Raw genomic sequence first — 61,613 nt, forward strand, 5'->3', positions numbered from 1 at the left:
CCGGGTCTGTGGGGAGGGAGGGGCTGGGGGTCTGGACCTGGGTCTGAGGGAGGAGGGCTGGGAGGACTGGGCAAGGTGTGAGGAGGGAGGGCTGGAGGACTGGCTGGGCAGGTCTGGGGAAGGGGCTGGGCTTGGACTCAGGTCTGAGGAGGAGGGGCTGGGACCTGGGCTCCTGGTCTGAAGAAGGAGGGCTGGGAGTCTGGACTCAGGTCGAAGGAGGAGCTGGAGGACTGGGCAGGTGTGAAGGGAAGGAGGGCTGGAGGGGACTGGGAGCAGGTCGAGGGAGGAGGGGCTGGGCAGACTCGGGTCTGAGGGAGGAGCTGGGACCTGGGCTGGTCTGAGGGAAGGGCTGGGGAGTCACAAGGGCCTCCTGGGTCTGAGGGAGGGCTGGAGGACAGGTGTGGGGAGGCTGGGAGGACTGCGGGCAGGTCGGGAAGAGGGCTGGGGTCTGGGCCTGGGTGGAAGGAGCTGGGACCTGGGCTCTGGGTCTGAAGAGGCTTCGACCTGGGCTCCTAGTCCTGAGGAGGAGGGCTGGGACCGCTGTTCCTGGGGCTGGGGAGACGGGCCGGCGGCAGGACCCTCACCTTCCCAGCTGATGACCAGCGCCTCGCTGCGCTGCGACAGCACGTAGGGCGCGGAGGGCGTGTGGTAGTAGCAGCTGCTTGTAAGGTGCCGGGGCCTGGGCGCCCAGCAGCGGGAAGTCAGCCCAGGCTGCGCGGAGTCGCGGTACTGCAGCAGGGCCGCCACGCCCTCGCAGTACAGCACAATGCGTGGGCAGCCGGCGCAGCGCGGAAGCGTTGGCGCCGGGAGCCACCACCGGCCCGGGCAGCCTGCGCCGGCGGCAGCCGCGGCAGCTGCTGCGGAGACCGGGTGAGAGTCTCCTGTCCCCACGCTCTCTCCTCACCCTGTCCTCTTTCTTTCCTGTCTACCTGTCTCTTTCTTTCCTGTCTCTCCTGTCTCTTTCCTCCTATCTTTCTGCCTCAATCTCTTTCCTCCTGTCCTCCTCTGCCTGTCCTCTCTTTCTCTGCCTCAATCTGTCAGATGTTCATCTTGTATGATCTTGGCATGATGTGGCATGGCATGATGTCAGCCTTGATGATGGCATGATGTATGGCATGATGTTTATGATGTTCATCTTGTATGATGTTTTTGGCATGGCGTGATGATGTGATGTGATGGAGTGTGGCATGATGTCTTGGCATGATGTCTTTTTTTTGGCACTTGATGATGTATGATGTTTTTTCATTTCATCTTGGCCTCAGCCTCTGCCTGTCCTCACCCTGTCCTCTTTCCTCTTTCTTTCTTATAATCTTGTTGTCTCTTGTTTTTCTTATTTATGATCTTTTTCATATGATCTGTCCTCTCTTTCCTGTCCTCTGTCCTCCTGTCTTTCCTCTTTCCTCTGTCTCCTCTTTCTTTCTTTCTTTCTCAAATCTTAATGATCTTTTTCAATCTTGATCTTTTTCTTATGATTTTCCTCTTTCCTGTCTCTTCCTCTTTCCTCTTTCTCTTATAATCTTTCTTCACTCTTTTCTTGCATCTTTCCTCTTATTTCCTCTTTATAATGTATGATGTAATATCATGGCATGATCATGATAATAATATGATATTTTAAAATGTTTTAATGATGTTTTTAATATGATGTATCTTGTGTGTGATGTGGTGTGTGTGTGGTCATGATGTGTGTGTGATGTGATGATGGCATGGTCTGGAGTGGCCTCCCACCTATCCCTATCCTCTTCCTCTTCCTGTCCTCTCTTGTCCTGTCTGTCTCTTCCTCTGCCTCCTGTCTCTTTCTCTTTCTTATAATCTCTTTCTCTTGTATAATCTTTCCTGTATATTATCTCTTTCTCTGTATGATCTTTCTTCATCTTAGCACTGATCTTTCTTATATCTTTTTCTTTTTGTCTTTTTCATTTTCATCTTGTATAGTGTCTTTCTTGTTTTTTTCTTGTGTCTTATGTTAATATGATAGCCTCGATCTTGATCTTTCTTTCTTGATCTTGATGTGATCTTTTCATCTTCCTATCTTTCCTGTCTCTTTCCTCATCCTCCTCTTTTTCTTTCTTTCAATATGATCTTAGTATGATGTTTTTTTCCTCTGTCTCTTTCCTGTCCTGTCTTTCCTGTCTGTCCTCCTGTCCTCTGTCCTGTCTCTCCTGTCCTCTGTCTTTCCTGTCCTCTTTCCTCCTGTCCTCTGCCTCTGTCTCTTTCTCTTTGTCCTCTGCCTGGAATCCTCTTTCCTCCTCTGCCTCTTTCCTCCTTCTGCCTCTGTCTTTCTCCTCCCCTCATCTCTTTCATAATCTTCCCCCTCCCCAGTGTCTTATTGATGTTTTCTTCTTGTGTCTGTGAATCTGTCAGTTTGCCCGCCTCGCTCTCTCTTTACCTGTATCTCTCTGTCCCTCCCCCACCTCCCTTGTTCCACCCGCTTCTCCTCCCTGACCCCAGGACCTCACCTGTCACCAGCAGCTCCAGGGGATCGCTAGGCTGGGACCAGACACCCGGCCTCCAGTCTGGCCTCCGGTAGCAGCAGTGGTAACTTCCCCCTTGGGCTGGAGTCACCTCCTCCAGAAAGAATTCTGCCAGCTCGGAGGACACATCCCGGAAGAGAGGGGGACCAATCTCTCCAAGCTTGAAAAGTCCAAATCTCCAGGCGGGTTGGGGTGCCTGGCACCTCAAGGTCACATTGACCCCAAGGGTCACAACTGTAGCCGGCTGAGCTCCCAGCCATGGCTTGGGGTATAAAGCTGGGGGGACTGAATAAACGGGGCTGCCTGGGTCCTCGGGCCTCCTGGGAGCCCCAGAAGATGACAGGGAAGTTGGGGAAGGAGGAAAATCACCTTGAACGATTACTGCCTCTTTCTCAGTCTCAGTTTCCTGTTTGTAAAATCAGGGAGAGACTGGACTACAATCACGGTTTGTTAAAACCAGGTGCAAATCAGAGGGGCAGGACAGAAACTTCTGAGCTTTACTCCACAGTTTGTAAACACAGTAGTCAGGTCCCAGAACTCTGTAATTTTTTTTTTTTTTTTTTTTTAAGTAATGAGATGGGGGTGTCTCCCTATGTTGCCCAGGCTGGTCTTAAACTACCAGCCTCAAGCAATCCTCCCACCTTGGCCTCCCAAAGTTCTGGGATTATGGGTGTGAGCCACCACACCCAGCCAGAACTCTAATTTTAAATAACTTTCCAGAATATTTGCAATATAGTATTTCAAGAGTTGCCAAAACTTACTATTTGGAAGAAAAAAAAAATGTTGGATCCCTACCTCACATCATTTCCCAAAACAACTTTCAGATTAATTAAAGACCTACCTGTGTTTCATTTTTTTAACTATAAAATTATTCAAAAAACTATAGGAAAATATATTTGTCTTGGGGTAAGGAAGGCTTCTTAAAATATAAAATAAGAAGTTCTATGGAAGATTAATTAATTTGACCACTTCAAATTTCTTAAGTTGTGTATGCTAAAAGACAAAACTGGAGGACAAATGACAGTACTGGCAGACATCACTTACTCACAAATCACACAAGAGTATAGGAAGGCTGCCAGGTGTGGTGGCTTATGGCTGTAATCCCAGCGCTTTGGGAGGCCAAGGTGGGTGGATCACCTGAGGTCAGGAGTTCAAGACCAGCCTGGCCAGCATGGTGAAATCCTGTCTCAACTAAAAACACAAAAATTAGTCGGGTGAGGTGGTGCTAGCTTGTAGTCCCAGCTGTTTGGGAGGCTGAGCAGGAGAATTGCTTGAACCCTAGAGGCGGAGGTTGCAGTTAGCCAAGATCATGCCACTGCACTGCAGCCTGAGCAGCAGAGTGAGAACTCCATGATGACGTGCACTTTGGGAGGCTGAGGCTGGAGGATTGCCTGAGCCCAGGAGTTCGAAGCTGCAATGAGCTATGATAGAGCCACTGCACTCCAGCCTGGGTGACAGAATGAAGCATCTTTAAAAATAAATAAATAAAAATAAGGGTCAGGTGAGGGGGCTCATGTTTGTAATCCCAGCACTTTGGGAGGCCAAGGCAGAGGGATCACCTGAGGTCAGGAGTTCCAGACCAGCCTGGCCAACATGGTGAAACCCTGTCTCTACTAAAAATACAAAAATTATCTGGGCACTGTGGTGCATGCCTGTAGTCCCAGCTACTCGGGAGGCTGAGGCAGGAGAATCCCTTGAACCCAGGAGGTGTTTGCAGTGAGCTGAGATCGTACCACTGCACTCCAACCTGGGCGACAGAGACTCATCTCAAAATAAATAAATAAAATAAAATAAAATAAAATAAAATAAAATAAAAAGGTAGAAATAGCTATAGTGACATTGAAATATCTCCAAGAGGTTTTTGTTTGTTTTTTTGTTTTTGAGACGGAGTCTCGCCCTGTCGCCCAGGCTGGAGTGCAGTGGCACGATCTCGGCTCACTGCAACGTCCGCCTCCCAGGTTCAAGCGATTCTCCTGCCTCAGCCTCCTGAGTAACTGGGATTACAGACGCGTCCCACCATGTCCGGCTAATTTTTTTTTTTTTTTTTGTATTTTTAGTAGAGATGGGGTTTCACCGTGTTAGCCGGGATGGTCTCGATCTGACTTCATGATCCGCCCACCTCGGCCTCCCAAAGTGCTGGGATTACAGACATGAGCTACTGTGCCCGGTCCAAGATCCTATTTCTTAAGCCCTGCACTGTGCCAGGCTCAGGGTTTTGCACATGTGATTTGATGAAATTTCACAGCGGCCCATTTTACAGAGAAGGAAATGGAGTCTTAGCAAGCTGTGGCTTGTTCAAAGTCGTATAAATGAATACGATGGTGAAACTGAGGCCTCTGCCTCAGAAGTTCCTGCTCTTCAGTACTCACCTATAATGACCACTAAGGGGAATGAGAAAAGAAGGAAGGAATGGAGGGAGGGAGGGAGGAAAATAAGGACTTCTGGGATGGGATTGGGCACCAAAATAAAATCTGAGTAGTTGGAAAAGGGGTGTCAGCGACATAAAGGAGAGTGGATGGGGCAGCTACTCACCAGATGGAGTAATGTCCGTGTGACACAGAGGCCCTGTAGAAGGTTGAGGGACTAGTTCCTTTTTTTTTTTTTTTTTTTTTTTGTCTGAGACAGAGTCTTGCTCTGTTGCCCAGGCTGGAGTGTAGTGGTGTGATCTCAGCTCACTGCAACCTCTGCCTCCCAGGTTCAAGCGATTCTTCTGCCTCAGCCTCCCTAGTAGCCAGGACTACAGGTGCCCGCCACCACACTAGGCTAATTTTTGTATTTTTAGTAGAGACAGGGTTTCGCCATGTTGGTCAGGCTGTTCTTGAACTCCTGTCCTCAGGTGATCCGCCCGCCTCAGCCTCCCAAAGTGCTGGGATTACAGGCGTGAGCCACTGTGCCCGACAGCGAGTTCCTTTCAAAGCCCTTTGTGGCCAGCCCCATCTCACTGGTAGCCCCAGAATCTGAGTCCCCAGCTCCTCTCTCCTCTGGGAAATGAGAATCTTATCCCTCCCTCCTCCTGTCTCCGTAGACAGAAATTCGGACTTCCATTGCCCACCTACTGAAGAAGTCTGAACGCGGACCCCTCTGGCCTGGGCACCCAAGAGTTCAGGCCCTTGAACTCCACCTTTCCAGGGGGCAGAGCTTCTCCTCTCCTGGGTTCAGGAATCTGGGTCCCCATTTCCGTCTTCTCTCAGGAGCTAAGAGCCCTGTTCCCAGCCCCCTTTTCCCAGGGAATCAAGAGTCCTGGCTTCCATCCCCCTCCCATATGAGAATCTAGGAGTCCTCCCTGTCCCCTATCCTCTTCCTGCTTCAAGATCCAGAGATACCTGTCCCCGCCTCCTTCCTCTTTCGGGAATCTGTGTTCCCTTGCTTTAGGACCCAGGGGTCTGGGCCCCAGTCCTGTTCTTTATTTGAACCTAGAATCCCAAAGCTCCAGCTAGTGCTGCCTGGTCCCCCTGCAGGGTGTCTGGGTCTCCATTCTCTCTCTCTTTCTGCCCCCCACCCCATCCCGGAACCCAGGGAGAAGGAAGGGGCGGCTCACAGAGGGTCAGCAGCTGGAGGATCAGCACCAGGGCCATGGTAGGCAGATATCTGCTGGAGCTGGAGTCAGGGCTTGGTTGCATCCTCTCCCCTCCCAGGAAATGAGGAAACATCAGAAAGCCAGAGCCAGATGGTCGTTTAGGGAAGAGAGGATCGAGGTGGGGGCCTGTGGGTGACTGTGTCATAGCCCTATAGCGCTGTGGAAAAGGTTAGCAGGGGGGTCAGTCATAACCTGTGGTGTTCATTAATTTAACTCTAGAAACAAATACTAGTCAGGAGGCGGAGGCAGGAGGATCGCTTGAGCCCAAGAGTTCAAGAGCAGCTTGGGCGAGACCCTGTCTAAAAAATAAATAAATTGTGCCACCACACTCCAGCCTGGGTGATAGAGTGAGACCATGTCTTCAAATACAGACAGACAGACAGAAAGATATCTGTTTTTTAAAAAAAGAACCTATTATGTGCCAGACTCTTGCTGTGATTGATTGACAGATAGAAAAAAATTAGCACCTATTATGTGCCAGACCCTTGCTGTGATTGAAAGAAAGAAAAAAAGAAAAAAAAAATTAGCATCTATTATGTGCCAGGCCCCTGCTGTGATAGATAGATAGATAGATAGATAGATAGATAGATAGATAGATAAAAATTAGCATCTATTATGTGCCAGGCCCTTGCTGTGATAGATAGACAGATAGATAAAAATTAGCATCCATTATGTGCCAGGCCCTTGCTGTGATAGACAGATAGATAAAAATTAGCATCTATTATGTGCCAGGCCTTTGCTATGATAGATAGATAGATAAAAATTAGCACCTGTTAAGTGCCAGGCCCTTGCTGTGATTGATTGATAGATAAAATTAACACCAATTACGTGCCAGGCCCTTGCTGTGATTAATTGATCGATAGATTGGTTGACAGATAAAAATTAGCACCTATTATGTGCCAGGCTCTTGCTGTGATACTGTGATTGATTGATTGATTGATTAAAATTAGCACCTATAGGCCGGGCGGTGGCTCACGCCTGTAATCCCAGCACTTTGGGAGGCCAAGGCGGGCGGATCACCTGAGGTCGGGAAGTTGGAGACCAGCCTGACCAACATGGAGAAACCCCGTCTTTACTAAAAATAGAAAAATTAGCCTGGTGTGGAGGCGCGCGCCTGTAATCCCAGCTACTCAGGAGGCTGAGGCAGGAGAATCGCTTGAACCCCGGAGGCGGAGGTTGCTGTGAGCCGAGATCGCGCCAGTGCACTCCAGCCTGGGCGACTCAGTCTCAGAAAAAAAAAAAAAAGATTAGCACCTATTACGTGGCAGACCCTCGCTGTGCGATGTTGGCAGGCACAGAGGGAACTCAGACTCGTTACTGCTCTCAAGCAGCTGCTACCAGTCCGACTGACAGACCCAGACCAGGTCAGTTTCTTAAGTGATCTGAGCTATAATGGCGGTAACAGGGCACTGTGAGAGCCCGCAGAAAGCTCCTAACCCATCTGGGATGAGACCTAGCGCTTCCAGGACGAGCTGATGTTGAGCTGAGACCTCGAAGGAAAGGTTAGTCATTCACCTTCTCCCGGGCTCAGTTTCTTCATCTGTAAAATGGGCTTTCATACATAAACTATAAAATGAGGACTATTTTTTTCCGCCTTAGGTGGTCTCAGTAGGAGGACTAGTCACCCCGGAGCGACTTCTAGGCAGAGAGTAAGGAGATTCCACGCAGGTCCGCAAAGTCAGGCTTGCGCTTGCTCCTGGCACTACTTCCTTTACCTCCGCGGCTCCATCTTTGTTCTGCGCTAGTGCGCACGCGCAGAAGCCGAAAGCGGTACCTTGCACAGAGGGACCACAACTCCCAGAGTGCTCCGCGTCCTGGCTTTCTTCTCCACTTCTGCTCCAGGGCGCACGCGCAACCCGGGGAGGGGTTTCTCGCGCGTAGGGACCACAACTCCCAGAGTGCTCCGCGTCCTCGCAGGTGTCGCCACCGAGACCAAGATGGCTGCGAGTAAGTGCCGGTGGCGCGCGGGGCTCGGTGGTACCGGGAACCTCCGGGCGGTCCTGGGACTGAGGTGCGGCAGGGCAGTGGTGGAGGCGATGGGGTCCATGCTGGAGGGGGACGCAGAAGTCACGAGGGGGCTCCTCCAGGGCAGGGGTGGCACGAGAGGGTTAGAGGTCACGGGGGGCAGCCACTTGCAGGGGTGACCCTCCTCGCCACCCCTTCAGGACTCGGCGCCTTCCTTAAGAATGCCTGGGACAAGGAGCCAGTGCTGGTCGCGTCCTTCGTCATCGGGGGCGTCGGTGCGTGAGTGCTTCAGGCGCAAACTTGCATCGTCCACCCCCGTCCCCCTACATCCCTCCATCTTGTACCCCTAAAGCCCTGTCGCCTCCCTCGGCTCCCCTCCAGTGTGTCTGCATCCCCGCGACATCCCCTTGTCTATCCCCATACCCATTATAACGCCTCCACCGCCCCCCCGCATTCCTCTCCCCCTACCCAATACGCTCTTAACCCTTCTAAATGAGACGTTCTCAACCCTGCTTATGCATTAGCAACACCTGAGCACCAAAAATAAAGTCCAGATCCTCCTCCTCCCTTTCATCTCCCCTCTCCCACATTCTGAATTGAGTTGGTTTGGTTGGAGGTGGGGCTGGGGAATCTGTGTCTTGTGAAAATCCCCCTATGATCCTAATGTGTCGTCTTGCTGATTGAAAACCTCAGCCCTCTGCCCTGGAACTGTGCTACTCACACCTTAATTAGCACCGCAGTTCCTGCAGGGATGGGGCCTTTTTTTTTTCTTGGAGATGGAGTCTCACTGTCACCCGGGCTGATGTGCAGTGACGCGATCCCGGCTCACTGCAAACTCAGCCTCCCGGGTTCGAGGGATTCCCCTGCCTCAGCCTCTCGAGTAGCTGGGAGTACAGGCGCCCACCACCACGCCTGGCTAATTTTTTTGTATTTTTAGTAGAGACAGGGTTTCGCCGTGTTAGCCAGGATGGTCTTGATCTCCTGACCTCGTGATCCGCCCTCCTCTGCCTCCCAAGTGCTGGGTGGGCCACTGCTCACCCCTGGGATTACAGGGATGGCACGTGCCACCACGCCTGGCTAATTTTTGTATTTTTAGTAGAGATGAAGTTTCACCATGTTGTTCAGGCTGGTCTTGAACTCCTGACCGCAAGTGATCCGCTTTCCCAAAGTACTGGGGTTACCGGAGTGAGCCACTGCGCCCGGCCAAACTGTGGGTTCTGATTCTGTAGGTCTGGGGTGGGGCATGGGATTCTGCATTTTTGAAGAGTTGCCAGGTCTTGTAAGTACTGTTGGTCCACCAGCCAGGCACTAGGTAAGGTTCTGAACGCTTGTTCAATCTGGCAGCCACCAGCCATACCTGGCCACTGAGCACTTGAAGTGAGGCTGGTATGAATTGAGGTGGTATAAGACACACTGGATTTCAAACACTTAGTATAACTAAGTGTGTAAACTACCAGTCGTCTTTTGTTGATTACATGTTGAAGTGATGTTTGGATATACCATGGTTTTTTTTGGTCTGTTTTTGTTTTTTTGAGACGGAGTTTTACTTTCGTCTAGGCTGGAGTGCAATGGCCTGATCTCAACTCACTGCAACCTCTGCCTCCCGGGTTCAAGCGATTCTCCTGTCTCAGCCTCCTGGGTAGCTGGGATTACAGGCGCACGCCACTACACTGGCTAATCTTTTGTATTTTTAGTAGAGACAGGGTTTCATCACATTGGTCAGGCTGGTCTCGAACTCCTGACCTCAGGTGATCCACCTGCCTCGGCCTCCTAAAATCTTGGGATTACAGGCGTTAGCCACCTCACCCAGCCAAGTATGTTTCTTAAAATTTGTTTCATCTATATCTCATTTTTACTGTGGCTACTAAAAGATATAAAATTATATACCTGGGTCTTACCATCTGTCAGACAGTGCTGGCCTAGAACATTCTTCTTATGCACTGTACCCCATCCCCCGGGACTCCTGGCTCCCACCCTAGATGGACTGACTTGTCAGTGACTGTTGTTTTTGTTTGTCCAAACCTTTCTCCTCCAGTTTGTAACAGTTTTTTTTTTTTTTTTGCAACAGAGTCTCTGTTGCCCAGGCCGGAGTGCAGTGGCACAATGTGGGCTCACTGCAACCTCTGCCTCCCAGGCTCAAGGGATTCTCCTGCCTCAGCCTGCTGAGGAGCTGAGATTACAGGCTCCTGCCGCCATGCCAGGCTAATTTTTGTATCTTTAGTAGAGATGGGGATTCATCATGTTGTCCAGGCTGGTCGTGAACTCCTGACCTCAGGTGATCTGCCCACCTTTGCCTCCCAAAGTGCTGGGATTACAGGCATGAGCCACTGTGCCTGGCCAAATGTGTAACAGTCTTAATTTCTCCAGAATAGTCCCATGACACTACCCACAGGATGCTCCATGATGACCCCTACACTCAAAACGTACTCATTCCACGACCAACCCCAGTGCTTCCTCCTCTAGGCCCCCTGTATCTGTGAGTGTTAGACTCCCACCCCTACCTCCACTTAACCCCCCGAAAGAGTTTTAAGCCCTCCTGTCTATAAGTAGGGATCCCAGGGTACCAAGGATCCTCCTGGAGGCCCTCCCCGCTGCCCTCCCGCTTTGCAGTTTATCTTTGCCAAGGCTCAGATTCTCTTTCCCTCTCCTCAGAGCCACCTTCCCCTGGGGCTCACCCCTGTGTCTCTCCACAGCTATACTTATGCCCACATTCAGCCCCTACGTCAAGTACTCCATCATGATCAACGAGGCCACGCCCTACAACTACCCAGGTGAGTAGGGGCCAGGCAGGGATCGCTGGGATGGGCCCAGCCTCCCTGTGCTGGGGTAGGGGCAGCTACGGGCAGCTGTTTCCTGAGCAGGCATCAGAGATTCAGCAGTGGTGCCTGGATTTCCCGTTCCATTTTTTAAGAATTGAGATATAATTAGTGTCGTATTCTGTGTTTGGGCTTCGAGTTGCTATTACCTTTCCACATTTGTGTCCCTCTCTGGGTTCCCACCTGTGTTGTTTTCTCGGTCTCCATCTTTTCAGGTTTCTGTCCTGTTTCCCCATCTCTTTCGACCCTAGCTCGCTCTCGCGCAGGCTCTCACTTGCTCTCTCTCTCTCTAGTTTTCCATGTCTCTCAGTCTTTGTATTTCCTGCCTCTTTCTGCATCACTGATTCTCTGACCCTTCCCCTCCTCTCAGCCCTGGGGTCCCCCTTCCCTCTCTGAACATAGAGCGACAGACCAGCTCTTCTCTCCAGGACTGTGGAGACATGCTGGTCTCAGTGGCCCACCTCCTGTCCCACAGTGCCCGTCCGTGATGATGGGAACATGCCGGACGTGCCCAGCCACCCCCAGGACCCTCAGGGCCCCAGCCTGGAGTGGCTGAAGAAACTGTGAGCACCTTCACTGACAGAGGCGGCCCCTCCCACGGCTCCCAATAAAAATGTGAACACCAACCCCAGAGCGTGGCATGTGTGTGATCAGAGGTGGGAACAAGTAGACGGTGGCCAGGGTGAGTGTGGGCTCAGTTTACTGGGCATGGGTCAGTCAGAGGCTGGGCTGGCCAGAGTTGGGTAGGGCAGCAGTTTATCTGGACCCCGAGAAACCCAGCTGGAATCCAGGGCCTCATCTGCTTCAAAGCCAAAGTCTTCCTCGACCTTAATCTGCAGGAGAGAAGGAACAAGGTGTTAATAGGCCTGAGAATCCAGAAAATCCCATCAGCTTCACCATTTTTGTTTTCGTTTTGTTTTGATTTTTAAAGAGACAGGGTCTGGAGTGCAGTGGTGCCATCACAGTTCACTGCAGCCTCTGCCTCCCAGGCTCAAGTGATCCTCCCACCTCAGCTTCCCAAGCAGCTGGGACTACAGGCACATGCCAATCATGCCTAACATGTTTTTTTCTTTTTGGTAGAGATGGGAGTCACAGTATGTTGCTCAGGCTAGTCTCAAACTCCTGGCATCAAGTGATCCCCCATGTAGGCCTCCCAAAGTGCTGGGATTACAGACATGGGCCACTGCACCCGGCCAGCCTCACCGTTCTTGTCTTCCTAGGCCAGTCACCTTCCTCCTCACACCTCAGAGCAATCCCAGTGTTCTGGGCACAGATGTTCTTCCAGCTTTCCTCCCCGCACTGGGCCTTCCCTTCCACCCCATCTTCTCTGATCCTTCCTTTGATCCTTCCTTCTTCTCTACTCCTAGCCTTGTCTAGCTATTTTTCCTTCTCCAGGTCTTCCTCCTTCCCTTTCCAACTTTGCCTCCTTTCACCCAAGCCTTTGCCCCACTTTTTCCAACTACTTCCCTGCCTGATCCTAGGCCTCCTCCAGCACATCCTGGTTACCTCCTTTCTTCAACTTCCCCCAGCCCTGGGCCCCTCAGGGTGCAGAACCAAAACCCAAGAGCCCTGAACCTGACTCGGCCCAGCCCTGGCCCTAGCCCCTCCCCTTGAGCCCCCCCCCCCCGTCACCTGCACCGGAGCCAGCTCTGGGGCCCCGGTCGCTCCCCTTGAGTCCCCTCACTTCCTCACCTGCACTGAAGCCAGCTCTGGAGTCAGCGCAGTCCCTGCTCGGCGTCCATCCCGCGGCACTCGCCGCCTCTTCCGCCCACTGGGCCCCTCGCCGGGCGCTGGGCTGCCAGGTTCTGGGGGTGCAGGAGTCCTTCTGGGCGGGGACAGTGCCTCTTTCTCTGGAGGCTCATTCTCAGCATTGCCTGGGGTGGGAGCATCCGTGCCCTGGCTGCCCTCATCCTGGCGGGGAAGAGGGGGAGGTAGGTGATGGCTGCGTCCTGGGCTCCCAGTTCCTGACCCCCCTGGAGGCCCAACACTCACCTCTAGCACAATGGTGAACTGGCTGGCCCGGTAGTCATCCCCATAGGAGTCCAGCACTCTCATGAGGAACCTGCTCAGGGGGAGAAGCCACCAATGGACTAAGTTACCTCCTAGCAGCTGGGGAAAAGGGCCCCAGGATAGAGCTCAGCTCTCACCCTACTCAACACCAAAGCTGTCCTGGACCCAGACGGTCCTGAGCTCTGGCACTGGAGGCCTGGGAGCCACGCCCTTGACCAGCCTTGAGACCTCCAGCAAGACAAGACGACCATTCTGAGGCTGAGTTTCCTGCTCTGCAACGACATGAAACCCTCAACTGGGCTGGATGTCGCAGTGGTGACACTGAAGTAGTGACACCAGACGATTTCTGTACTTACTGTGATGTCGGCACTCAGTAAACGTTGATATGTGAGTTGTCATTTTTATTGATCACTGAAGAGGGGAGTGCAGAACGCTCCTAATGACCTCGCCTCTTATCAACACCCCCTTCTCTTCTTTCCCCAGCCCCTGCCTCCAGAAGCCTTAGTTTTTGTTGTTGTTGTTGTTGTTGTTTTTGAGACGGAGTCTCGCTCTGTCGCCCGGGCTGGAGCGCAGTGGCCGGATCTCAGCTCACTGCAAGCTCCGCCTCCCGGGTTCACGCCATTCTCCTGCCTCAGCCTCCCGAGTAGCTGGGACTACAGGCGCCCACTACCTCACCCGGCTAGTTTTTTGTATTTTTTTTAGTAGAGACGGGGTTTCACCGTGTTAGCCAGGATGCTCTCGACCTCCTGACCTCGTGATCCGCCCGTCTCGGCCTCCCAAAGTGCTGGGATTACAGGCTTGAGCCACCGTGCCCGGTAGATCCTTAGTTTTAAAGCTCTAATTGATGGGATGCTTCCTCCGCACCAGCGCCTGAGGTTTGTTGTTTTGAGGTGGAATCTCATTCTGTTGCCCAGGCTGGAGTGCAGTGGTGTGATCTCGGCTCACCACAACCTCCACCTCCCGGGTTCAAGTGATTCTCCTGCCTCAGCCTCCCGAGTAGCTGGGAATACAAGCACCTGCAACCACCCCCAGCTAATTTTTGTATTTTTAGTAGAGACAGGGTTTCCCCGTGTTGGCCAGGCTGGTCTTGAACTCCTGACCTCAGGTGATCCGCCCGCCTCGGCCTCCCAACGTGCTGGGATTACAGGTGTGAGCCACCGCGCCCGGCCAGGATGTTTTCACACAGACCTCATTGGTTCCACATGCACCGAGCGCCCACTCTGCCCTGTGTGCTGTTCCAGCGGCTGTGCCAAGGACACATCGGGTAACAAAGGCGCCTGTGCTTAGAGTCAGGGTTGCAGGGGAGACAGACAATAAGCAAACCAGCCCAACACAACAGGTCAGAAAGTGGGAAGAAGGCAGGTGATACCGGGCTTGGAACTTCAAAAGGATGGTGGCGGACGCCTCACCAAGCAGGCGAGGGAGCGGCGGAAGGAGCGGCAGGTGCAGACGCCCTGACGTGGGTGCAGAGCACACGCGCCTGGTTTCCAGTGCAGGCGGGCGGGCGTAAGGGGCCCTCTGAGGCAGGGCCTGGTCGGCTGCTGCAGGAGGTTCGCCTTTACTCCGAGTCAGCAGAGAGCCACCGCAGAGGAGCAGAGGAGGGGCCTGGTCTGTCTCACATGTTAGAAGGACTAGTCCCACATTTCAGATACCGCAGGCCTGGCGGGGCCTGAGAACTTGCATTTGCACCAAGTTCCCAGGTGGCACTGATGCTGCCAGTCCAGGGGCCACACTTGGGGAGCCACGAGGCTGGGCTCCGGGCCAACAGTGCAGAAAGCCTGATTCTCACTTAGCTGTCCTCAATTATTCAGGGAGGCTTTGCATACACAGATGCTTCCTTAACTCCCGCATGTTTTAACCTGAAAGGACGCTGATCCCTTTCATAAACTCTCCTGATCTTAAAAATCTTGGCTAAAGGTCTGTAGTCCCAGCTACTCAGGAGGCTGAGGCAGGAGAATGGCGAGAACCCGGGAGGCGGAGCTTGCAGTGAGCCCACATCGCGCCACTGCACTCCAGCCTGGGTGACAGAGTGAGACTCGGTCTCAAAAAAAAAAAAAAATTGACTAAAGGTACAAACAGGGAAAGGTGGGGCTCACCCAGGCTGTTTTAAGAGGAGACTTGGGGCCAAAAGAGAGGCAGGGAGGCCAGAGAGCAGTAATCCAAGCAAGAGGCTGTGTCCCCAGGCCCAGGTTGGTGGCAGAGGAGGAGTGAGAAGAGGCGGGGTTCTGGATGTATTCTAGGAGTAGAGGTGACGGGTTGTGATGGATGGATGTGGGGCTGAGAGAAACAAGCAAAGTGCTCTAGGCAGTGGAGGTGGAGTTATTCCCTGACATGGGGTAGATGTGGGGGAAGGTCAAGGTTAACTTCAGATGCACGGTGGATAAGCAGGACAGCTGTCCAGCAGGCGGCGGACAAATGAACACGGGACTCAGAAAGCTGTGGATGGAACTCAGAAGTCGGCTGCATTTAGGTGACTTTTTTTTGTTTGTTTTTTTTTTGAGACGGAGTCTCGCTGTGTCACCCAGGCTGGAGTGCAGTGCTGCAATCTCGGCTCACTGCAAGCTCTGCCTCCCGGGTTCAAGGGATTCTCCCGCCTCAGCCTCCCGAGTACCCAAGTAGCTGGGACTACAGGTGTGTGCCACCTATTTTTTTTTTTTTTTTTGTAGTTTTAGTAGAGACAGGGTTTGACTGTGTTGGCCAGGCTAGTCTCGAACTCCTGACCTCGTGATCCACCCGCCTTGGCCTCCCAAAGTGCTGGGATTACAAGTGTGAGCCACTGTGCCCAGCCTAGGTGGCCTTTAACGTGGTTGACCCGCATGACCCAGCTGTGCTCCCAGAGGATGGGCGTGTTCTGATCTGCTGTCCAAGTCGGCAGCCAGTGGCTGCCCATGGCTGTTCCTAAGCACTTGGTGTGTGGCAAGAGTGACAGAGTTCTTATTTCAACTTAGGTGAAAATCTCACCCGTGGCCGGCGGCTACCGCGCTGGACAGCACAGGTGCGGACAGAGGAACCCTGGGAGCCGCAGGTTTCAGCTTTGGGGAAAGGAGGATGAACTAGCAAAGGCGGCCAAGAAGGAACAGCCTGAAAGGCAGGAGACCCCAGGCTGCTGGGTGACCAGGATGGCAAGAATGGGCTCCAGGGAAGAGCACGTAGCCCTGGGTCACTGCGCCGAGCCTGAGCCGAGGACCGAGATGAGAACCGTGGTTGACTCAGCAACGTGGAGCCCTTCCTACCAAGCTTGCTCCCATTTTGCTGGGACAGGGACACTGTGAGTGGCAGGGGCAGCAGTCACCGGGGCAGGTTTTGTGGAGATGCACCGTGGGAAGCTCCGGCTTAACCCCGCTGCACCCTCATGATACTGGCACTGCCCTTAGTTGACAGGAAACAGCTCAGAGAAGGGACACTGCTTGCTTAGAGTCACACCGCAAAAAAAAAAAAAAAAAAAAAAAAAAATTGCATTTTGTGCCTTCCATCGTGCTGTTCCCTCCCTTCAGGAGCAGCCCCCTCCAGCTGGCCCTCCCTCAGTCTCGGCGGCGCGCAGCCCCCTCCAGCCGGCCCTCGGCCCTCCCTCAGTCCTGGCGCGCAGCCCCCTGCACCCGGCCCTCCCTCAGTCCTAGTGCTCAGCTCTCTCCTCCAAGACCGAACACACTCTTCCCCCGTTTGCCTCAGGCCCTGGCCCTCATCTCCTGCCTCTCCTCCTTGTGGCTTGTGAGGGTTGGGCGGACGTGGGAGTGGGGAGAGACCAGAGGGACTGGGGGTGTTTGGGAGCCGAGGCTTAGGGGCCCAGAGGGGACGGAGAAGGGGTTACCTCCGCTCCTGCTGCAGCCTCCGAGTTATCCTCTGCACCTGATGGAGCCTGTTCAGGACCCGCTCGTTCACCTGTGGGGTGGGAACTCCCATCAGCTGGATCCCACGGCTCCCGTTCATTTGTTCAACGGATGTTTAATGGGGCACGTACTAGGCTCCGGGGAGACTGGTCAAAGACCATCGTGTGGGCTGAGGTCCTTCCACCTTCCCCTCCCTCCGGCTCCCCTCTCACCATGCCACAGTCCTGAGTGCTCTCCTGTGGGGGCCTTCGGCATGCTGTTCCTCTACCTGGACCCTCTCCCCAGCCGTCCATACGGCTCACTCCCCACTCCAAGTCTTAAGTCAACTGTTACCTGCTCAGAGGCCCCAAACCTCCCATTAAGTCGAAACACACCAGGCCAGGCGCGGTGGCTAATGCCTTGGGAGGCCGAGGCGGACAGATTATTCAAGGTCAGGAGTTCGAGACCAGCCTGACCAACATGGTGAAACCCCGTCTTTACTAAAGATACAAAAATTACCCGGATGTTGTGGCGCATGCCTGTAATCTCAGCTACTCGAGAGGCTGAGGTCAGGAGTTCCAGACCAGCCCAGTCAACATGATGAAACCCTGTCTCTACTCAAAAAAAAAAAAAAAAAAAACTACAAAATTAGCCAGGTATGGTGGCGCATGCCTGTAATCCCTGCTACTTGGGAGGCTGAGGCAGGAGAATCGCTTGAACCCAGAAGGTGGAGGTTGCGGTGAGCCGAGATCACACCATTGCACTCCAGCCTGGGCAACAGAGCAAGACCCTGTCTCAAAAAAAAATCTCAGATCTGCCACTACTGAGCTCTGAGCTTGGGTGCATTACTTAACCTCTCTGAGCCTTGATTTTCTACGCTAGTAAAACAGAAAAAATCTATTCCTGGGGGTGGATTAAGAGCAGAGGCTCCAATTGAGTCCCTTTGGGCCTTGGTGTCCATCTGTTAAACAGGGTTTGGAATATGCCCCTGGCCTCTAGCCTCCCTCCTTACAGAACTTCCCAACACTGTCATCAAGAGTTGAGGCCAGGTGTGGTGGCTCATGCCTGTAATCCTAGCATTTTGGGAAGCCGAGGTGAGTGGATCACTTGAGGTCAGGAGTTCAAGACCAGCCTCACTCCCAGGACGCACCCACCGCCCACCCTCACTCAGGCGTTGTCTCCATCTCCGGAAACATGATGGCTTCAGTTTCTCGCTCTCCCAGTCCAGGCCTCCTCCGTGTGGTCTGCCTTCCACAGGGGTCGTGAGGAATCTTCCTTAACCCAGATCTGACTCCATCCCTCCCCTGCTCAAAACCGCTCCATGCCATGCAACGGAACATTAGTCCTGAAAGGACTTGGTGTGGGAGAATATATCATAAAAAGCTGTGAAGGTTTTTGTTGTTGTTTTGTTTTGAGACGGAGTCTTACTCTGTTGCCCAGGCTGGAGTGCAGTGGTGCGATCTTGGCTCACTGCAACCTCTGCCTCCTGGGTTCAAGCGATTCTCCTGCCTGAGCCTCCCAAGTAGCTGGGATTACAGGCACATACCACCACGTCCGGCTAATTTTTTGTATTTTAGTAGAGACGGGGTTTCACCATGTTGGCCAGGCTGGTCTCGAACTCCTAACCTTGGGTGATCTGCCTGCCTCAGCCTCCCACAGTGCTGGGGTGAAAGGCATGAGCCACCGCGCCTGGCCCACCCTCATTCTCAGCAAGGAGGCTGATGCAGTCATTCAGCCCAGACAGCTGGACTTGGATTTGGCAGCCGTGGGGATGGAGGGAAGGAGAAGGGTCCAGAGACATGCAAGAGGCAGAATGAATGAGTCGAGAGGAGTGAATCCTGGCAGGGGTATGGGAGATGTGAAGAGCCTGGGCTTTCACCTGTGAGCGGTGCCACCATTGAGAGGCCCCCCAGGAGACATCGGAGGACCCATCTGGGTTGTCAGGGAAGCTCCACGGGAGATGGCGCTTCCAGGGCCTTGGCACAGGGCCAGACACATAATGCATGCTAAATGAGTGAATATACATATAAGTGGAGGATTCCTTCAGCAAGCCAAGAAAGGCTGGGCATGTGGAAAGGCAGAGATTGCGGGGGGCGGTAGTTTACGCCAGGGGACCCCAAAACACGGTGATCCGCACTCACCTACCTGCTCGATCTCCCGGCAGCGCCGACCTAGTGCCTGGTACTTTCTGCGATTTAATTCCCGCTGGCGCCGCCGCCGACCCCGGGCTGCCTCTTCCTCTTCATCTCGCTCCCGGAGCCCTGAGCCCCCCAGACCCCCTGACACAAACTCCACTTCTGTCTCCAGCTCGCTCTCCAGGATATGGCCCCCAAATAGGGGAGGCAGCGCCAACTCCGATCCCGGCGGCGCTGAGAACTCCTCAAAGCCCACGGCTGCCATGGTCCTGAGGGGCAGGGAAAGGGTCAGGGGCCCTGGATCCTGGACTCCCAGTCCCTTCTCCCACTGAACCAGGAGCCCAAACCCCAGCCCCTTTTCCCTAAGACCTGGGAGTCCAGGCCCCCAGCTCCTAATCCCTCAGACCCTAGAATCCAGGCCCCCAGCCCCTCCTCCCTCAGACCCAGGGATCCAGGCCCCCAGCCCTTCCTCCCTCAGACCGTAGAATCCAGGCCCCCAGCTCTCCTCCCTCAGACCCAGGAGACCAGGTCCCCAACCCCTCCTTCGTAGCACCCACAGGGTTCAAGCCCTGACCCCCTCCTCCCAGGATCCAAGAGTCCAGACCTCCAGACTTTTTCTCTCCAAGGACCCAGGGAGTCCAAGCCCCAACCCGCAACCAGACGCAAGAGTCCTGGCTTCCAACCTCCTCGTCTCTCAGATCCAGCAGTCCAAACCCCTAGCCTTCTCCTCCCTCAGGATGCACCAGTCCAGACCCCAGTCCATAAAAGGGTTCTAAGGTAAAGCAGTTGCATGAACTACAACCCCCATCAGACCTCAGTGTAAAAGGTCATATGGTTGCACACAATGCAGCTGCTGTTTTCTGGGATTCGCAGTTTTTCACAAGGGCTCAGCCACTTACCCTTCTCTCTGCTCCAATTCCATCTCCGCGACCTCCGGAAGCCCCGGGCCTCTTAGCTTCCAACCTCTTAAATCTCTAGATTAAGCCGTTCGCAAAACTACTTGTCCCATCAGGCTCAGGGGCCGAGGACGGCGGGACGTGGCCCTAGGCCTTGTGGGAGTTGTAGTTTCCTATTTCCGGCTTCGCTTTGGCCCACCCCGACGTCCAACCCGAATCCCTGCTTAAAGGCCTTGCTTTCTTGTCTAACGTCGCAACCAGTCCTCTGAGTTGCCAACGTCTTTCTTCCTGTCTCGACGCCCCGTCATCTGGCCACAGCAATTCTCCGCTTAGCAGGATTGGTCCACAGCGGGCCGTGAGTTCGATTAGCCCCTTTCCTCCTCGCTGCTTACCGCCTCTCTCCGCCTAGTGCCAGGTGCTAATAAAGTTGTTGTTTCAAACGCGGCCAGGAACGCGAGCGGGGACCAATCAGAGCGTAGCTTTACCTCTATAACGGCGCGAGCATGAGACGTCATCGGTGAGCGACGAATGCTGTGGGAAAGCTTATTTCCTAGAAACAGTGGTGCGCGGAGAGGAGAGGTGAGTGTGATGGAGACGAGCGGGGAGCGGGAGGCCGGACTCCTGGGTCTGGGAGAAGAAGTGTGTGAGGAGGAAGGCGGGCCTTTACAGCTTGGTTTTTTTGTTGTTGTTGTTTGTTTGTTTTGAGACGGAGTCTCGGTCTGTTGCCTAGGTTGGAGTGCAGTGGCGCGATCTCGGCTCATTGCAACCTCCGTCTCCAGGGTTCAAACGATTCTCCTGCCTCAGCCTCCAGAGTAGCTGGGATTACAGGCGCGCGCCACCACGCCCGGCTAATTTTTGTATTTTTAGTAGGGACGAGGTTTCCCCATGTTGGTCAGGCTGGTCTCGAACTCCTGATCTCTTGATCCGCCCCCGTCGGCGTCCCAAAGTGCTGTGATTACAGGCGTGACCCACCGCGCCTGGCAAGTTTGTTTGTTTGTTTTGTTTGAGACGAAGTTTCGCTCTTGTTGCCCAGGGTGGAGTTCAGTGGCGCGATCTCGGTTCACTGCAACCTCCGCCTCCCGGGTTCAAGCGATTCTCCTGCCTCAGCCTCCCGAGTAGCTGAGATTACAGGCGCCCGCCACCACACCCGGCTAATTTTTTGTATTTTTAGTAGAGACAGGGTTTCACCATGTTGGCCAGACTGGTCTCGAACTCCTCACCTCAGGTGATCCACCCGGCTGGGCTTCCCAAAGTGCTGGAATGACAGGCATGAGCCATCGTACCCGGCCTTTTACAGCTTGTTTACCCAAAAGTCTTAATATGCGCCTACCATGGTGTGGCCCTGGGGATGTGGCAGGTGCAAAAATTGTTCCCTGTCCTCTTAGAGCTTTGGTTGATGCCTGGCAGACAGGCTTTATCAAATAATTACTTCATTAATCACAAATGTGTGAAGTGCCTTACTGTAGACACGCAGAGCCTGCGGGACACGTATCACAAAGCAACCTCCTCTAGTCTAAAGCGGGCCCGTGGGTCAGGGAGGTGGAATGTGAGAGCTGAAAGCTGAAGAGATGCCGGGCTGCTAAGGAGTGAGGAGAGCCAGACACGGGGGGTCACTCCTGTAATCCCAGCACTTTGGGTGGCCCAGGCGAAAGGATCACTTGACCCTAGGAGTTTGAGACCAGCCTGAGCAACACAGTGAGACCCCCTCTCTACAGAAAAATTTAAAAATTAGACGGGTGTGCTGGTGTGGGCCTGTCATCTCAGCTATCGGGAGGCTGAGGCGGGAGAACCGCTTGAGCCCAGGTGGTCGAGGCTGCAGTGAGCTATGATGGCGCCACAGCACTGCAGCCTAGGTAACAGAGCAAGACATTGTTTCAAAAAAAAAAAAAAAAAGAAAAGAAAAGAAAAAACAAAGCGAAGGAAAGAACGACCTTAGTGACCTTAGTTACAAGGGACTCCTTGTACAAAGATCTGGAGGTGGGAAGAAATTGATAATGTAACCAACTCAAGTTTCTGCTACTCAGAGGCTAGAATAGGAGAAGTGAGGGATGGTGAAAGTAAAGCTTTATTGATCAAATGGTCGCAGATGAGAAATGGCCAAGCTAATGTATTTAAAAGACCGTTTCAAACTGTAGGCCGGGGAGAGGGGCTTAAAAGGGGGAACTCTGAATCGGAGGCATACAGGAATGGTGCTGGGTACAGGGTATGTGTGTCTTTCTCTGAAGGCTGTCTTGAGACAGCCACCTGGAGCATGGGCTGGAATCATGTCAGTAATGGCCAGGTTTTAGACTGATCGCCTTGAGGTAATCTCTGGAGTTTTGCAGCTGGGTTTCCATACCTAGTTTGTTTCGAGATTAGCCCCTGCGGCCAGGCGCGGTGGCTCACGCCTGTAATCCCAATGGTTTGGGAGGCCAAGGTGGGTCCCTCACTTGAGGTCAAGAGTTCAAGACCAGCCTGGCTTACATGGTGAAACTTTGACTCTACAAAAAAAAAAAAAAAAAAAATAGCTGGGCGTAGTGGCAGGTGCCTGTAATCCCAGCTACTCGGGAGGCTGAGGCAGGAGAATCGCTTGAACCCAGGAGGTGGAGGTTGTATTGAGCCAAGATTGTGCCACTGTGCTCCAACTTGGGTGACAGAGCCAGACTCCATCTTTAAAAAAATAAACAAAGATTAGCCCCTGGAACTTCTAAGTAAGCACATGGATAAGCCATCAGTGCAAGACAGTGTCTAGTGGGAAAGGCGGGAAACAAAGAATTTCAGAGTATGTTTTCAAGGCTAAAGGCAAGAAAGGAAAAAAAAAGTTTGCAAATGCATTTGGAATCTACACCACTTGGTTCCGGTAAGTCTTAGCAAGGTGGCGGTCGTAGGGGTGTGCTGTGTCTTGCACAGGTCGGAGCTGGAGACTCGCCAGTGAACAAAACAAACTAAAGCACCTGTCGTCGTGGAGCCTGCACGCTACTGGGGTTCATAAAGAAGGACCAGGGTTTTCTGGGGGAGAATCATCGCCAGTAGGAGGGACTTTGTCGGGGCAAGTTTTTAGGGAACCCTGCTCTCCCTCCCCACAGGCCTCAGGATGTCTCTGGCAGATGAGCTCTTAGCTGATCTCGAAGAGGCAGCAGAAGAGGAGGAAGGAGGAAGCTATGGGGAGGAAGAGGAGGAGCCAGCCATCGAGGATGTGCAGGAGGAGACACAGCTGGATCTTTCCGGGGATTCGGTCAAGACCATCGCCAAGCTATGGGACAGTAAGATGGTAAGAGGACAAGAGGCGTTCCTAGCCAGGGGGCTCTAGACAGAATCTCCCAGAAGGGGGTGACACAGCTTCTTTTGGAAGAGTCCTGGATTCTGACTCTCCTCTCCTTTCCTGCAGTTTGCTGAGATTATGATGAAGATTGAGGAGTATATCAGCAAGCAAGCCAAAGCTTCAGAAGGTGCTTCCTCCCACTCTCTGCCCTTCCCCATCTCCTATGTCTCCTGCCAGGCCCCTAGGCTCCCTGGCTGCTTGTGGCTGGGTATATCTCCCCCTCAGCCTTTTCCAGAGCCTTCTTTTTTTTTTTTTTTTGTTTCTCCCCAACCCCTTCCCTTTTCCACTAAACATATACTGCATTGCGAAGCTCATGCTTCTTACGTCCTTTCTGTATGCTGAGCCTGGTCATGCTGGGACTTAGCTTGAGGGTTCCCAGACTTCACTGATTCACATGACCGGTTACAGGGTTTTTGCCACATCTATAAGCCACTTGTCCTATTATTTGCTTAACGTATTCTTTGAGTCTGGGACTTTTTCTCTTAAATTTATCTAAGAAGGAAGCAAATTGCTACCATGAATGGAAAACTGGTATCATTTGCAAAGACAAAGTCACCGTATAAAAATAGATATATTAAAGAATCACCTAAAACCTTTTCTCACTTCCAAATTGAGAGAATACTAGCTTATCTCGTGAGTGCTCAGACTCACTCTTAGGAGGGCAGTCCTGTTACCATTCCTATTCTTTTTTTTTTTCCGTTTTCCTTGAGACGGAGTCTCCCTCTGTTGCCCAGGCTGGAGTGCAGTGATGTGATCTTGGCTCACTGCAACCTCTACCTCCCGGGTTCAAGTGATTCTCCTCCCTCAGCCACCTGAGTAGCTGAGATGACAGGTGTGCACCACCACGCCTGGCTATTTTGTATTTTTTAGTAGAGACGGGGTTTCATCATGTTGGCCAGGCTGGTCTCGAACTCCTGACCTCAAGTGATCCGCCCACCTCGGCCTCCCAAAGTGCTGGGATTACAGGCGTGAGCCACCATGCCCAGCCTTCCCATTCTTCTTGAATGGAATTTGTTGACAACAGGAAGCCATGGGAGGTTTCTGGGGGAAGAAGTGTAGTGAGAGGGCAGAGTTTTGGGAGACTCACTGCTTGCTTGCTTTAAGGTTCACCCAGGCACCCAGTTGAATCGCCCGGGTCTTTGCGCTCAACGTGCTCAAGGTCTAGTGGAAGAGGCAGGCCAGGTTCCAGACAGCTGTCGGCGGGTGGTACCAGGCTGGGGACGCTGGAGTCACAGGAGGGACTGGCTGACCCTGCCCCAGGTGCCAGGGAAGAATCGATAGCTGAATTGGACTCTAGAGCGTGAATGCATGTACCAGGCAAAGAAAGGGAGAAGGCCCAGACAGCGGCAGGCCCGGGGCCTCAGGCATCTGGAGAGAGAGGGCAGGCTCTGGAGCGCGCCAGATCCTGCAGAGTTCCAGATGCCAGGCCGAGGAATTTCTCCATCCAGAGAGTTATGGGACACAGAAAGTGACATTTCCTGATGTCAGGCCAGGCTCAGGGATGGAGTCAGACCCTGTCATACCTGGTGTCTGGTGGGGGAGGAAGACGTGAAACACCTCACAAGCAGGTGGCAGTCCCCGTTTACTGGAGGTGCACAAGTGCTGCGGGTACACAGAGGAGGCATCTGATCCTCCCAGAAAGGGAGGGAAGGATTCTGAGTCACTGCCGGAGTCTTAAGGACTTAAAGAGCCTTTTGAGCATCAGGGTTAGGAACACATTCTGAAGCCACCCTGCTTGGGGTCAGGTCTGAGCTCTGCTGTCTACTGGCTGTGACATCAGACAGTTAGTATTTGTATGACATTTAAACACAACATCTTTTTGTTTGTTTTTTGAGACAGGGTCTCACTCTGTCACCCAGGCCGGAATGCAGTGGCACGATCACAGCTCACTGCAGCCATGACCTTCTGGGCTCAGGTGTTCCTGCCTCAGCCTCCCAGGCAGTTAGGACCACAGGCATACACCACCATGCCTGGCTAATTTTTTTTTCTTTAATTATTTTTAGAGATGGGGTCTCTCTATGTTGCCCAGGTTGCTCTTGAACTCCTGGGCTCAAGCAGTTCTCCTGCCTCAGCCTCCCAAAGTGCTGGGATTACAGGTGTGAGCCACTGTGCCTGGCCTCTTATTACTAAAGCACAAAGAAGGGTTTTCCAGAAATAGACATGGGGTAAGGGACGCTCTGGGGAGAGGGAACAGCATATGCAAAGGCCAGGAGGGGCCTTGCATGGTGGCTCATGCCTGTCGTCCCAGCACTGGGTGGTCAAGGCTGGTGGATCACCTGAGGTTGGGAGTTCGAGATCAGCCTGCCCAACATGGTGAAACCCCATCTCTACTAAAAATACAAAACAAGTTAGCGGGGCATGGTGGCGGGTGCCTGTAATCCCAACTACTTGGGAGGCTGAGGCAGGAGAATCACTTGAACCCAGGAGGCGGAGGTTGCAGTGAGCTGAGATCGTGCCACTACACTCTAGCCTGGGCAACAAGAGTGACACTCCATCTCAAAAAAAAAAGGCCAGGAGGAGTGGGTGTCTGGGGCACTGTGACCAGTCCTTTATGGCTGGATGAGAGGATGGGGTGGGAAGGGTGGGAGGCCAGACCGCAGAGTTGCTGAGTCAGCAGAGAGGAACTGGGCAGCTCCCTGTGTGCCAGGTGCTGTCCTGAGTACTCGGGTGTGGGTATAGATAACGCAGGCACAGCACTGGTCCCTGCAGAGCTTCTGGAGTTGGGCAGGCCTTGAATGTCAGTCTAGGGACTTGGTCATTAGCCTTGGGGCTATGGGGAGCCATAGGAGGTTTCAGACGGACGGTCAGTTCCAGGGCAGGTAGGGTCAAGTCTAGACTGGTGTGGAGGGAGAGGGATTGGAGGCAGGAACACAAGTTCAGGGATGTCTGCAGATGTCAGCCTGTCGCCTGCTTTACTCTTCAACCCCTCCTTCCTGACCCCCTCCAGCCTCGTCCTCCGCCTCCTCCAGCTGCAGGATCTGGGAGGCAGACGTCAGCCTGTCCCTGGTTTACTCTTCAGCCCCTCCTTCCTGACCCTTCCCAGCCTCATCCTCCGTCTCCCCCAGCTGTGGGACCCGAGAGGGGGTAGGGATTTAGATCCTCACACCCATGCCACTCCGTGTCCTCACAGTGATGGGACCGGTGGAGGCAGCGCCTGAATACCGCGTCATCGTGGATGCCAACAACCTGACCGTGGAGATCGAAAACGAGCTAAGTGAGTGCTGGGGGGAGGCGGAGACTGCCCTCTGTGACGCCCCTCATGCCCCCTCCCTTCCCCACGGGCCTTTCCCAGGGTCCTGCCGCTGAGCCCAAGCTCAGATGGAGGTTCACCTGCTGTAACGGAGTGGTGTAAGTAAGAAGGAAGTGCGTTCTCCCTCGCGTATGAGTCTGAGCGAGCACTCGGGGATGGCGTGGCCGCTTGGCTGCCTGTAAGGCCCCAGCCCTTTCCATTTTGTTGGTCGGCCACCTGCCTCGTGGTGCGAGGGGACTGCCCCACGTCCAGCCGTCGCCTCTGCATTCCCACCAGCAAGGCACTTCTTTTTTTTTAAGAACATGTCACTGCAGCTCACATTTTACAGACCAGAACTAATTCCCCTGGTCACACCTAGCGGTAAGGGCGGCTGAGAAATGGAGCCTGTATGCTGGTGCCCGTATGCCAGGCTACAAGCCAGGGCTTCAGTTACTAAAGGAAGAAGGGGACGTGGGTGTTAGGGCCAACCAGCAGAGTCTGCCTCCCGTCTCACCTGACGCCCGCCGTCCCGTTTACCCTAGACATCATCCATAAGTTCATCCGGGATAAGTACTCGAAGAGATTCCCTGAACTGGAGTCCTTGGTCCCCAATGCACTGGATTACATCCGCACGGTCAAGGTGAGAGCAGAGGAGGAGGGGTGCTTCTGCTGGTGTGAAGGTGCAGGCAGGGCTCACTCTCGGACCCGCCCCCAGAGGCCTCGGGGTCTGGAGATGAAGGAGAGGAGCGGACGGAGGCTCAGTGGCCTGCTCTGCCCAGCGTGGGAGGGACGGAGCCTGGATGGGACTTTCTCGGGGCTCCCCTCCTACCCCAGTCTCCGAAGGGAGCATAAGTGGGCTCGACAATCGGTCAACAAAGGATCTTCCGAATTTCAAACAAATTTCGATCTCGAAAAACAAAATTTCATAAAGGGAAAAACAAAAAGGATCTCGATTTTCCGCAAAGGCAGTCGGATCACACTGAGCAAGGTCTCATGAAGAAAGCCAAGGAAGGGTTTCGGAAAAGAGGCGGATACGTGAGACGGGAAGGCCCGGTCTGCGATGGTCGAGGAAAGAACAGGATGGTGGTGGGGGCGCCCTGCAGGTGGTGAGGGCAGAGGGGAGAGGGGCGGTCCCGATATTGTCGGGGAAAGGATTAGGATGGTGGTGGAAGCCACGGGTGAGGAGCAGGGGAGAGGGCTGATTACGTGTGTCAGAAAGGGTTAAGGATGGTGGTGGGGGAAGCCACGGGTGAGGGCAGGGAGGCGGTCGGTGCAGGGAAAGTTAGGATGGTGGTGGGGAAATTACAGGTGAGGGCAGGAGAGGCCGGTCCCCGTGTGTCGAGAAAAGTTAGGATGGTGGTGGGGGAAGACCCTGCAGGGAAGCGAGGCCGCGGGTTTGTGCTCCGACTTGACACAGGCAGAGGCTTGTGAGGCCGCAGTCTTCCCAGACGCTGCTCTGCCCAGGTTCCGCTTCCAAAGCAGAGCAGACGGTGTGGATGCTTCAGGCGGTGGAGGCAGGAGAGGCCCCCAGTGTGGAGACCCTGACTTTCCCAGTGTCCCCGAGAAGAGACCTGAGTAGGTGCAGAGCCAGAGAGGTTCTCAAGCCTTCCTGAGTTCCTGAGCCTCCCCTGTCTTCTCTGCTCGCGCCCAGGAGCTGGGCAACAGCCTGGACAAGTGCAAGAACAATGAGAACCTGCAGCAGATCCTCACCAACGCCACCATCATGGTCGTCAGCGTCACCGCCTCCACCACCCAGGGGTATGTCCGCTGGGAGGGAGGCGCCGGGCCCAGGCTAGTGGGACTGGGGATTAGGCTGAAGCTACCCACGCAGGTGGGCATACGCACACACACACACACACACACACACGCACGCACACACACACAGAACTGAGAGGGTGGGGGCTGGGCACCAGGCAGGCGGGAGACCCAGGAGGCTGGGCCCACCCGCCCCTGCAGGCAGCAGCTGTCGGAGGAGGAGCTGGAGCGGCTGGAGGAGGCCTGTGACATGGCGCTGGAGCTGAACGCCTCCAAGCACCGCATCTACGAGTACGTGGAGTCCCGGATGTCCTTCATCGCGCCCAACCTCTCCATCATCATTGGGGCGTCCACGGCCGCCAAGATCATGGGTGAGGCCCCGGGCTGGGTCCCGTGGAGCAAGGCTCTGCTGACACTGTGATCTGGGGGAAGCTGCTTCCCTTTTCTATAGAATGGGGACTTTGGCACCTGGGCCTCAGCACCCCGTCTCCCTGGACATCACAGAGGGCAGCCAGCCTGGCCCACAGCAAAGCCTCGTCTGGGAGAAACACTCACCCACAGCTCGTCCTCCCTCCCCTGTGCCGGAAACCCGGAGATGACCACACCCAGGCCCTGTTGTCAGGGAGCTCCTGGTTTGGTGAAAATGGTTCCAAAACACAGACATCCCTGGAATGGGGGTAGTGTGGCTTAGCACAAACGTGGTGGTCAGTTGCCTGTTGGGGGCCTCCTCCCTGCACCCCAGGCCAGCTGCCCTCCCTCTCTGAGCCTCCTTTGCGTCTGCCCCTCGCGGAATGGGCCAGGTCACCCGCCTGGCAGGGCCACCGAGGAATCCAGCCAGAACCTCATGTAAAGGTGCTTGGCACATGTCGAGCCCCCAGGCAGATGTGCGCACCCCCACCTCCCCCGCTTTCTTCTGACCGCCCCTGTCCTCCTCCCACCGCAGGTGTGGCCGGCGGCCTGACCAACCTCTCCAAGATGCCCGCCTGCAACATCATGCTGCTCGGGGCCCAGCGCAAGACGCTGTCGGGCTTCTCGTCTACCTCAGTGCTGCCCCACACCGGCTACATCTACCACAGTGACATTGTGCAGTCCCTGCCCCCGGTGAGCCCACTGCGTCACGGCCCCTCCCCCGGCTCCCCTGGAGCCTTCTGCCTGCCCAGACGGCCTGAGCAGCCACCCCCACCATCTGGCCCAGCTGACAGTAGCACTCAGGAGCCGGGAACAGGGTAGCATGGGATGTGAGAGCCAGGGTTCTGCATCACACCTGTCGGGTGACTGTGGGCAAGAGGCGTGAGTGCCCTGTGCCTCAGTCTCCTCCCCTCGCAAATGGGAGCACAGCGCCCGCTTCATGAGTTGGGACGAGGGCTCAATGCAAATGAAGCCCTTACAAGGCAGGCCTAGCTTACGACAAGCAGCGCTGGGTTAGCAGCTGCTCCGAAGGCCACCGTCACTGGAAAGAACCTGAGGGCTGCTGTGCTGGGGACTATAGTTTATAACAAATTAACATTAGCCACAGGGAGAGACACACAGGAGGAGCAGGAGAGGTCACCAACCTCGGAGGGCGATGTGTCCTCTCCCTGCAGTCAGGACACATCGCCCTCCCAGCATCGATGCCTGACAGCACACACACAGGGCCGCCAGCCTGGTGGGGCACGGTGGCTCACACCTGTAATCCCAGCACTTTGCGAGGCCGAGGCGGGAGCATCACTTGAGGCCAGAAGTTTAAGACTAACCTGGGCAACATAGTGAGACCCCGACTCTTTTTTTTGTCTTGATTCCAATGGGATTGGAAATCAACCCGGTGTGGCAGCGCTTGCCTGTCATCCCAGCTACTTGGGAGGCTGAGATGGGAGGATACTTTGCGCCCGGGAGGCGGAGGTTGCAGCGAGCCAAGATTGCGCCACTGCACTTCAGCCTGGGCCAGGGACGCTTGCCTGGGCCTTGGTGTTCAGTCTTTATTGTGGCTCTGCTGTGTAGACACGACTGTGTTGCCGTGTGGCTGGTCTGTCTCCAGGTCAGATGATGCCCCATAACTCAGAGCCCCCACGCTGAACCACGTGGTTGGACTTTCCTGCGTGGCCAGCTCCAGTTACCCTAAACCACACTGTGGCTACCCCAGGGCCCCAGCCAGCAAGGACCACCACCCAGGACCCCCGGGCAAAGGCCAAACCTCTTCCTGGGCAAGGCGAAATTCTCTGCTACACGGAGCCGCTGCCAGTGTTATTCCTGTTACTGTCATCTTCAGTGTCATTTGATTCTGTGGCAGCGAGTTTCACATCATCCTCCTGATGTCTCCTAGAACACAGATCATCTCCCTTCAGTGGCACAGACCATGAATTTCAGTGACACAAAGACGGTGGTTTTTATTTTAATCACTGCATACTTATTTTTATTGAATAATCTCCCATTCGTGGTAATGAAATTAAGCTGTCTAAACAGGTTTGCAGTTTTTAAAAGCAGACTAAAAGAAAACATTGACGACTGGTTATTATCAGAAGGCATTTTAGTCATAGCAGTGGTGGGAATACGTGCAACAAGCAGAGCTGGCTGTGAGTGGAGCTTTGGAAACATTTGGTGATCTCATTGAGTCCTCACAACTCTCTTTTTTTTTTTTTTTTGAGATGGAGTCTCGCTCTGTCGCCCAGGCTGGAGTACAGTGGCCGGATCTCAGCTCACTGCAAGCTCTGCCTCCCGGGTTCATGTCATTCTCCTGCCTCAGCCTCCGAGTAGCTGGGACTACAGGTGCGCACCACTACGCCTGGCTAATTTTTTGTATTGTTAGTAGAGACAGGGTTTCACCGTGTTAGCCAGGATGGTCTCGATCTCCTGACCTCATGATCCGCTCGCCTCGGCCTACCAAAGTGTTGGGATGACAGGCTTGAGCCACCGCGAGTCCTCACAACTCTCTAAGGGAGATCCTGTTTCTCCTCTGCTCCTTCAACACCCCCGCCACCCATTTCACAGATGAGGGAACCGAGGCACCGAAAGTCAGACTTGTCCGAGACCCTGCAGGCAGTGGAGCTGGTCTGAGTCTGGGCAGTCCGGGACCCCACAGGCGGTGGAGCTGGTCTGAGTCTGGGCAGTCCGGCCCAGAGCCAGGGTCCCTCCCCTCGGGGTTGCTCCCAGCATCCTCCACCTCCCGTCTCAGGCGCGTCTCACGCTGCTGTTGTGAGGGTCACAAGTGGGGGCCTAGAACACAACCAGGAGGCGGGAGTGGTGGCTCTCGCCTGTCACCCCAGCACTTTGGGAGGCCGAGGCGGGCAGATCATCTGAGGTCAGGAGATCGAGACCATCCTGGCTAACACGGTGAAACCCCATCTCTACTAAAAATACAAAAAAATGAGCCAGGTATGGTGGCGCACACTTACAATTCCAGCTACTTGGGAGGCTAAGGCAGGAGAATCGCTTAAACCCAGGAGATGGAAGTTGCAGGAGCCAAGATCACACCACTGCCCTCTAGTCTGGGCGACAGAGTGAGACTCTGTCTCAAAAAAAAAAAAAACAAAAAACAGAAACATAAGCAAGACAGGCTCTGGGACAGACAGGCCTGGGTTCAGGCCTGGGTCCAGACCCTGCTGTGTCCGACTGTGGCAAGTGACCTCAGGCTCATGGCCCTGTGCCCTGCCCGGCCTCCCCCAGGGATGGGGAGAACAATAGCACTGATGGACAAGGCCAGGTGGTTGTTTCCTGGCCCCACCCCCAGGCCTGTGTAGGTTTTTTTTTTGTTTTGGTTTTTTCTGTGACTCTTTAGGTCAGGCACTGCTACTGGAACACACCCAGGGAGGCTGGCAGGTCGCCCCATCCTGGGAGGAGGGAGAGCGGGCGATAGAACCCAGGACTGTGGGCCTGGGGCTCGGGGCTCCAGCCGCCTCACTGCACTCCTGCCATCGCCACCGCCTCACAGCCCGAGGCATGTGGGTTAAACCTGCCCCAGGGAGCCTGGTGTCTTGTCACCAGGCCTCTGCCTCCTCATTTGCCCATCTCACATCAGTCCAGGCACAGGCCGTAGACATCACAGGCCTGTAAGGGAGGCCAGGGCTGGCCATCGCTGCACTGCGGCTGACAGCTGGGCTCTGTTTGCAGTCTGGATTGGAACTCTGGCTCCATCACCTGCTGGCTGTCTTTCCGGCCACATGACTTGAAGCCTTGGTTTCCACATCTGAAAAGGGGGTGCAGTGATCACACCAGCCTGATATTTGCATATTTGATGAGATGATCCAAGGGGCATACTTAGCACGGGGCTGGCATCCAGGCTGAGCGCACTCCCCCCCCCCCCCCCCCGGTGTCTCCACAGTTACCACTGTCCTCATCGTCAGCGTGTCTTACTGTCATCCTTACCTGACTCTGCCACTTACCAGCTGGGACGTGGCTCTGTGCCCTGCCCTCATCCCCTCTTCCTGTGAAGTGGGAGCTAGGAGCACACGCCTCGAGAGCCCACGGGTGGACAGCCCCCTTCCGGGACCCGGGGTAGAGCTGGAGGAGAAGTGCCCGTGGTTGCTTTGCTATTACCTCTATCTGTCTGTCTCACACAGATTCCACCCCCGTTTTCCATTGCTCCAGGATCTCCGGCGGAAAGCGGCCCGGCTGGTGGCTGCCAAGTGCACGTTGGCAGCCCGTGTGGACAGTTTCCACGAGAGCACGGAGGGGAAGGTGAGCGGGGGAAGGTGAAGGGGGGAAGGTGAGGAGGGGAAGGTGAGGGGCGGCCGGGCATCTTTTCCTCTGGGCCTGGAGTGTCTCTGCGGGGAGAGCCCTCAGCAGGGAGCCCACCCCAGCAAGCACTGTCCACCAAGGCAGGGGCAGTGCTTCTGCCCACCCTCCCTGGGGCAGGTGCCCTTTCCCCAGTGGGTTCATTTTCTAGGGCTGCTGTTGGAAAGTAGCACAAACCTACTGGCGTAAAACAGTGCAGGTTTGGCCGGGCGCGGTGGCTCTCGCCTGTAATCCCAGCACTTTGGGAGGCCGAGGTGGGCGGATCACAAGGTCAGGAGTTTGAGACCAGCCTGGCCAACATGGTAAAACCCCATCTCGGCCGGGCGCGGTGGCTCAAGCCTGTAATCCCAGCACTTTGGGAGGCCGAGACGGGCGGATCACGAGGTCAGGAGTTCGAGACCATCCTGGCTAACACGGTGAAACCCCGTCTCTACTAAAAAATACGAAAAATTAGCCGGGCGAGGTGGCGGGCGCCTGTAGTCCCAGCTACTCGGGAGGCTGAGGCAGGAGAATGGCGTAAAAACCCGGGAGGCGGAGCTTGCAGTGAGCTGAGATCCGGCCACTGCACTCCAGCCTGGGCGACACAGCGAGACTCCGTCTCAAAAAAAAAAAAAAAAAAAAAAACAAAATAAAAAAACAGTGCAGGTTTATTATCTGTGGTCCGGTAGGTCAGAAGTCTAAAATGAGTTTCACTGAGTTGAAGTCAGGGTGTCAGCCCGGAGGGTTCCTTCTGGGGGAGTGAAGGGATAATCCATTCCCTTGTCTTTCCAACTTCTAGGGGTCACTGGCACCCCTTAGCTCGTGGCCCTCCCTCTGTGTGCGGAGCCAGCTGCATAGCACCCTCAGACCTCTCTCTGACCCTGCTTCTGTCTCATATCTGGCCTCTGTTTTTGTTCCCCCCTCTATTTTAAGGGCCCTTGTGGCTATACTGAGCCTACTCAGATGGTCCAGGATAGTCTTCCCAGCTCACAATCCTTAATATCCTTCTTAATCTCTTCACGTCCCTTTTGCCCTGTGAGGTGATATTCAGAGGTTCTGGGAATTAGAACATGGACCTCCTTGGGCATGTGTGTGTTGGTGGGGGTATAATTTGTCTTCCGCACCAGGATCTGTCCCCGCTGCAACAGGGGATGTTATTCAAGTAATTGTTCAGTTACTTTCTGTCTTCCTTGGTAGACGTACTCGGGAGAGGAGACACATTTTCTGTCTTGTGAACTGTCGTTTGCCAAGCACCCAGCCTGGCATGGCGTTCAGGTGTTCCCTGTCCCCCTCTTCTCCTTTCCCTCTCCCCATCTCACCCCTGGTCTGGGTGTGGGGGGTGCAGCTGTGAGTAGCACAGACAGGAGCCCTGCCCCGTGGCAGCGACATTCTTCTTGGGGCCGGGTCGAGGAGACAGTCAACAGGTGAAATCTGTCCTGCGTCTAGCGGTGCTAAGTCAACACCAAGAAGAAAAAGAAAGGGGGTTGGGGTGGGGGCGACATTAGGTGCTGATTTACCTGGGATGTCAGGGAGGACTTAGAGCCCTGAGGAGGTGAGGGTTTAACTGGGACGTGGGGGAAGACCCAGGGCTCTGAGGAGGTGAGGGTTTAACTGGGAGACCGGGGAAGACAGGAGCTCTGAGGTGAGGTTTAACTGGGGCGATCGAGGGAAGACAGGGCTCCTGAGTTGAGGTTTAACTGGGGCGTCGGGGAAAACAAGGGCTCTGGTGAGGTTTAGGATGTCAAAGGCCGAGGCTCTAAAGGGGGAGGTGAGGTTTAACAGACCTGAGAGTGAAACCAGGGAGCAAAAGGCATGGATACTGAGGGGAAGAGTCTTCAAGCAGGGGAATGACGATTGCAAAGGCCCTGTGAGGGCTGGGCGCGAGCCCTGGAGAGGGAGGCTGGCGGAATCCAGGGGCAGGCAGCATGGAGGCTGCGCATCCCGGGGCAAACGCTGGCTGCAGTGGAGGGGCTGAAGGGGGCCAATTTGGTATTGGTTCTGAAGGAGGAGCCCCTGGGGACCTGCGGCGTGGGAGAGAGACAGTGGAGTCAGCTGCCCGGCTCTCGGGCGTTGCCGTTTGCTTGTACGGGGAGAAGGAAGGCAGACGGTGGAAGGCTGGGGAGGAGGAGCAGAAATTCTGCTTGGCCCTGTTACGTTTGAAGGGCCTGTTAACGATCCCAATGTCAAGGAGACAGTTGTTTACAGGGTACAGAACCCAGAGGAAGGCTGGGCATGGTGGCTCACGCCTGTAATCCCAGCACTTTGGGAGGCCGAAGTGGGCAGATCACGAGGTCAGGAGTTAGAGACCAGCCTGGCCAACATGGTAAAATCCTGTCTCTACTGAAAATACAAAAAATTAGCCGGGTGTGGTGGCGGGTGCCTGTAGTCCCAGCTACTCGGGAGGCTGAGGCAGGAGAATGGGTGAACCCGGGAGGCGGAGCTTGCAGTGAGCTGAGACCATGCCACTGCACTCCAGCCTGGGCGACAGAGCAAGACTCTCTGTCTTAAAAAAAAAAATCCAAGAGGAGAGGTGTGAGCCGAGATGAGGCCATCCGGTTGTTGACGGAACTGAAAACCCAGAGCCCCGGAGCGGGGACGGAGCCCTGGCGTGGGCGGTCTGTCTGCCCCGGAGCGGGGAGGGAGCCCTGGCGTGGGCGGTCTGTCTGCCCCGGAGCGGGGACGGAGCCCTGGCGTGGGCGGTCTGTCTGCTCGGTGGACAGGCGGACGGCGGACAGAGGAGGTCTGGGTGGGCGGCGCACGTGAGCAGCTGCAGGACCTCCCCCTCGCCCTCCCCAGGTGGGCTACGAACTGAAGGATGAGATCGAACGCAAATTTGACAAGTGGCAGGAGCCGCCCCCCGTGAAGCAGGTGAAGCCGCTGCCTGCGCCCCTGGATGGGCAGCGGAAGAAGCGAGGCGGCCGCAGGTGAGGGGCCCTGGGGGTCCAGTAGGCGTGGGGGTCATGGAGGGGAGAGGCCGGCGTCCTCCTCCCAGCTGACTCCCTGGCACCGCCCGCCCACACCGTCCCCAGGTACCGCAAGATGAAGGAGCGGCTGGGGCTGACAGAGATCCGGAAGCAGGCCAACCGGATGAGTTTTGGAGAGGTCAGACTCCCCCAGCGCCCTCCTCACCCCCACAGGCAGCCAGCCGCCACCGCCCTCTGCCTCCTGCCACCGTCCCTCCTCTCGTCCTGTGGCCCTGGCTCATGTCTAGGGTGCTGTCCCAGCCTCTTCCCTCATCCCCCAGCCTCTACTCTCATTTCCATCCATTCAGCCCCAAAGTGACCCTTGTAACCCTGGGAGCCTGTGTCTCCTGCGCTTAGAGCCCCTGCAGCTTCCCATCGCCCCAGGCTCCTTGGCCGGTTCCTCCCTGCCCAGAGGCTCTGCAGTGCCCTGCTGCATGGCCGCCCCGTTCCTGGGCCCCGCCAGTCTCCTCTGTTATCCCAACATCATCCCCCTTGGTCCCGCAAGACCCAACTCAGAGGCCACCTCATCCTATGAAACCTGTTCTGGTTCCTGACACCCCCCAATCCACACGAGGAAGGAAGGAATGGCCTCTTGACTCAGCTCACAGAGCAGTGCTAGGACCCGGCCCCTCTCAGGCTCCCCAGCATCCCCCGCTTGTGGGGGCCCTCAGGCCTCAGCCGGGCCAAGTGGGTACCTGAGCAGGTGCCCGTGGGACCAGCCGGCTGGTGACTGCTGGGCTTCCAGCTGGCCGAGGGGGTGCCTCAGTGGGTGGAGGGCAGGGCGTGGTCACTGAACTGCAGGGTGCCTCCCCTTCCTCCTAGATTGAGGAGGACGCCTACCAGGAGGACCTGGGATTCAGCCTGGGCCACCTGGGCAAGTCGGGCAGTGGGCGCGTGCGGCAGACGCAGGTCAACGAGGCCACCAAGGCGAGGATCTCCAAGACGCTGCAGGTATGGGCAGACCTGGGTGGGGCTGGGGACCGAGACACAGGGTGGGGGGAGCCCAGATCGCAGCCTCCCTGTCCTCCCCACAGCGGACCCTGCAGAAGCAGAGCGTCGTGTACGGCGGGAAGTCCACCATCCGCGACCGCTCCTCGGGCACGGCCTCCAGCGTGGCCTTCACCCCACTCCAGGTACCTGTCCTGGGCCGGCTGTCCCCAGCCCCAAGACCTTGGCAAGGCCCCTTGCCCTCTGCCCCTGTGAAGCCGGCCAGGATGAGTCCCCTCACAGGGCTGTCGTGGAGGGCGTGGTGACGAGGTATTCAGAGGACGTAGACAGCTCCTGGCACACAGGAAGAGGTCAGCAGAGACGAGAGGCCAGTGCTGAGCAGTCCTCGTGAGCACGCACCGCTTTAGAACCAGGCCCACGGCTGTGTCCAGGGCATCCAGTTCCTCTCTGTGGGGCCGTGAGCTGGTTACACTGCTCAGCCTCCAGGCCTTCCAGTTCAAAATGGCCAGGGCGGTTAAGGTAACCTCAGGACCCCACTCAAGAAAGTTCCTGGCTAGGTGGGCTTGGATGTCACGTGTGGGTCCAGGCCCCAGCCAGTCAGCAGTGAGTGGCGTGGAGCATGGCAGTCACCGCATCGTCGGAGCCTCGGTTTACCATCCACAGAGCAGGGCGAGCCTGCACATGGGGGCGAGACAGCAGCGAGCTCATTTGCTCAGTCCGTGGATGTCTGTGGAGCACCTACTGAGTTCCATCGGTGTTCCCAGCTCTGGGGATGAAGCGATGAATGAGAGAGACAAGTCTTACCTTCAGGGAGCCAGTGGGTGGCCGGGCACAGACAGCTCAGTAGGATGTCCAATGTAGTAGAAGGCGGAAATGTCAGGGAGGGGAGGAGGTGGGAGGTAGGAGGTGGGACGGGGAGCTCTCGTTTTGGAGCAGCCAGGGAGGGCCTCTTTGAGAAGATGAGGCCAGTGGCTGTGCCTTTCCAAGCCTCCCCTCCTCTGCCATGAGGTGCTCAGGACTGAAAAGAATGCACAGGAAGCACTTGGCACTGGGCTCACCACTGGAGCCCGATGACTGGGTCCTGTTATTTATTTATTTTTTTTAGAGACAGGGGCTTGCTCTGTTGCCTTGAAAATATTTAGGAAGTGCCAGCCAGGTGTTGGCTCCCATCGCTGGCCACTGTGATCGTCGGTGGTGTTGGTGTGATTTGTGCTGGGACCTCGGGCCAGCCACGTCCCCCAGGGACTCAGTTTCCTCATGCAGAAACTGGGCAGGATTGGCTGTTCTCAAGCGTCGGTTGTTTTTAGCACCCCCGAGGAACTTCGTACAAATCTAGGCGCCCTGGTTCCTCCCCAGCCTCTCCCCCGAGACCCACTGAGTCAGAACCTCCCAAGACAGGGCAACTCCAGGGACAGGCAAACTGTCTCATGCCCACCCAAGGCCTGAGTACCACGGGGAAGGGCCTGGGGGGCTCTGATGGGTCACAGTTGGGGCCTTCTCCTCACCCAACCCACCATCCTGTCTCCCTCACCTGCCCAGGGCCTGGAGATTGTGAACCCGCAGGCGGCAGAGAAGAAGGTGGCTGAGGCCAACCAGAAGTATTTCTCTAGCATGGCTGAGTTCCTCAAGGTCAAGGGCGAGAAGAGTGGCCTCATGTCCACCTGAATGACTGCGTGTGTCCAAGGTGGCTTCCCACTGAAGGGACACAGAGGCCCAGTCCTTCTGAAGGGCTGGGATGGGGGCTGGGGGTTCTGACAGGGAGAGCCTGCCCTGCCACCGGCCCCAGTGCTGGGCTCCCCAGGGAGGAGGCCTTGGAAGAGCCCGGCCTGGCCTCCCCCAGGACCGAGGTCACTGCCTGGTGTGGGCTAGAGCCGGTCTTCATCATGCCTTGTCTGTTTTATTTTAACTGAGAAAGGAGATGCTTTTTTGAAAAGAGTACAATTAAAAGGACATTATCAAGATGTGTTCTTGGGGAGTGATCATTTTTCAAACAGCTGGGGCAACTAGAAGAGTCAGAGCTATGGAGTTTTGAGAAAAGAGCTTTCCCTCGGGTCCAAGTGGTGTCTAGGCGTGCTCCCTTCCCCGTTACTTTCTCGTCATGGGATCCCAGAAGGAAAAACCCTCTCCAGTGCCCTGGACAACCTGTCACTTCGATAGAAATGATGTGGCTGCCGACAGCCGCAGAGCTCAGCGCAGGCCAAGCGGGATTGCTCTGGCACCTCAGGCCAGCCACCTCGCCTTTCCAAGCCTCCACACCTACGCCTAGGAGCCCAGGACTGGAAAAAATGCACAGAAAGCACTTAGCATGGCCATCAGCGCCCAATAACCAGGTCCTGTTGTTACTGGTTTTTTCCAGAGACGGGGTCTCTGTTGCCCAGGTTGGAGTACGGTGATGCAGTCATAGCTCACTACAGCCTCAAACTCCTGGGCTGGGATTACAGGCATGAACCACCGCAGCTGGCCTCCTGGTGAATTTAACATTTTGTGTGTGTTTGTTTTTTTTCTGAGGTGGAGTCTCGCTCTGTCGCCCAGGCTAGAGTGCAGTGGTACAATCTTGGCTCACTGCAACCTCCACCTCCCAGGTTCAAGCAATTCTCTTGCCTCAGTCTCCCAAGTTGCTGGGATTACAGGCATGCGCCACCACACCTGGCTAATTTTTATAGTTTTTAGTAGAGACGGGGTTTCACCATGTTGGTCAGGCTGATCTCGAACTCCTCACCTCATGATCTGCCCACCTCAGCCTCCCAAAGTGCCGGGATGATAGGTGTGAGCCACCACCCTGGCCCCATTTTTAAATTGTTTATAGACAGGGTTGTGCTGTATTGCCCAGGCTGGGCTTGAACTCCTGCGCCCAAGTGACCCTTCCACCTCAGCCTCCCTAAGTGTTGACATTACAGGCTTGAGCTTCTGTGTCTGGCCTCTTATTATTTTTTATTTATTTATTTTGTGAGACAGAGTCTTACTCTGTTGCCCAGGCTGGAGTGCAGTGGTATGATCCCAGCTGACAGCAACCTCCACCTCCTGGGTCCAGTTGATTGTCCTGCCTCAGTCTCCTGAATAGCTGGGATTACAAGCACCCACCACCAAACTTTTGGGTTTTTCTTCTTTTTTTGAGACGGAGTCTTGCTCCGTCACCCAGGCTGGAGTGCAGTGGCGTGGTCTCGGCTCACTGCAAGCTCCACCTCCTGGATTCACGCCGTTCTCCTGCCTCAGCCTCCCAAATAGCTGGGACTGCAGGCGCCCGCCACCACGCATGGCTAATTTTGTATTTTTATCAGAGACGGAGTTTTACCATGTTGCCCAGGCTGATCTCCAACTGCTGACTTCATGATCCACCCGCCTCGGCCTCCCAAAGTGCTGGGATTACAGGTGTGAGCTACGGTGCCCGGCCGAGATGGGGTTTTACCATGTTGGCCAGGCTGGTCTCCAACTCCTGACCTCAAATAATCTGCCTGCTTCGCCTTGCAAAGTGCTGGGATCACGCTGTGCCCGGCCCAGTCTCTTATTTAGAACCAGTTTTGAGGGGCTGCATGGAGTCCGGGCATGGGTGAAGCAGGCAGGCTGCCTGCTCTGATAGGACCTGGTTGCTCTGGAGAGCCCTGCCAGGTGAGCAGAAGGAGCACACCTCCCCCCCCCCCGGCCCAGCCACGTCTCGAACCGGGCTTGGCCAGGGGCACCTTTACTTGGGCTGAGGGGAATGTGGCCTGCAGACAGTCGGGAGAATTTCCAGGCGAGGGGACAGCAGGGGCTGTCCTATCGGGTGGCATGATACCGTCTCCCTGGAGAGGTTAAGACCAACTCCAGGGGTTCCATTTACTCCGTGCTCCGGAGCTGGGCTTCACAGTGGTACTGAGGAGGCAGCGCTAGTCACCTGACCTGCGAGGCTCTGCTCAAGTAGTTTCTCACTCTGGCGAGATGTTACCAGGACAAGCAGCAGCCTGGTGGGAACGATGCCTCCCTCTCTCCACCTTCCCTCCCTCTCCACCTCCCCCTCTCTCCCTCCCTCTCTCTCCACCTCCCTCTTCGGCATGATTCAGCTGATCAGTACCAACGGATCGTCGATCTCCCGCTGGATCGATCAGCGTCGATCGCGGATCGTCGATCGGTTCGATCCGCGCCCGTCGATCTCTGATCAGGATCGACTGATCGATTGATCAGCCGATCGCGTTTGATCGCCACAACTGACCAGCGCCGATTTCCCGGATTGATTCAGCGTCGATCGATCGCCGGTCGACTGAAGATCGCACGTCGACGCACGTCGATCGATTGAACCGATTCGCGCCTGCCTGACTGACGGCAATGATCAGATCGATCACGTCGACTTCGATCCTGATCGCAACACGATTTTTGGATTGATTTTCGAAATTTTCGATTTTCGATCGACGGATCCGAAATGAAAGTGGAAATTTTTATTTTCCGGATTTCGACGGATCTCGAAAACTTATCCGGAGCGATCTGATCCCGGACGGTTGAGTGGGCAAACTACCCCAGGTTGCCTAAGTCAAGTCTCTTTTCCTCCATTTCATCCCTGACCCCAATAACCCTGCTTGAAAAATGACAGCCTTTGCTGATCTCTACATACTGGTTCAGCACTCCCTGTGGTCCCAGCTCTGTCTAGAAACTTCGCCTCCCTGGCCAAAATATTATCTGGCATCTACCAATGGGGCTAGGCAACAGGGTGTGAATCTCAGGAAAGGAATCTGAGTCACCTGGGCCTGCAGCCCTGGTACTCAGAACAGAGGTCTTCCAAATTTAACACGCCTAGAATCACACCGAGGGCTTGTTAAACACAGTTGCTGGGCCCAGAGTTTGATTCAGTCTAGGGGCTCAAAGATGTGCATTTCAAACAAGTTCCCAGGTGATAGGTATGCTTCGATCCAAGGCCGCATTGGAGAAGCCCTCTAGAAAAAGTCTCTGTAAGGGTTTCACGCTGGCACGGGTGGCTCACGATGTAGTCCCAGCTCCTTCTTGGGAGGCTGAGGTAGGAGAACTACTTGAATCTGGGAGGTGGAGGCTTTCAGAGCCGAGATGGCGCACTGCTTCCAGCCTGGGAGACAGACACACACACAGACACACACACACACACACACACACATTTTCATGTCTGGCCCTCACCGAGATTGTTTCCTGAAGGGTCCAGTGCCTGCCATCTGGACTTCACTTTTTTTTGAGATCTTAGTCTGTTTCCTCTCACCCAGGCTGGAGTGCAGTGGCACGATCTCGCTCACTGCAACCTCCACTCAAGTTCAAGCACTCCAGCCCCTCAGGTTCCCCGAAAGTAGTTGGGATTATAAGCTGCAAGGCCCATCAGCCTGCTAATTTTTTGTAATTTTAGTAGACATGGGGTTTCACCCATAAGCTGGGCTGGGGCTGGTCTCAACTCCTGGCCTCAGGTGATCCGGGCCTGCTCCTCAGCCTCCCAAAGTGCTGGGATTACAGGCGCGAGCCACTGCTCCGCCTACCTGAGGAACTTTTAAAAATTGGCAGGTCCGCCAGTCTCAACACCACCTGACTCACCACCAACAATAACAACAAAAGTTCCTCAGGTGACTGTGATGTGCAGCCGTTTGAAAGTCATCACTCTGACTCACAGGGCAAAGTGTGAACTGTGGACTCTGTGCATCACTGGGGCAATTTGTTGAAAAAGCAGAATTTGCATTTTAACACACTCCTAGGTGATTCCGAGGAGTCTGAGAAGCAATACTTTCTGCAGGGGCCACAATTTGAATAGCGCAAAAGCTCTAGAACAATAACTCTGTAGGTCATCTCCTGGTGTGCCCGTAATGTGAGCCTAAGAATATGCATTTTGCAAGCCGCCCCTCCCTCTTCCTGTGCCATTCTGGATGCTGACCGACCTTGCACTTACCACCTCTTCACTTCTCTCTCTGATTATCTTACTTCACCTAGACAGGAAGGGCGGATCTGGCTTCCCATCTCGGCAGCCACAGTGTGACAAGCAAATGCCTCCCGGTTCGTGGAAGCCTCAGTGTCTAGTAAGTTTTCAATCACAAGTCATTTCACATTCACCATCTGTTCCTTTGACAAATGGTTACTGACTACTCCCTGCGTGCTAAGTGCTGGAGATGCAAAATCCACATAGGAAACCGAATAATTACGAAAATGACGGCAGGTAGACGCAAAACAAATTCTGCACGAATAGGCGCACAGGAGCTGCCCACCGGGAGGTCAGGGAAGCTTTCCCCAAGAAGACACACAGAGCTGAGAAACGAGCAGGCATTAGGAGCCACCCGTCTCCTCTCTCTGTACCTTCTGCGGCGTCCTCAACACATCTAAGGAAGCGGAGATGCAGAGGAGAATGACTCTCTCCACCATCTGCTGGTCGCCTAACCAGGCAGGGCAGGACAAAAACCTCCACGCCCCCACGCTTCCCGCAACCAGTTCCTCCCATGCACGGCGTGCCAGTGACTGCAAAGCACTGTCTCTGGTCCCTTCCTTCTTCACCACTCAGCAATACTTCTCAGAGATGTGCCAGAGGCACTTGGAGAAAGAGGCAGCTGAGAGACAGGGAAGCAGCCTACCTGGCCGGGATAAGGGTTGGTGCCCAAGTCCGCTCTGCTAGTTACATAGCACTTTCTTTCTCACACGCCTCTATTTATACAGCTGTCGCCCACTCAAGCACGCTATTACACAACCAGCATGAACATAACCGTTAGCCGAAGAGAAAGGGGTGGACTTTCTTGCCCAGCTCCTCCCCCTGGGTCTAGTGTTTTGGATTGGCAGATGACTCTCGGTCGGCCCCCGCTTTGAAGGCACTCACCTGTCTCCCATAGGCACATGGCCACCGCCCACACTCCATGCCTTCCTCCGCTTTCCCCACCCACTCTGCACCCTCAACCACTACTTCAAGGCATTATGCCCCCGCAACCACAATTAAAAAGAGTTTCTAACTTCGATGACGATGCCCTGACTGTCCTAGCTCCTCCCCGCGACCAATTGTTTTAGGAGAGGGGGTGATACATCCAATCAGCACGACACAGGTCTCTTTATCGACGTTCGTCCTGCGCTGGCGTGTTGTGCCCTGAGGCGGGAGGGAGGAGGAGGTGAGCGGGGAGGAAAAACCTGAGCCATCCTGTAGCAGGCTGCGCGCGGGAAAATAATCGAACGCTGCGCCTTGGGAGTAATCACCAATCCATGGGCAGGGTCCTGCCAGGAACCACAGAACGCCTCCAAGGGCCGACGTTCGCGGGAGCAATGAGACAGGCCTATGGATATTCGGGACCTCCGGGGGCGGTCGGCGGCTGCCAGAGACGAGAAGAGAGGAGGGGAGGCCCTCCGCCGCCGCCATCTTGGACCGGGCCCGTCAGCCGCGAGCCAGTCGGCAGACGCCGCGGCCTCCCTCCCTGAGCCCCCGACCCTGCCGTCAGAACAACCCCGGGCCCACTCCCCCAACCCTACCTCTGCTTCAGTGCCTACGCGATAGCGCCCGCCCGGGAAAGGCGGCGCTCGCTCCTCCCCCCGCCTGTCGAGATACGCTTCCCTTCAGCGGCGGCGCCACGGTGGTGAGAGCGTCAGGCTCGACTGGGCTGACCCTTCCTCCTCCTCCCCCCGGCGCCAATCGGTCTTCTTCCCAGCTCTGCCCTGGCGCGAGATGACACCGCCGCCGTCGCGCTGGCCCCCTCGCCTGCCCCCGCCGCCTCTGCAGCGCGGTTCCCGGCGGCCCTCCTCCCGTTCCTTTCTCACGCCCCTCAGCGCCGCCCGGGGTCCTTCCATGACCCGGACCCCGGCCCCGCCTGCCGCCACCTCCCCGCGCACATCGCCGGGCCTCCCCGGTAGGTGTGTGTGAGGTGAAGCCTCCCCAGCGTGAGGTGCCCGCCCCTCCTCCCCGGTATTGGCTCCCTGCCAGGATGGAGGCGCCTCCCCTGGTCCCAGGTGCCCTCAGGTGCCCGCCCCCTCGGCCCTGCTGGTCCTCGCGTGCTGGGGCAGCCTCCGCGCCGGGCTTCTCTCGACGGGTGCCACCCGGGACGAGGACCTCAGCGGGGTGGGACACCCCAGACCGAGGCCACCTCCGCATCCCTCCACTGCCTCCCGGGAGCGCAGCCTCCCTGGAGGTTCCAGCTGCCCGTCCGTATCGGATGGGAGCCTCTGGGAGAGAGTGGAGGAGAACCCCTCGTTGGGTTGAGCCTTACGAAGTTTCACCCTCTGGCAGCTCTTCCTCCTCAGAGCGAGAAGCTTCCCCTGCGGCTCAAGCCTCGCTTCCCGCTGCACCATGCCTGCCTTTGGGGGTCTGGCTTTCCCACACCTGGGCACAGGACTGTCCCTCAGGCACCACATCTCCTGAGCTCTCACACTTCTTGGATAGTGGCCATGTCTGCCCCCCTGGCTTGCAGCCTTGAATCCCTGCATCCCGGACCACCTGGGTGTGGGCCTCCTCCCGTGATGTCAGGCCACTGTGGTCTTGCTGCTGGGGGCTTGCCCTGGCCGGTGCCCGGGTGAAGGACTAAGCTCCCACGTTCATGTTAGTGAGCTCCCACTATGGCAGCAGCTGCCTTCTCTTTGAGCAGTCTGCCTCTCAGGTGTGTGCAGGGGCTGCCGCCCACCCTGGGTGCTCTGTCTCTTTGTGGGTTTTGAAGTCTCCCTTCACCCCTGCCTCAGAGGCTGCTTCTGCCTTCACACCACCAGCCCTCCCTCTAGGGTGTCATCTCTTCAGGGACCAAGAAGCCCACTGCCCTTGATACTTGTGACTAGATCCCATCGCTGTGGGTTTGTTTTGTCTTCCCATCCACCACCACACTGGGTGTCGGCAGTTGAGAACAAGGGTTCTCGCCTTCCAGGCCATGTTGGCACTGCATGGGAGTAGGAAGAAGCTTCCCAGACCCGTGGTTCCTGTATCACAGCAGGTGGGGCTCTTCCCTCTGGGCTGTGCCTCTCCAGGGTAAGGACCTTTCTTGGTGTTGCCTCCCCCCAGGGATAAGGTTCTTGCCACTTGGTGCATACAGTCGCTGCTCTGGATTTTATGTGTCCACGCCGCGTGTGTCCCCACCGTAGCGTGCCAGCGAGGATCTTCTCTCGATGGTGCCCCCGCTAACGCCCAAACCTCGCCTTGATTTTTCACATCAAGGGTAGCAGGTTGCTCACGTGTGGATGAAGATACCTGAGTCTCAAGCTGGAGACTCCACTGTGACCCCTGGCCCCTGGGACCGTGAGAGACTTCTCTGGTGTAGACTTTCCAAAGTAGGGAGAGCGTGCCCCAGCCCCCAACCTTTGCAGGGCATCTCAGTGGAGATGACTACCCCACCTCACAGGCCCTAACGTCCTCTCCTTCTAGTTCAGAGCCTCTGTGTGGGCTACATGTCAGCAGCCACCCAGGCGCACTCCTTCACCGTCTCCAGAGCTCCTTTGCTGCAGAGGCGAGTTTTCCATCAAAGTGCTTCATGACAAAGACCACTGTGTGACAGCCCCTCTGCTGGCGCGACCGCCCAGTGTTAGTTCCCAGGACTAAGCCTCCTGCCCTCCCCCTCCTCGAGTCTTCAGTGGTGGTATCATCTTCCCGAGGAAGCTTGGGGGTTTTCTTTACTGGCTTTTGGCCCCTGCTACGTAGGCGGTTGGCTCCTGTGCTGGTGTCCTGTTTCACCCCACCCCACCCAGAAATCCTCCTGCCCCGTGGGGATGTGTGTTCCTTGGGTGTCCTCTGGGCCAAGGCTCCCCAGATTCCTGCCTTTGGAGAGCCTTTGCTGCTGGAGCACAGGTTCTTCACTTGGGAGGGACTCATCTTCCTTGGAGGATCTTGGTGATGCCCCATGACTACAGCAAATGGCTCTTTCTCTGGCAGTGTCTCTTCGAGACTCAAGCTCCAGCTTCCCTCTTTCTTGGTCCCTTGTCGGGGACCACAGGCACAGACACTTCATGACATAGGAATTTTCTTAGGGGAAGGTACACTGCTGTGACTAAGGCTCCAGCCTCTAGGGACAGGCACCCTGGGCCTCTGCCCTGTGGAGGAGCTGCCTCCTCGCTTGGTCTCAGCTGTAGCTGACTTCATGTCATGCTGTTCTGTCTGAAACATCACCTCCCTGGGCTAGGGCTCTTGTTCCCTCCAGCTGGCTGCCAAGGACCCTCCAGGATCTCCTCTCTTGTGCTGCCACAGTGGTTCTCCTCTGCATTCTTCCTCTGTGCTAGGGCACCACAGTCCTTCTTCAGGGAGACGCAGGAGGTCACCTCCCTAAGGTGTTGATTGTCTTGTTGGTAGAAGACCATGAGACCTCTCTTCTCTCTCTGGCTGGAGCACCGCCCAGGACCCCTGTTGGGTTCTGGGATGAAAAGAGAGCTCCTCGTTTCACACATTCTTGTTCCCCATGTGCAAGAGGCTTGTCTGTGTGCTGGGGGTGTTGGACTTTGTGAGGATCCCTGCACACCCTCAGGGTTGGTGTCCACACGCTAGTTCCTCAGAGCAAGCTCCCTGACCCGGGACTTGCCCCCTCCCTGTCAGAATCCCCACCATGGCATCTCCTGGGTCCTTTGTTGCTTGCCTTCCTGAGACTCCCAGGTGTGGCATGCCAGTTGACTCTGACTCTTGATGGAAGGTGCTGCCTTTTGCTTAGGTTGGGCCTTTACTGAGGAGATTTAAGTCCCCAAGTGTAAGGTAGCACCTCTACCTACACACCCAGAATGGGTCCCTGCAGTGTTGGGAAAGTTCTCTCTGGGGTTAGGGGACCACCGTCCCTTATGGGCTTTGTTCCCAAAGCACAATCATCTCTATATGGTTGCTGCTAGTCACATGTGGTGATTAATAAGTTAAAATGAAAATTCCTCCGCATTACACTTTGCCATATTTCAGATGTTCAAAATAACAGATAAGCATAAATAGAGTGTTTCCAGCATTGCAGTTCTGTTGGAGAGCACTGTTGGCTGCCAGATTCTCTCCTTGTGGGTGACCTCTTGGTGTGAGGACTTCCTCTGTATTGCCAAGGCTCTTAGTCCCCAGGGGACTGCTTCAAGGCAGTGACTACTCCCGGGTGCCCTGGCTCCTGCACAAGTAGAGTGGGGATGCCCTCGATCCAGGGAACTGTGCTGTTCATAGCCCCTCACTGGAGGGTCTTCTGAGCATAAATTCTCTCCCCAGGCTCCCCTGGTCTCTGTCAGCCCCAAGATGTGTCTTCCCTTGGACTCGGGGTTCCCTGAACCCTTTGACCTCCTTCAGTCTTCTAGGTTCCATGTGTAATTTCCCTTTAAAATAAAGATGCTCCTTTAAGTTTCTTGGGTTCCTGCCCTGATGGTGCCTTGTTTCTGAGTCTAAATCACACCACCACTTGATATATGGGATTCTCTCTGCAGGTGCAGATTGGCTCCCAGAACTGTGGTGTACCTTTGCACCTCCCTCTTGGTCTTAGTAAGATTTCTGTCTTCTCCTCAGTTCTCTTGGTGCTGCTCCCCAAATTTCAACCTTCTTGGTATCAGTTTCTTTGGGTTAGGAGTATTATTTCCTTTGCCTGGCGATCCTGTCAATGTACTTCTGCGGTTTAAGTCCCTTTCATTTGCATTCAGCCTTGTCTGTCTGAGTGGGTTCTGCTGTGCAGTTCTGCTTTTCGTCGCCATTTTCCCTCATTCCTGCACCTTTCTCTCTCTCACCCAGCCACACACACACACACCACACACACGACACTTTTCTGTGAGCTGCCAGTTTCGCTGTCTGCTGGTTCTGAGAGATGACCTCTAGCTACACCTCTGTACCCAGCCCTCTGAGTAGGAGAAGTGTGATCTGCAGGGCTGCCTTCTGTCCTACTGTCATCACAGTGCATGATTCTTTGTCCTGCTCTTGAAAATCTTTGAGTGTAATCTGGGGAGAAGGTACTCCACATGCTACAGGAATTTTCCACTTCCTGAGTCAGAGGCACACAAAAGTATGTAACTTTTCTTGTTTCGTAACAATGACATGACACTATGCTGGGCAGTCAAGAGCATCAAGAACTGGGACTGGTTGTCAGATAAAGCAAATGCTTCTTTCCTTTACCAGTCCCACCTACCTAACTATTCATGCTGACTAGGTCCATGTCTCTGGGTTTTTACCAGTCGGAGAATGCAGCAATTCCTCTCCACCCTCCCAGCAGCGCCCGCTCAAGAGAGAGAGAGTAAGGAAGAGAGTGCTAGGGCAGGGCGGCGGATGCTGCGAAACCCAAGGTACTAGACTGACTTCCTACTGCACCCAGCCACGTTCTCTCTTCTGAGGACTGTTTTTAGATGCCTGCCGCCTGGCAGATTCTCACAGCCTTCTCTTCCTGGCCAGGTGAGATTGATCGCTGCCTCAAGAAGGCGTCCGAGGGCGCGGGAGTGCTTGAAGATATTTGGCAGAAGGTGGCCAGGGGCTGAGACCCCACCATCTGGCTCCTCTGAGAGAGGAGGGCACACAGGAAGACAAGGTTCAGGACCTCTGGGTGTGTTTTACCAGGGGCCAAGTATTGCAGATGCTGAGGACCCAAGAGACCCTGCCTAAGACTCACTGGGGTAGGGGTTGGGGCTCGAGTCCCCAGCCTGGAAGGAAGACCACTGAGTGGGGTACTGACATCTCTTCCCACACTGACTTCTGAATTCTCCATCCCTCAGCTCCACAATGCAGCCAACGCCAACCAGAAAGAAAAGTATGAGGCTGACTCCAAGAAGGAGATAGAAGCTACAAAGTGAGGGGACTGGGGGCCTGACTTGTAACCGAGGGCTGAGGGAACTGGAGAGGGACTGCTGTCCCAGGGAGAAGGAGCTGTGGGTCCCAGTTCCCGATCCTGAGTAATCTGACTTTCTTTTCCCCATCTGCAGCTGCCGAGGGACCAGATCAAGACATGGGTGAAGGCCCAACGAGATCAAGGACAAGAGGCAGCTATAGACAACCTAGCTCAGTCATTGAGACGGCAGTAGGAGCCTAGAGCCTGAGTCCCAGAGAGGTGGGAAGGTCACCAGATTCTCTGAGATCTCAAGGGGCTGAGGGCAGCACCTGCCAGACCCTGTAGAGTTTTTCAAGAGAAGTAGGTTTCTGAGCTAAGGGAAGGAAGAGGCAGCAGACTCCAGAGCTCAGAAAGTAGGGTCATGAGGCTCAGGTCTGAGTGTCTGTTGGCACTTCCTTCACTGAGAGCCACACTCCAACTGGCACTCGCAGCAAATGGAACGTCTAAAGTTGTGAACGAAAGAGACCAAAACCAAAAGCTATGCATGAGTGGGCCTGGGCCTTGCCCAGGTAGATCCTGCCCCAGAGAAGGGAAGAGGCCAGTGGCTCACGGTGAGTTGGGGTGGAGAGAAGAGGTAACTCTGAGGATCCTGAGAGCCCTGGGTGTAGGTGGCTGATGGCTTTCCTCTCCTCTCCTCCCCTAGAATACCATCACGCCAACATGCAGGTGGACCCTAGTTTGGAGTGAGGTGGGAGTCATTGCCAGCAGACGCGCTAGCATGGCCATGGCATAAGGATGTGAGGGAGGAGACCCCACACCCTTTGGGATGGGGATGCCAGATGGCTGGGCCAGGAGGCCAGTCATTTAGGCTCCTGGGAGTTGGCCTGATTCCTCATGACAGGGCCAGCAGCCGGGATTAGGGCTTGAGAGATCGGGAGGGTTTAGCAGCTGCCTGGGTGGGGCAGGAGGGTCAGACAAAATCTGTGGTCCCTGGGTGTCTGGGCAGACAGTGGGCCTCAGAAGAGAGTGATTTGGGGAATGGGAACAGGCTGAGCTGGAGCCACAGAGTAAGCGCAGACCTGAAGGACACCATATGGCAGGCAAGAGGCCTAATCCAGCAGGAAGACGCTTGGTCCTAGGGAGAGAGCCAGTGGCAGAGACACACAGGCAGAACATGGAGAAGGCAGAGAACTGGGCCTGAAGGGAAGAGAGGACGGCTTAGGTCCCAGGTTGAAATCTGGGATTGTAGGGTATGAGTTCAAAGGATACAAACTGTGATGGTGGACTTGAGCAAACCAGGTGTTACAGGGAGGGAGAGCCAGTCCCCGAAGCTGTGTGGGAAAATACTGTGAAGTGACGATGACAGGTTGGGTGTCAGATTCTCTCTGAGGGGTTTGGGAACCGGGCTTTGGGGAGATGATGGGTCCTTGAACAGAGCAGGGATTTGGAACTGAGACTAAGAGATGTTAAATGCCAAAGGGCCTTGAGAGGAGGGCAGGAGCTTGAGGGCTTATGGATCTTTGCTGGGTTCTGCTGGATAAATGGGTGGGTTGTGGACCCAGTGATGACAACATCATGATTCTAAACAGCAAGCTCCTCACAAATGGGGGGGGCTATCATTATTACTACGGAGCAAGCTGGAGGAGTTCCAGATGCCAGAGGCAGCTCAGTGGTGGCTACGGCTCAGCTGGAGAGAAAATCAGGTGAGGTGCAGATGGAGGCCAAGTCATGGGATGGCACAAGGCGACTTGGGGTTGTTTAGGTTTCCAAGGACCTGGAGCCAGAAACGGTGTAAGAGGAAGAGCAGAGCAGTGGGATCCCAGATGCCGCAAGAGCCCTGTGGTCCCCATTGTAGGGTCGAGGGTGGGTGGACCCATACTGCCCTGCACCGGTGGGGCTGGCGCGGAGGCTTTGGGTTCACAGGGGTCAGGGACGAGGACAGGTTCCTGTGGGGGCAGGAGGCCACAGGGTTCACAGCCTCGAGCCCGGGTCTCTGCCTCGCAGCAGAAGCAGGACCGATCGGGAGGGCTTGAAGCGGCATCGAGAAGCACCGCTACCACGCAGATGCTGAGATCCTGGCGCAGGATGTGTTGACAACATGACTCCATCCTTGTTGATGCCAACCCGCACTGGCCCACGCTGAGTACTAACAGGCTGACCATCCCAGGACCCTCACTTCGAGGAGAGGAGAACGAAGCTTTCACGATGACCTGGACTCCTCGAGGACATCTGTGAGGCCTGGGCTGATCGTGCACAGGGAAGTGAGGGCTCAGGAGTTGTGAGCCAGCTAGCAGCATGCCCTTCTCTCACAGCACAGGCGCTGGTCGCCACCTCCCCCAGCCACAGCCACATGGAGGATGAGATCTTTCAACCAGTCCAGCAGCACACCCACTCCTCACCACCTAGCGCCTCCCATCCCGCCCCAGCCCAGCTGCCAACTGTACCACGGTGAGGTTCCCACGGGCACTAGTGCACCTTTGTGTTTCCAGTGGCTGGACCTGGGGAGGCAAATCTTGGCCACCCAAAGTGGCTAGGAGGAGTACTGAGGAAACACATCTAGGTATCTCCAGGGTTCAGGCTCTGCCACCCTAAAATCCCACATCTGGGTCCCAACGAACATGCTAAAGAGTAATAGAGCATCCTGGGCCATGAACCTGGATCTGGGAGGAGCTGGGAGGCCGGGTGCCTGGGCTGCCTGGAGGAGGCTGGGTGGGCTCCTGGGCAGGGATCCAAGGGTTGGATTCCCTGTGGAGAGCAGTACTTGCAGATCCTGCAGAGGCTGGTGGGTCAGTGCTGGCTCCCAGAAAAAAACAAACATTGGAGAGCCTGAATTTAGGTGGTTTCTCCAGGCAGATTAAGGACAAAGCTGTTGACCGCCTGGGGCTGCAGTGGTAGTCAGCTGGGCCCAGGGGTCTGGGACATTCAGAGATTATGTTCTCTGTCAGACCAGAGGTCACACAGGTTTCTGTTCTGCCTCCCTACCTCAGGAAAACCTTGAAGATGATGGGGACGCCCACAGACACAGTGAAGCTCAGCCAGGGTGGGTGTGAGTCTGGAATGGATGGGCATGTTAAACCCAAAGGCACATTGAGTGCTGGCCACTGTGCTGGGCCAGGACACAGGTGTTTGCCGCCCTGAGGGCAGAGATGGTGGGCAGGGCAAGTATGGTGGTGATCACTGTGGTCATGGGGTGGCACAGGTCACCCCCTTCAGCCTGGCCAGGCAGTCAGGAGATGCTGCCAGCTCTGGGCTTGAGAGTCAGGCAGGAGTTTGTTACAGGGAGAGGCTGCAGCCAGCAATGGGGAAGTTGTGACAGAAAGCCTGGAAGTGTGGAGAGATGGCTGGCCAGGTGCAGGGCCAGGGGTCCAACTGGCACAGGGACTGGGACTGTCAGGTTGAGCAAAGGTCAGGCTTTTGTGACCTGAGTGGCCTCCAGATCCAAACAAGCCTAGGAAGTGATGGGCCTTTGCTGCAGCTGGATAACACACACTTCAAGTTTCTGAGAGGAGACGGTGGTGGGCAGGCCTAACTCCTGTAACATCGCCCAGACAGGAGCCTGCTTTCGGAAACGCCACAGAAGAATAGGCAGCAGCGCGGCCTGAGGCCCTCTGTGGCTAACGGGATGGACGGCTCGAGGGACACCCGAGTGGGCACTCGGGCCGGGGCGGAGACTAAGATCACCAACAGGAGGGCGGCAGCAGGGCCAAGAGGTGATGAGACACTTGAGGCAGATACACTCCAGGCCAGGCTGGGCTCACCTCCAGCCTCCCACCGCCAGCCATCCCAGGAGAGAAGTGGTTGTTGGGCGCCAGCTGAGGGAGCCTGTGGGGTGCTGGAAAGAAGTGCAGGAGGTGGTTAGGCCCGCAGCCTGAGTGCTGCACTGCAGTGGGATACAACATGAGTTACTACTTACCCCACCACTTCTGAGTGCTGGTAACTTTACAGCCCCAGAGAGTGTTTCTGTGCACCCTTCAGGTGAGATGTTCAGACATATCCTAATTTCTAGCTGTTTTTCCTCTACTCTTGACATTGCTGTCTCATATTGAGGACATTTAGGTGTTTCCCACTAGTCCCCTGGCTACTTCCAACAGATGGATCTCTGGCCGACAACCTGTTGTGGTCAGATCCCTGTGGGGTATCCGTGGGCGGTGCCTCCCAGGCAGACTTGGGAAGCTGGGCAGGCTGGAAATCAGTGTGAGTGTTTTTAGTTGGATGAAGGTGATCGAAGCCATGAGGGTGAGGCAAGGTCACCCAGGTTCCCAGGAGGGCGGGAGTGGGGGCAGGCAAGGCCAGAGAGGAGGCTGCTGGTGCACTAAAATGGGAGCTCATGAGGTGGGGTGGTGAGGGAGACAGCTGGCCCACTGGGTCCTGATCCTCTGCTCTCTCCCACCCGGTCTCCAGCCAAAACGCTCCAAGCCTGTCCACAGCAACCAGCACCCTGTCCCCAGCTGCCTACCACTCTCCTCCTGCCCCTGCTTCTGCTGCTCTGCCTGAGTACCACACTATAACAACGGGTCTCCTGCCCCAGCAGCACCCCCAAGTTCTGGGCCCCTGGGCTGTCCAGCTCCCAGCCACACAACTGGCAATTCTGCCCCCTCATGCTCAGGTTGTGGCCCCATCGGGCAACACAGTGGGCCCATAGCACCACCCAGCCTCACTTCTGAAGACAGCCCAGGCCTGGCGGAGGGCGCGGCGCGGAGGGTGGAGGGAGCGGCAGCAATAGTAACAGCAGTGCCGTGAGGTGGGGCTGGCGGGCAGAATGGCGCCACCAGTGAGTGGGAGGCAGCGGCATGGGCGGGCTGGCAGCCGCCGCAGTTCCTCCATTTATTCTTTTGTTCCCCAGGTTACAGCTCAGTTGTGGCAGACAGCCCGGGCAGGTGGCTTTGAGCAGCAGTGGGGGCAACAATGCCAGCAGCGCCAGGCTCCCAAGGCCCCTTCCTGCCCCCACAACCCACCTCCCACCTCGTGAGTGTCTCGGCCATCAGCAGGGTGCTGGGATGGCGGCCTGCATACAGAGAGGCGCTGGTGCCTCACCCTGCATCAGTGGGTTCTGGGCCCCCCGCCCTGCTGCTGGAATGTCTGAGCACTGTCCTCCACCTCTGTCGGGTGTTAACACCCCCAATAATTTTTCCAGCATGAAACGACATCAGCCTCCCTGCTTTGCCCTTCAGAACATTCTAAAACGTGTTCTCATCTATGGGAAGTTTCAAGAGCCCTATATATACCCTTTCTCCCATTTCTGTTACCTGCCCATACACACTGCCACTTGAGGGTCACTGTTCCACTTTTCAAAGTGAATTGTCTCTCGTCTCACCTCTGCAGCCACTCCTCCAAATCTTGGCTCAGACCATTCCACTGTGTGTCCCTGTTTCCGCCAAGACTGCCCCAAGAAAGATCAGTGCACACAAAGGAAAGGTTCAAGCTCCTTCACCCTGTGCCCAGCTGGCCTCGCCCAAGAGGGAATGGGGCTCTTGTGCTGCCCTGCCCAAGGCAGCTGTTTGATCAGCCTGTGACCTGGTGGAGCACCTTGATAATCCTCACTCCCACCCCGCAGCTCTGCTCTCCCACTGATGAGAAACCATTCCAAAGATTGCCCTGCCTCTTCTGCCCAGAGCCACTTTCTCCCCCATCTGTCACCTCACTCTCCCTCTCAGATCCCATCTGATGTGCAGTTCCTCTCTCCAGCCTGGTGGCCTCTGCCCATCCCACCCCTTTCAGCCCTCCCTTCAACCTCCTCTCTCCATGCTCCCAGGAAAGAACCCGCGCAGCCCACACCCCGTGCCCAACTCCAGACCCAGCCTCCTGGTGCCACCTCCCTCGCCTGTGAATCCTCCCCAGCTCCCAACGCCTCAGCTTCCAGGATGCCAAGGCAGCCGGTGCCCTGCATCACCAATGGCCTCCACAGTTCTTCCCAGCAATCACCGGAAATCAGGCTCCTTGGATTCCCTCAGCCTCTGTGTCCTGATCTCCTGTTCCTTTTCTCCAGGTCTCCCAGCTGCCCCTGCCCCCACCCCCTTCTGATTCTCTCTCTCTAGCTTTCTGTCCCTTCACACTTTTGCCTGCTCTCCAGGCCTTTCTGTACTCACCTCTTCCCCGCGGACCTTGATCTCTCTAGCTCTTACACTTTGTTCCCTCTAAAGTTGTTTCTCTGTCTTTTTCTCCTTCTCTTGGGTATATATCTTTGAGCTGCTTGTTTCCTCTGGGTCTCCATCTTCATCCCCACCCAGGCCTCAGTTTCTGTCCCCATTTGTCCTCTCACAGGCATGCCTGTACCAGTCTCTCTCTAGTTCACATGATCCATTACCTAGCTCACTTTCACTCCCTCCTTTCCTACCTAAGAACCATTTCAGTCAAGAGCATCAGCCACTGAGACCTGGGACAGGCCCAGGCTGCCTGGAGGCAGGATGTTTAAGCCGACGACCTGGGGCTAACAGCTGCAGGAAGGGCTTCAGGAGGTGCTTTTTAGAGGAGCTGCAGCATCTTAGGAGGCCGGGCAGGATGCAGCAGAGAGGGAGAGAGGAAACCACTCTGCAGCAGGCAGTGCCACCCTCACTAGCCAGAGATGGGTGTAGCAGGACAGGACGGGGGTCCTGATCATCCAGGCTCAGGGAGCTGGGCAAGGCTGGCCTGTGAGCCAGTGAGACCGGTACAGCTTCCACGGGAGGCAGCTGCAGCGTTTCAGGCTGTCCCCAAGTCTTGGCATTGTCTTTCTGTACTTCTCTCATCTGGGAAATGGCAATAACGCATTATACCCACCATAGGTTTTGTTTTGGAAGACTAAATCAATATTCTACACGGGCTATTGGAAACGCTTCTGACCCAACAGAAGCATTAATTTTTTTTTTTTTTTGAGATGGAGTCTGTCACTGAGGGCTGGAGGCAGTGGTGCCATCTTCCACTGCAAGTCTAATCTCCCAGGTTCAAGTGATTCTCCTGCCTCAGTTTGATTATAGCTACCTGGGATGCCTGCCACCACCAGCTAATTTTGTATTTTAGTAGAGATGGGTTTCACCATGTTGGTCAGGTGGTCTGGGAACCCTAACCCTGGGGTGATCTGTCTACCGGCCTCCCAAAGTGCCACAAATTTGAAGCATGGTAATATTTATATGAAAATGCATTTTCTGAAAAGGCGTGTTCAGGATTTTCAAAAGGGGTCTATACTCTTTTAACATCACCAAATGCGCAATTGCTGGGGTGGGTGGTCGGAACCGTGGCAAGGTTTGGAGCAGAGAAGGAACATGACTCATTGGAAAGTCCCCTGGGGCTGGTGAGGACAGGATAGAGAGAGGGTGGTCTGGGCAGGAGAGGCTTGGGCGGTATGGACAGGGAAAGCGAGCCATCCAGCGGCTTAGAAGCAGACGGATAGCCGTAAGCGTGTTTCACACACTCATGACCGGCAGCTCTAGGGAGGCAGAGTGCAGGAGATAACATCGCAGTTTTATAACGCCTGGGCTTATATACAGCAAAATGATGGATGTTCTTGGCGCATCGACGACAGGAGTCCTCCGCATACAGGCTGGGGTTAGGACAGCACGTGGCCAGTGAGATGGAGGAACCAGGCCCTGACTTTGTTAGAACACAAGCCTGCTGTAACCTTTTGTAATAGGTTGGGCTGTGGGTTACAGGTCTGGAGACCCGTTCTCGCCCTCTGCCTCATGCGCAAAGACGGTGTCGAGTGGGCCTGGGCTCACCCGGATCCCAGTCACCCCATGCCAGTCAGAAAGCAGACAGCTGAGAGCACATGTATTCTGCCTTCAAGACAGGCGTGAGCTCTCCCAAGCATGTAGGTGTCCCAGTGAAGGAAGCGTACTATTGGCACATCCTTTGACAAAATGGTAGCGACTGTACATATTCTGCAGGCTACGCTTACTCTGTAGCATGTCACTAACTCTGTGTTTTGAAAATTCCACGGTGCAGAGTCCTGACCAGACGCCTCTCTGCTGATGAATGCGCCAGTCAAGCTCTGCAGTTGTTTCCATCTGTCATGGTGGCATCATAAGAGTGACCATTGGCCTCCACAGCCCCCTGCCAGGCAAGGCAGGCAAGCTGATTCCATCCCGTGCTTCAGGTCACCCCACGCTGTAGCCTGCTCAGGCCAGGCCTCATTTCTCCCAGGCCCCTGCCTTGTGAAGTCCATGTATGAACGGGCAGCCATCAGCTCTGCAGAGATGACCCAGTAACGCTTCTGCACCTGACTGAGCTGAGGTGGTGAACCCAGATGGTGGGGGAAGCAGTGGGCTGGGCAGGAGGCCACTGACCCCATTTTCATCACCGAGGGGCCGACCCCACCTCTCCCCACAGACATCATCCTGAGCAGCACATCAGCACCCTCCAGCCTCAGCTCAGCCACCTGCAGCTGCAGGAACACCATACTGTCGCTGGTGTCTGTCCATGGGCCCCGGCAGCCTCAATTAAGGAGCAGCTCTACCAGGCCATGAGGAGGTTTCGCCAAATGGCCATGGTCAGCTATCCGTGAGGTGTAACAGGGAAGGGGTCAGTTCTAGTCTTAGCAAGGAGGCAGTGGCTACCCAGGAGGTGTCAGGTAGAGCCCAGGCCCCGCTCCACTGGGTCAGCACCGGCCTCCTGTCTTTCTGTACCACCTCCCCTGTGGGGAGTTCTGAGCACCCTTTTATCAGCAGGATCATTAGCAGGCAGCTGGTACTCGGACCTTCCTGCTGCTCCCACAGGCAGTACCTCCTCCGGAACCTCCTGTCCCACTTCTACCACCAGATGCCACCCCCACACTCGGACACTGCAGGATTCTACCTCAGCTCTGCACTCCACACTCTTCTCTCATCTTCTACTTATCTGAGGTACAGCAGGGCCTCCCCGCAAGTGCTGGGCTCCCTCTCGCCGGCCACCGCCGTCTCAAGCTGTAAGAGGTGCTCCCACTGCGCCACTGGGACCGCATCTCCTTACCCCAGTCCTGGGCCCCCGCCTCACACCAACCTGTCCCTGTCCCCACTTCCAGTCCATGTTAGAACTGTTCAGATTTCAGAGCGCAGGCTACAGTCCACTGTGGCCTCACCCTGGTCTCTGCTTCCCACAGCATTGGCTAACTCCATGGGGTTGTCCCCTCACTCCTGCTGCAGCCCCTCGCCCAATGGCCCCACTCCACTTCAAGGTCGGCTTGGCTCTCAGGCCTCCTGAGGCCACTGGGGAACTGTCCAACCTCTCCCAACCCCCAGCAGTCATGAGCATCCTCCCACCCTCATCCCCACTTGGGAAATTCTAAATTGCCTCTCAGCTCATCACCATTGTTTTTTCCTTCTCAGCTTCTCTTCGAGCAATTTTCGCCTCCTGTTCTTATTTTCTCTTCTCCTGACCAGCATTGTATGCCTTGTGCCCCCAGCCCCATCTCCACGAGGATTGTCCAGCCCAACTTCAGCAATGGGGTTCATTCCCGATGTCCCAAGCGTCCTCGCCCCCCTGGTTCTCACACCCAGTTTCAGTCGGCCCTGATCCCCTCTCCACTGTTCTCCCCCAGGGCACACAGTACCTGCAGCAAGGCTTGCAGAAGAAGCAGGCCGGCTATTCCACCAAGTACATGATGGTTCCAGAGGCACGGAGCCCAAGACCATCACTGATTTACAGGTAGGTCCCGCCTCTCTTCTTCCCTCTGCTAGGTTGGGGTAGAGTCCCCAGGCTCCAGGCAGCCCCTCGGCACACCTCCACTGCTTCCACCTTTCAGTCAGGTGCAGTCCCTCAGCCTGACCACGCCTCCTCCCTCGGCGCCTGAACACTGCTCCTCTCATCCTCTACTTGGCCAGCTCCTAGGCCTCTCTGTGGGTCTTTAGCCCAAAATGCCTTCCTCAAAGACACTTCCTGGCCCACCAGCCTCAGTGCCTCCTCCCAGTGCTGGGTACATCACAAGTGTGTGTGGATTCTCGTATGTCTCCCCAGACCAGGCTGTGGCTCTGCTGCCCAGGGACCTTGATGGCCCCCTCGCCCCCAGTCCCAGCACCAGCAGGGGCTCAGTGGGGTTTATTTTTTAATGGGCTTCTCAAGTGTTAATACTGGGAAATTCCTGCTTCTTGCAAACACTCTGAGCCAGCCACCTGGGTTTTATATCTAGCCCATAGCTGGTGACTCTGGGCAAGTCACTAACCTCTGTGTTTCACCTCTTATCTGTAAAATGGGGAAGAAGACCTTACCTAATGGAAGAAAGCTATGAAGATTAAATGAGTTAATAACATGTAAGTACTTAATGGTGACTGCTACATAGTCAGTGTCATGGATTTTTTTTTTTCCAAATTACTTTCAGTGTACTCTACACAGTGATCGCTTTTTTCTCCCACCTCAAATACTTCCCTGAAGCCGCAGCCTCCTTCATGGGATGAGAAGTATTGTCCTGTCCTCACAGAGAACTCAGTCCCCTCTCCTAGTTCTCCCAGGTTGCCATCTTTGATGCATTTAACACATTCATTCAGAATCTAGCTCCTCTCCCACTGTGTCCTCAGACATTAACTACAGACTTCCTGTCCTTTGCTGGTTTGGCCCAAACCATCCTCCAAGTTAGTACATTTCAGGCCATCCAGTCAATACACCCTACTACACCACTGCCGCCACCAATAAATGTCCCTGCAGAGTGCTTGGGATTGTCTCCCTGAGAGCCTGTTCCATTCTCTAGAACAAGGGTGACAGTACCCACTGCCTCGAGGTCTTTGTGAAGATTAAATGCTAGGCTGTGCATCCTGTACTCACACACGTGAGAAAATAAAAGCCACACCTCGAGAAAACGGTAAGGTTGTGGCACTCTGGTGCTGGGGCCCCCGCCTGGCAGCTGGCTTCTCGGTGGAAATTCTCCATGCCCCCTCCTCGGCCTCCCTCAGCTGGAAGGCGGCATGATAACATTTCCTACCCAAGAAGAACCTGTGAGGGTGCAGTGAGTGGGCGCAGGGGGTGAGCTGGGTCTGGTGCCTGACACACCTACAGCCCTAAGAACTGTCCCCTTTGTCTGTCGGTCCGGCCCAGATCCCAGACCACCTCGTCCACACTCCACTGACCGGGCCTCTTCTCCCGGCTGTGGGCAACACCCATTCATTCTGACTACGCAGAAGGGGGCCACAGCGGAAGAAGAAGGCTTCACCTTGAGCACCGGCCTGGAGGACCTGGACCCAGTGACACACCGCCCCTCCCCTCTACCCACCCTTCCCCCGCCAAGAGTGCTGCTGATCCCCTGGCCACCAGGTGAGGGCCCTGCCCTGGAAGACTGGAGGAGTCTCCCAGGCGGGGCATCCCTCTCTCCCAGGAAGCAGGGAGGGGCCGGAGGTTTTCTCAGGCCCCCACCCTGGGGCCCGGGGGCGGCTGCCTCCTCCCTCCCCAGTGAGGGCATTTTTTGGTGCAAACCTATTTTCATTTTGGAAGTATAATAAATAAGTTTATATGACGGCTGGCAGCATGCCTCCCACCTCAGGAGAGTCAATGAGCAAAGTGAGGGTCCTGCTGATGGGGCTGGCCAGCTGGGGTTGGACCGGGAGTTGTACTGGGCCTCGTCATCTGTCTCTTCTTCTTCTCCTGCTGAGACTTCCTTGTGTTCTGCCACCGGATGGGTGAGGGCCTCTGTCTGGTGCCCAGCTGCTTCCCTCCGGCCACCGGCTGGTCCAGGGATGGAGGCAGCCTGCGGAGAGGAGGAGGTCGAAAGCTGGAACGTAGGGAGGCCATTCCCCAACCTCCCAGAGGGATGTCACTGGCTCCTGTTGCATCCAGCACTTCCCAGCCCAGCCTCAGGCCTCTGGAAGAAGCCGCTTTGGTGCTGGGACACACCAAGGCACGTCATTCTTCCTCTGTGGACTTGGTCTCCCAAGGCTTTAAAAATCTGATGCTCCTCCAGGTCAAGAAAAGCACAATGAGCAGACCCCTGGCCCCTCTCTGGGCCTCAGTTTCCCTTTCTAGGTATGAGTACAGGCAGTGTACCCCTCTAGACCAGGGGCACAGCATCCTGGAGACAGCCTGCTTTTACTGTTCATGTCTTACCCAGCAGCTCCTCAAACTGGTCTCAGGATGCCTTTATACTCTTTAAAACTGAGGACCCTAAGAGCTTTTGTTTAAATAGATTCTACCTGTTAATATACTGCAAATCAGAAGTGAAAACTAAGAAAGTTTGGACACAAGCATCTGTGCCATCAGCCATCAGAACGAGGGTGTCTTCTCATCACACACACAGCCTTGGAACCTGCACTAAGTGTGTGTGCTTTCGAGAATGCGTGAAAAAGGCCAGCAGTTAGGAAAAATAGGCTTGATGCCAGCACCCCGAAAGGGGCGTGGCAGGACCCCTGGGCTTCCTGACCACATGTTGGCAGAACCACTTCACCCAGCTACCCCTTTCACCGAAGTCCCTGGTTGTCCTGGACAGAAAGACTTGCAGGTGCCCTTACATGCTGGGCTGCTGCCAAACCCTGAAAGTCTGGGCCCTGGTCTGCCGAGGAGGAGGGTCTTCCTACTCCT

The 61,613-nt window shown here is 55.4% G+C and overlaps 4 protein-coding genes across 6 annotated transcripts; 2 read left to right on the forward strand and 2 right to left on the reverse strand.

Annotated features, from left to right (window-relative positions):
• Positions 1-795: 795 nt before the first annotated feature.
• OSCAR (osteoclast associated Ig-like receptor) lies at positions 796-6,046 on the reverse strand (the record flags this gene model as incomplete). Its single annotated transcript, NM_001169057.1, is given in 5 exon segments — positions 796-829; positions 831-859; positions 2,464-2,756; positions 5,004-5,036; positions 6,010-6,046. Coding segments are annotated over 5 exon segments (426 nt in total), but the record flags the coding sequence as incomplete, so codon positions are not given.
• Positions 6,047-7,842: 1,796 nt separating this feature from the next.
• Positions 7,843-11,460, forward strand: NDUFA3 (NADH:ubiquinone oxidoreductase subunit A3). The gene is made up of 4 exons (XM_003916080.3): positions 7,843-7,995; positions 8,214-8,288; positions 10,707-10,784; positions 11,305-11,460. The coding sequence occupies exons 1-4, from the start codon at positions 7,986-7,988 to the stop codon at positions 11,394-11,396; spliced, it is 255 nt and encodes an 84-aa protein (XP_003916129.1). The 5' UTR covers positions 7,843-7,985; the 3' UTR covers positions 11,397-11,460.
• A 52-nt stretch (positions 11,461-11,512) lies between these two features.
• On the reverse strand, positions 11,513-19,702 carry TFPT (TCF3 fusion partner). 2 transcript variants are annotated; one of them, XM_031658998.1, is made up of 6 exons: positions 19,464-19,639; positions 18,791-19,049; positions 16,648-16,718; positions 12,822-12,891; positions 12,522-12,740; positions 11,513-11,662 (listed from the first exon to the last, which is right to left on the reverse strand). In XM_031658998.1, the coding sequence occupies exons 2-6, from the start codon at positions 19,043-19,045 to the stop codon at positions 11,543-11,545; spliced, it is 735 nt and encodes a 244-aa protein (XP_031514858.1). In that variant the 5' UTR covers positions 19,046-19,049; positions 19,464-19,639; the 3' UTR covers positions 11,513-11,542. The 2 variants fall into 2 exon arrangements, with proteins under 2 accessions (XP_031514858.1, NP_001162343.1); NM_001168872.1 differs by lacking the exon at positions 19,464-19,639 and adding an exon at positions 19,680-19,702 and having other exon boundaries at positions 11,543-11,662.
• Positions 19,703-19,889: 187 nt separating this feature from the next.
• PRPF31 (pre-mRNA processing factor 31) lies at positions 19,890-38,519 on the forward strand. Of its 2 annotated transcripts, XM_031658999.1 has the most exons (14): positions 19,890-20,255; positions 22,742-22,926; positions 23,044-23,104; positions 26,108-26,191; positions 26,749-26,846; positions 27,858-27,964; positions 28,163-28,332; positions 28,905-29,062; positions 32,522-32,611; positions 35,444-35,571; positions 35,677-35,749; positions 36,433-36,561; positions 36,645-36,743; positions 38,098-38,519. In XM_031658999.1, the coding sequence occupies exons 2-14, from the start codon at positions 22,750-22,752 to the stop codon at positions 38,221-38,223; spliced, it is 1,500 nt and encodes a 499-aa protein (XP_031514859.1). In that variant the 5' UTR covers positions 19,890-20,255; positions 22,742-22,749; the 3' UTR covers positions 38,224-38,519. The 2 variants fall into 2 exon arrangements, with proteins under 2 accessions (XP_031514859.1, NP_001162344.1); NM_001168873.1 differs by lacking the exon at positions 19,890-20,255 and having other exon boundaries at positions 22,750-22,926; positions 38,098-38,223.
• Positions 38,520-61,613: the final 23,094 nt, after the last annotated feature.

The sequence above is a fragment of the Papio anubis genome, chromosome 20 (genome assembly GCF_008728515.1).
Source record: "Papio anubis isolate 15944 chromosome 20, Panubis1.0, whole genome shotgun sequence".
NCBI lineage: Eukaryota > Metazoa > Chordata > Mammalia > Primates > Cercopithecidae > Papio > Papio anubis.

Coding starts and splice junctions, on each gene's coding strand:
- NDUFA3 (XM_003916080.3), top strand. Junction 8,289..10,706: donor CTTCGTCATCGGGGGCGTCG/GTGCGTGAGTGC, acceptor GTCTCTCCACAG/CTATACTTATGCCCACATTC. Junction 10,785..11,304: donor CACGCCCTACAACTACCCAG/GTGAGTAGGGGC, acceptor CCTGTCCCACAG/TGCCCGTCCGTGATGATGGG.
- TFPT (NM_001168872.1), bottom strand. CDS start 19,702: ATGGAATTGGAGCAGAGAGAAGG. Junction 12,892..16,647: donor AGGCTGCAGCAGGAGCGGAG/GTAACCCCTTCT, acceptor CCCCCTGAGCAG/GTTCCTCATGAGAGTGCTGG. Junction 12,741..12,821: donor AGTTCACCATTGTGCTAGAG/GTGAGTGTTGGG, acceptor CTTCCCCGCCAG/GATGAGGGCAGCCAGGGCAC.
- PRPF31 (XM_031658999.1), top strand. CDS start 22,750: ATGTCTCTGGCAGATGAGCTCTTAGCTGATCTCGAAGAGGCAGCAGAA. Junction 27,965..28,162: donor ACCGCCTCCACCACCCAGGG/GTATGTCCGCTG, acceptor CCGCCCCTGCAG/GCAGCAGCTGTCGGAGGAGG. Junction 28,333..28,904: donor CACGGCCGCCAAGATCATGG/GTGAGGCCCCGG, acceptor CTCCCACCGCAG/GTGTGGCCGGCGGCCTGACC.